The sequence below is a fragment of the Homalodisca vitripennis genome, chromosome 1 (genome assembly GCF_021130785.1).
Source record: "Homalodisca vitripennis isolate AUS2020 chromosome 1, UT_GWSS_2.1, whole genome shotgun sequence".
Taxonomy (NCBI): Eukaryota; Metazoa; Arthropoda; class Insecta; order Hemiptera; family Cicadellidae; genus Homalodisca; species Homalodisca vitripennis.
In genome coordinates, this window is record NC_060207.1 from 54,823,748 (window position 1) to 54,895,836 (window position 72,089).

The 72,089-nt window shown below is 33.4% G+C and overlaps 1 protein-coding gene across 1 annotated transcript; it reads left to right on the top strand.

Moving 5' to 3' along the window:
* The first annotated feature begins 3,757 nt into the window (after positions 1-3,757).
* Positions 3,758-50,024, top strand: LOC124361578 (FK506-binding protein 2). Its single transcript, XM_046815622.1, has 3 exons — positions 3,758-4,022; positions 45,907-46,070; positions 48,835-50,024. Exons 1-3 carry the CDS (start codon positions 3,826-3,828, stop codon positions 49,128-49,130), a joined length of 657 nt encoding a protein of 218 aa, XP_046671578.1. The 5' UTR covers positions 3,758-3,825; the 3' UTR covers positions 49,131-50,024.
* Positions 50,025-72,089: the final 22,065 nt, after the last annotated feature.

The window sequence follows — 72,089 nt, forward strand, 5'->3', positions numbered from 1 at the left end:
TACTCGTGCAAAGATATTCTGATGTAGTACAACTTGTAGACCACTTTCATCACTTGTTGCTGAAACGCTAATAACGCTGTACTAGAGTTATACGAGTTTGAAAGTTATGACAATTATTCAAAAGAAATGAAAAATGTAGTAAACATTTTTAAGCTATAAGTGGAATTGATCGCATATTGTTTGTACAATTAACAAATAAAATGCATTTTTATAGTGGAAAAAAATAGTGTTATGAAATCAGTAATATCATTGTATAAAGAATTATATCAACATTTTAAAGATACAAACATATGATATGAATATTAGAAAGTCATATGGCTTAGAGATAGAGTATTAATTTGAGTCATTCTTTAAGTGATCAGAGTGTCCATGAAACAGGGTTGAGTTCCTCGAATCATATGCTGGTATCCCCAGGTATAACAGATAAAGCTTCTACTCTAGGCAATTTGAGCTCTCAACGATATAGGCTCGGAAATCTTGCAACAATGATGCATGGGGAATCCCTTCGCACACGAAATCATCGCCCCTTGCCCAAACAGGAACATGATTATATATATTTTATATTACTGTTTTGTGCTGTAGATATAGTTTTTTTAATACACTACAATATGCGTTTTGACGACTGGGACACATTGTTTTTAAAATTGTATGAATTAATTATAAAAAATACAAGAATATAAATCACCTTCACAAGCCGGAATTTATTATTTTTTTATCTCCTAAAAATATAAAAGTGAGTGATAATTTCAATAGTCTAACACTTAACAAGACTATTTTTCTTTAAAAATAGCTGACGAATTTAAGCAAAACGCACATCAGTGGCTACAGTAATGTATCCAATATGGATCTGTTTTGCGCAAGGAATTAACAGAGGTACAATACTGATCGCGAGAGAAAAGAAGAGACCTGGATTCTGGCCTATCTGAAATTTGCAGGCGCTACTACTAGTATGTTGCCGCGCCTTGTTTCGTAATTCCATTATTGTTTCACTGTTCCATTGCTATGATAAACAATTCGCAGGGTTGGCTGTGGGGCGAAGCGCCTGAAATTACCGCGCGGCAACACACTAGTACACAGCTGTGCGCCGGCACGGGCCAGGTCTCTTCTTTTCTCTCGCCATCAGTAGTATATATTACAGTACTACGAACTACTTAGCAAATGAGGACTTATTATACCGATCATGATTATCGTCTGGCGGGTGTGGCCAAAGATAAATGAAACCCTGAAAACTTACTGATGTAAATATATAGGACAACTTAAAAGAATACGTTAGTGATGTGCTTTACCCTTCCAATGGTAGTTTCTAGGTCTGACCGTCGGATGACGCTAAGAACAGAGTTCTAGTAAAACTTATGTGTTTTATCTTTTCTGTGCTGACAGCTATCGTGATTTTTAACCAAATTTTATGAAATATTAAAAGTACCTATTTGGATTTATATCACGTATCTTGAATGAATATATGCTACATAATCACAGTACCAAAAATGACAGAGAAATGGTATATTGTTTAAAGTACAATATTGCTCTTATGAGGCAAAACTCAAGTTCATTTAAATACAGCTTCCTCTGAAATAAATCTTAAATTGCCTTAAATCATTACGGACAAATAACTCGTAAATATAGTAAAAGGGGAACAATAATGTTTCATCTTGATACTAAGATGTTTATAATACTTGGATGCAACTTCTCTAAGGTGTTCCTTTTAAAAACTGCAGATAAAAAATCTCATTTAGGGGAAATACTTATACTGAGTTGTACCATAGCACCGCGTACTCAATAAATCCTAAAATAATCACAAACGTGATTTGCTAGTATTAGAATCACAGCAAATTGATTAATTAGTTTGGCTCGAAATTACTGATTATAATATAGACAGTACGATCAAGAAGAAAGCATTCGTGCAGGATCTTGGTGGTCTAATACTTTCCCAGCTGATCTTCACTTTGAACACGTTAGCAATATTGTAGGCGGAGATTAACGTAAGCAGTGTTGTTTCTACAGCTAGGCGGAGATTAACGTTAGCAATATTGTTTCTACAGCTAGGCGGAGATTAACGTTAGCAATATTGTTTCTACAGCTAGGCGGAGATTAACGTTAGCAATATTGTTTCTACAGCTAGGCGGAGATTAACGTTAGCAATATTGTTTCTACAGCTAGGCGGAGATTAACGTTAGCAATATTGTTTCTACAGCTAGGCGGAGATTAACGTTAGCAATATTGTTTCTACAGCTAGGCGGAGATTAAGTCTTGCTATGTGTAACGCACATTTTTCAACAATGAATATTATTATTATTGTTATTCACCATGTTATTGATATAGTAACGTCTGCTACTCGCCAGTCCTCTGTTCGATGTTAGAGTTCGATGTTAGACAAATATAGACATCAGAGCCGTGGGAAAGAGATCTCCTTCAAGGGTTGTTTAGAAATGTCCTGAGCTGATTGAAGTACGTGTAGATGTACAACACGAGCCTCGACTCTCGATATTTCAGTTCGTTTACTGTTTAGACCTGTTGGTGTATAGAGTTCTGCATGGATAAATCTATGGTTAGCAGAATAGTATAGGACTGAAGTTCCGGAGTATACCGTTATGTTTAGGAGAGATTCGTCCCTTACTCAATATTTTGAAGCATGTCATTCGGTAATTATATGGATTGGAATTGAAAACAAATTGAAATATAACAAAACGGTTTAGATTTTTACGATAACGACATTGGAAATGTTTTATGACATTACGGATATGCTGCGACTACGGGACATTCTCATCTTGTTCTAAGTAAGATCTCGTTTTATTAAGTGTTGCATACTTATAGGCCTCAAGGTCGCTTTGGACACTTGATCGGGAGCCAGTAGGACGATTGGGGACGCTCAAAATAAAAGAATCCATTATAAAGTTTAACTAGCTACGAAATCCTTGTTACATTTAATTTAAAGAAAGTTGTAATTTATAGTTTACAATGTTTCCGGAAAAAATTTCACCTAAAATTATATGAATAAATATTATGTTGTTTATAGATTTGAACTTTATTGTTTTAAAGTTCAGTGACAAACTCAAATCTTTGTGAAGAACAGTGGCGTACGTAATTATGTAGCTGTAAGATTACGTTATTTTCTAGTTGTATACGAATATTAAATCATGTAATCAGTACGAATATATAATTATGTAGTTGTACAAATATGTAATTATTTAGTTGTCATAACGAGTCTCAAAAAATTAAGAGGGAGGAATTAAAGGTCATTTATTAATATTGATTCACTACGGGTGGCACGATCGTTTCCAACCTAAAACGAAAACCCTCATCAGTGAAACAAATTGTATTTCTTTCCTTATTCTTTCATAAAATTGGGAGTTCGAACTTGGCATGACCTTGGATGACCCGGTCCACCTAAGCCCGCAACACAAATTAATACTTTCCTCGTTTATTGCGTTATTGTGGTAATGGTAACGCACACGTGTTCTCACTAATTGCAGCTCGTAGATGCGACACACATTTGGTTAGTTTTAGAAATTAGTTTAATCGAACTTTCCCAACAACTACCACCAGGAGCGGAAAGAAAAGTCTGGCGTGTACCGCCGCGCCGCGCCGCGCCGTGTCATCAAGAGTGAGTTAATGCCAAGTGGTTTCTCTGGGATGAGTCCTGAGTAGTGAGTGTGAGTGAGTGGGGCCGGAGGTCAGTGTGTGCGTGTGTGTGTGTGTGTGTGTGTGTGTGTGTGTGCGGAGAAAGCGACCAATGACGGGCCGCCGCGCAGCGCCGCGTGGCAGTCCGCTCAGGCGTCTCTCCACCGCAGTCAGTCCGTCAGCCGCTCGCGTCACAGGAACTTCGAGATGTGCCGCTCCCGTTGTCACGCCGTCCCGGCGCTCCTCGCGACGCTCGCCTTCACCGCCACTCTTGCCGCCGACCCCGACCTCAAGATAGAGAAGATGTACGAACCCGAGGTGTGCGATATCAAGTCGAAGAACGGGGACATGCTGACCATGCACTACACCGGCACGCTGCAGGACGGCACCAAGTTTGACTCGAGGTAGGTGAAAGTGAGGTTATGTAAACTTGTGGGACCGGGTCGAGATTTGTGTTAGGCAACAGTATTTTGGTGGTTTCAGTTTTCATCAGTTAACCCACTTTCAACAAAGTTACACGGTAAATTCTCTCTTTGAATCTTTGTAAAACAAGTCGTTATTTTCGTGGTCAATTTTACTTCCACACACAACCATGACTCTTCCTTTTAAGAACCATATCTAGAAACAGAACCAATGGGAAGAATTAAAGAAATGAATAATTACTGCGAATACTTTGGATTGCCCGTACAACACCTACATACATGTCTCATGCGTCGGTATCAATGACAGACCACGCAGAAAACAGAGCGGGTTTAAAGTGTAAACTAGTTTTATGGTATTTCATTTTTAGCCAGGAAAAACATTACAATATATAAATACGCTCGTTTATCTCTTAAAGCCATAAACAGTTGAAAAGTTAGGGTTTAGTTGGAACCATGTTAAAACTCAATATTTCAATTTGTCTGTAAGTGTGATATAACATCTCTGTTAGACTGTGAGGTTTACAACATCTAATCACGTGTACTCATATAATGTTTGTTTACACAAATAAGATCTAAATCTATAACTTATTAATGATTGTAAAACTGTTACTTTGTGCCTTATCCACTCCTAGTTTGTGTAAACTATGAGAAGTTCAAAGTCTGATTAACTTCAAATGTAAGTCCCTCAACCGGAAATGGTAGTATAATTTGAACTTTGTACTCTCATATTAACAATGTTAACATTTCAATTTGTCACTATAATAAATAGCTACTGAATTCACGTAATACTGTAATACGTAAATAAATATAATGCACTTGAGAGTTGAAGTGTATCATTGAAATCATATTACAATGCATCACTGAAGTTCGTAGCTTAGTGGAACAACAAGTCTGATTAATGTAACTCTCTTATCTCTGTATTATTTCCCTTATCAGACATTCACAGTATTCGTTAATGCGGGCGTTATCAATAATAATTATTTTTCATAATTACGTTCTATTATGTAGGAACGTTTGAATATGAAGATAGAGGGTACTTCAAAAGCTGTGTTTAGATTGGAATGAAATCGTCATTTAAGGGTTTCCAAACATATACAGTTGTATATTATACCTTAATATCAGCTACCTTGAGTGTGCATGTATAAAATTCGAGTAAAAAGTATTTGCGTCAGCAATTTAACACAATGTCTCAATTTAGAAGTATTTTTCAATCAATAAAAAAGACGTACATAAGAAACTCTCCTGTTACAGAGATGGCCTAAATACAAACCGTACAACCATTCAATTTTCTCCACTATTTAGACGAAGTATGCTTCCAGGATGTAAAGTCGTTAACTAGACATGTCCCATAATCAGAGATTTACATCAGATAAACTCACGTAACTGATCGAAAGTCATACCCCATTTAAAATTCCATTAACTGCATCTACCCATCCTAGCTAGAAAGTGGTTCAGCGAGATCCATTTCCCTCCAAAGAAGAAGATTCATTCCACCTGGTGCTTTCGTCGAATCGAAGATCAAGGTCTTCCGTCCACTGAGCGACCCGGACGCTCACTTGGTATTTGGCGAGAATCTTTTCACTATCGGTCTATTTTCTAGCCTATTCGGAGAAATTTTCTCCATGATCTAAGTCGGACGTCTTGCTATGGGCGGTCCCGCAAAATGGTAGGTCAAGATTGGACATAATCCCTGTAAGCTCTCTGAGGAACTTTGTTGCTCAGCTCTAAGATCCAAGGTAGATGGGTGGCCATGATGATACCACCAATCGTTCTCATGATCCTCTTGAGCAGAGAACATCGATCTTGTGCATAATACTCAGTAGTGGAGTACACAAAGAGCAAGGAAGTAGTACGCAATACTTGAGCGTTGATTCCCCAAGATGATCGTCCAGATACCTAACACTGTTAGTTTTACAAATGAACTTAATAGGCTTGGTTTATCAGGCATAACTTTAAGGAATTAGTATTTTTTCCTTGATACATAGGAAACAGGTATATGATTCTTTTTATAGGAAATAATACCTATGACCTTTGGCATCATAGGTTACACATAATTAAGTAAATTACGTGTGGAACTTTTTTTATGTAAAAAAACATGTCACCCCCTTCAATTGTATTTAGTATATGTATTGCAAAAATTATAACGTTATCTTCAGTAGTATTTTTTGTCTTTACATACAATTCTTCGTGATATAATCAGCATATTATAATTTCCTCTTTTCCAAGAAGGTATCTTTAAAAGCTGTGACTATAGATAATTTTTGTTATTTTCTACCACTGTCCAACACAGATTGCATCATCTTAACAGTTGTTCAATTCTAGCAACTGTCGAACTGTCATCAACTGTGACAGACACCAGATTTCTCAGAATCTGTTCGTGTCGATGCAGTCTCTTCCATAATACAATGCTCAAACGTCCCAAATATCGTACCTGGCTACGGGGTTGTCTGATTAAGGTGGTGCAATCGATTCTAACCTTGGAAATTATTTTTTAATATTTAGTTCAGAGCTCTTTAAGATAACTTCCTAAAATACAGACAAATATACAGTTTTTATCGATTTACATGAAATTACAGGAATTTAAAGTCGGAAATATGTAATCAGGTCCAAATAAAAACTGCTGGAGATAAAAATATAACATTCTTATAACATGTACATCATTAGTAACTTCAGGGAGTTACATGTTTTTACTGTAATAATTAAAAAAAAAACATAATTAAATTCAGAAAATATTTAAATCAAGTAATTTTTAATTACATTTTATTCAAACAATTTAATATCCTTGTCATGCTATAACTCATGTAATTTATACGCTGTAAACATTTGAAATTTTTATCTTCAACCATTTTTATATAGGTCTGATTACAAAATTACCTACATTACCAACTTTAAATTCCTGTAATTCCAGGTATTATATATAACACAGGAATTTAAAAATCACAAAACATGGCATATATATTACATGAAATTACAATAATTTAAATTTGGTAATGCAGGTAATTTTGTAATCAGACCTATATATATATATATATATATATATATATATATATATATATATATATATATATATATGGTCTTCCGATCATATGTTAGTTTGCTTATTTAAACGCATATGTGACAGATACGGCCAAATACAAAATAAATGAATCGGAAAAAGTAAGCGCTCTGTGGTGTAATGGTAGCACATTCACCCGGCAAGTGAGAGATCCGGGTTCGACTCCCGGCGGAGCAAGTACTTTTTGCGATTCAATGTTTATTGAAATTAAATAAGGCTATTGCCATTTATACAGTTTAATGTAAATAAAAGTCGTTTGACAGGTATTTGGTCTTCCGATCATATGTTAGTTTGCTTATTTAAACGCATATGTGACAGATACGGCCAAATACAAAATAATTGAATCGGAAAAAGTAAGCGCTCTGTGGTGTAATGGTAGCACATTCACCCGGCAAGTGAGAGATCCGGGTTCGACTCCCGGCGGAGCAAGTACTTTTTGTGATTCAATGTTTATTGAAATTAAATAAGGCTATTGCCATTTATACAGTTTAATGTATATATATATATATATATATATATATATATATATATATATATATACCTATATATATATATATATATATATATATATATATATATATATATATATATATATATATATATATATAGGTATATATTATATAGGTCTGATTACAAAATTACCTACATATCTTTTGTGATTTTTAAATTCCTTGTGAGTTTTGTTGTAAATTTAAACATATGTTTAGTTATTGAAACCTGAACAATCGTTTATCGAAACGTTACGCTTCAGTTTTAGTAACATGAGAAACGATAGCAATATGCTTAATTCTGTTAGGGAAACCTGTTCATAAATAAAGCATATGACCCGTTATATCTAGCTCACTTCTCTGTTTAATGTTTCTTATTAGACTGAATAGATATTCTAAATAGATCGGTCCAAAAAATTCAAACATACATTTTAATGTTAAGGCCCTATTTTACCGCCATATTAAATTCATGCACTTGCTGAAGTCATAAATCTCGTTTGATTTATACACTAATTATATTTTTATAATTTACATATATATTTTAGTTAGTGTAAATTTCTTATATAAGTAATAATACAACATTTTTAGTAGCAGTTCTTTAAAGATTCCTCAATACACTGGTTAAATCTGAGCCAACACTAGTCCCACTAAACGGAATGTTAATTGGAGCCGGGGTCCAGAATTAATTTCAGAACCGCTTGGGTAAATCATGTTTATCGAATTGTTCATTAAAACCGCAGCATGTGGCACAATTGTGCACGCATTGTACCGCTGTGGGGTTCTAGTATTAACACGATGGGAGACAAGAAATCGTTCAGTTTATTACAAATAAAAATGTGAGATACAAAAGCGACGTAACAGTAACATGACGACTTGATTGTAGTTAAAGTTCGTAACACTGTACAAACATGAAAAGGATAGAAGTGGAAAGTGTTAAATGTGTTATCGCGAAAACAACGAACATGTTCACAGCGCTGTGTCGCCCTTGTCAAGCAAGCACATCTGATGGCGTCGGTCTCCCAGCGGAAACACGCCAAAGCAGTTTAGTGAAATTTAAATTACCGAATTTCATCTAGAAATGTAGGGATAACATTTAACGACAACGCACAGAACCTCGTTAACGATCGGCTGGGCAAGTGACAACGATGGAATCCGACCGCTCGTTGCCAATAGCGCAACTTTGGCTTGCATGCCTCTTCTGGTATTTTGAATAATTCACGTCCACACGGTCGCGGACGGAATACTATCGGCGCTTGGTGTTGGGTTGCGATATTGGCGCTTCTACTGCAAACATTCTCAAATATTCTACATTCAAGTGGTGAAACGCCCTCGGTTCATCTAAAAATAGCTCTCACGTAGTTTTTTTAATGTTTATATGATGCCCATCTACTAAGCGACAATAAATGCGCCAAAACACTGCTATTATTGGCATCATTTTACTTTTGTATCTAATAGACGTGACGTATGGAAAAGAAAAGTTAAAACAATTTCTCTAACACAATTGTTGAGTTTTTATTTGCTTTTGTTGTGAAGATTCCACGTCTAATCATCCAATTCTGGATAAATATATTTAATTTAAATTAGTAAATGTAATATATTGACAAGCTCCTAAGGGTGAAGGGCGGTCCGCTATAGATCGATCAAATAAAAGGGAAGAAAGTATATATGAACTTGTATCATTCAAACGTAATAAATTAACCTAAATAAAAAACTGTTTTTCAACACTGAACAAAATGGGGGTTATTTAAAGCGTTTTAATTAGATATAATACTGAATAAGTAATAATATTATTAGTAGGGGTATCTTATAAAACGAGCTCAAAAATGAATTTAGAATATCGTAACATAAAAAAATTTTCATGTGGGAAGTTACAAAATAAACAAAATAATATTTTACACTCTTTTTGTAATGGGGTTGAACCACTAAAAACTTAACCCTCCTATTAGTTTACAGTTGCCCATAACAATAGTGGAGGTACATCATAATAAATAAGTATTTAACAAAATTCTTGAAATATTACCAAGTAAATAAAACCAAATTATTCTGATTTAAAATTATTTACTTCACTGTGTAGGGATAAAATCATTATAAACAAGGTACACCTTTGGTTATTGAAACTTCCACTAAAATTTCTCTGAAGAAAGTTTCTACAATCAAAGGTTATACCTAGCTATGAAGTTGTATTGTATCGGCTTCTATTGAGTACGTCCGATCCACAGACTGCACTGATCTTTCCTCTAACAGGACTTATAACAATAATACAAACCCGTAATTATTTCCGAAGAAATCTATATCTTCATAATATATTTTAACTTCTGGAAAAAACTCTATTAATTGTTTTTTTTTTAATTCGTTTTATAAACTTATGCGTCTTGAAACCTTTAGAAAGTTTTCTTTTCGTTGGAATGTATAAATTGTATGGAGAAAGTGAAGAATTAAAATCCCAGCAACAACGGCCTATAATGATTACAAAACCCACGAAGGTTCACTACAACAAAATATCAAGTATAACCAGGACGGAACTTGATAGTTAGTTCCTGCAAGTTGTGTGTCCCGGGGGACCCACAGTGCCCACATTATTTACTGCTCCATCACCCTGGTCTGTTCTACTTGCAAGCATAGCCAAGAGTCAGGCAAGGCGGGGATTGATAGTTAGTTCCTGCAAGTTATGTGTCCCGGGGGAACCACAGTGCCCACATTATTTACTGCTTCATCACCCTGGTCTGTTCTACTTGCAAGTATAGCCAAGAGTCAGGCAAGGCGGGGATTGATGGTTAGTTCCTGCAAGTTGTGTGTCCCGGGGGACTCACAGTGCCCACATTATTTACTGCTCCATCACCCTGGTCTGTTCTACTTGCAAGTATAGCCAAGAGTCAGGCTAGGCAGAGCTTGATAGTTAGTTCCTGCAAGTTGTGTCCCGGGGGACCCACAGTGCCCACATTATTTACTGCTCCATCACCCTGGTCTGCTGGTCTGTTCTACTTGCAAGTATAGCCAAGAGTCAGGCAAGGCGGGGATTGATAGTTAGTTCCTGCAAGTTATGTGTCCCGGGGGACCCACAGTGCCCACATTATTTACTGCTCCATCACCCTGGTCTGTTCTACTTGCAAGTATAGCCAAGAGTCAGGCAAGGCGGGGATTGATGGTTAGTTCCTGCAAGTTGTGTGTCCCGGGGGACCCACAGTGCCCACATTATTTACTGCTCCATCACCCTGGTCTGTTCTACTTGCAAGTATAGCCAAGAGTCAGGCAAGGCAGGGCTTGATAGTTAGTTCCTGCAAGTTATGTGTCCCGGGGGACCCACAGTGCCCACATTATTTACTGCTCCATCACCCTGGTCTGTTCTACTTGCAAGCATAGCCAAGAGTCAGGCTAGGCGGGGATTGGTAGTTAGTTCCTGCAAGTTGTGTGTAGATGATTATACCTTCTGATTATTTTTAAAGTTTTAAGTTCTTCGAAAAATATAACAAATATTAATAGAAAATATATGTTTTACAATGTAACGTCAACCATAATAAGAGAACATTTTCGATGTTAAGTTAAAATACAAATTAACGTTCCCCACCAAATTTGACGAGTTTATGACATTTATGTCACTAATTCATTTATAGAATTATAAATAAAGAAATGTATGTAATTATTATTATTATTGTGGTTATGACACAAAATTTACAATATTATCAGTCTTTTACTGTCCTTCTTACTGCATATAGCAAAATTTTCCACTGTACATTTACAGTGAATTATTAATACTTACAAAATGTATAATACAGCACAAGGTGCAAGAATGGTGTCTAAAGAATATTTTGCTATACTTATGTATTTTCTTTAAACTGAGTGATCGAAGAATCCACTTGTGAAAGTGTTTCCAACGTAGTATAATCTCAACGCAAGAATCCACTTGTGAAAGTGTTCCAACGTAGATAATCTCAACGCAAGAATCCACTTGTGAAAGTGTTCCAACGTAGATAATCTCAACGCAAGAATCCACTTGTGAAAGTGTTCCAACGTAGATAATCTCAACGCAAGAATCCACTTTGTGAAAGTGTTCCAACGTAGATAATCTCAACGCAAGAATCCACTTTTGAAAGTGTTCTAACGTAGATAATCTCAACGCAAGAAAGCTCATTAGACAAACCAAATTGCGCTTGTATTTTGGTTTGGTTAATTAGCCGCTCTGTTCCGTCCTCTGGTTAAATACTCGAAAGCAGCAATATTGCAGAGTCCATTCGAAATACCGATCTATAACAAAGCGATAACAGGAATGTTCTTGTGATAACAATCACAAAGGTTTAGACTCTTGTGGTACCGCTTATTATTGTTCTCGATTGTTATTCCAGTAAGCCAGTTACAGTTTAATCCTCTACAAGAGACGCTTTTGCCGGTACTAATCTGTCAGAGGTTAGCTCTTCAGATGCTCAAGGCTCGATCTCTCCGGTCTAACAATTAAACAGCCGGTGTTATTTGTTGGAACGTTAAGCGCATTATCGAGAAGCTGCCGCCCGCGCCCCCGCCCCCGCCTCCCTCTCAATATTTATCCGTTAAGGCGATTTACTTTCTGCGAATTTAAGGTAATTTAACGCTCGAGATGAATAGTGCTTGACCTACATTTCATCATAGTTCAATATTTTTCTTTAATCTAGTCTTGGTTGTAACGCAAGAAGCAGTGAATTGGTGTACACTTCACTTGTTAAACTTAAAGATAATAAGATTAAGTTATTTGCTGAATGTAGATTAGTTGTGTTATCAAGTTTCCGTGTCTTAGCTTAGGCGTTTTGAATTGGTTTCTTGATGGGGAACTTTTTCAAATTTTAGAGTCACAGCCCTTTAATCTTCCCTGAAGACATGAAAAGACATCGGTCTCACACAAGTAGTTAAAGGCATTTAAAGCAGACATTTTGGGACGTCAAAGAATGACATATTTTGAATTTTTTTTACTAAAGAAAATTACATTCTTAGGTAAATTTAATTTAAGAAATTATGTGATTGCAAACTAGTTACTATTTAGGGACGATTGTATTTTACATACAAAAACGATGCCATTCCCTCACGCATCTTTTATATACATACTGTAAGAAATGTATCTTGTAATCATCATTCATTTTTCTGTGTGCTCGATTTTAATATTTCCCGAAATTACTACTTTAAATGCCTCAAGCAATGATAAACATTCGATTTTTCCATTCATTAATTAAATGTATGGAACGTGACGTACAGCTACACAGAAATATTAATTACATATAAAAAAGATTTTTATAATAAATGTATGAAATATTATGAGCTAGAATAAAGCCCGTCTCTTTAAAAATGATGAAGACGTAAGAGAGTATTGGAATTCAGGAAAGGCTAATTCCTTGAAGAGAGAGGTCGTTGTGTTTTGAAAGAAGCGCTATCAAGGAGCATTGTTCTGCTGTGGAACGTGTCGGCTTGTGGGACGTTTGGAATCTAAGATTTAATTAAGGAACGTCTTTATTCTGAGAGAATTGCTAATCTTATCAAGTGCACTCTTTTACATTGTTTCGCTTCTGATCTACAACTAATTGTTTGTTATCAAAGTAAGGGCTCTTTGGGTGTGAATTCAGTCAAAGCGTCGATTTTAGTATGAACTGTCTACACAATGTCAATAATATAAAGAGTGTTATTAATATACTACCGTACTAATTAAAATAATGAAAGATATAACAAGTTGACTTAGCTTTATAAAATATACGAGTATGTAAATATATAGAGTATCAAAACTTTATCATCTAATGTACTGCTTTATTGAAAATTTACCAACACATGTTAATGTACTTTAAAAATAAAATAAGCGTATTCTTATATTTGTTAATGTAATATTATACTTGTTATTTATATTTAAGATTTTGTAGGATGAGTTTAACAATGTTAATTAGTGGGTTTGTTCGTTTCCTTTTCAGTTCTTTGTTCTAATCAGTCAATTAGTCGATTTAATTGTTTTGGTAGTATACCACTAAAAAACAAATATTCATATGAAATAACAATGTATATATGGTTGGTATACAGATATATTTTATCCATACCACATAACACCAATTTCCTCATTTGATTTCTTTTCTACTTTTTTAAGTTAAAGTTTGTTTTTCTTTGAGTTCAATTTTCAAAATGTTAGATGACAAAGTTAAAAAAAGACTATTGTATTTCAATTAAAATAACAATAGACTGTTAACAATCTATATTCTATAGATTTTGGTCGGCGGCGTTTACATACGTATGCTGCAGTCCTAGGACGGCAGGACTAATATTTGAGGTTATGTTTATCTCTACCGGACTGCTATATAGGACTAACCACAGAAAAAGAAAACACTATATTTCTTTCTCTGTGGACTAACCCTCTCTCTGTTTTCAAAACGTTGACCGACCATACCAATTTCCGCCTTTGTTTGGGATTAGTGGTGTATTATCTTTCAATTCAATTTTGTATAAATTTTCATTCAATCACTTGTCTTTAGAGATCTTAAACATTGATTATACTTCTAAGTTCAATAAAGATGCAACGTTGTCTTTGCCTTTTGGTTAGCAATGTAATAGACTGCATAGTTCCCGCCTACGGAGGAGTTGACACCACGGTCTCGTGTCCAAACCCCGGTTAGAGCACGGCATTTTTGCGGGAATCTGAGCCTAGCTGAAAAAAAATTTCGTAAGCGGTTAGAGCTAGAGAGCTTTACACCGCGTACTTAAAAATATAAAAATCACAATACTCTGTAGTGCAACAGGTTCTTTTGTTACGCTAGAAATATCTTGGTAAAACAGAAATATGTCTTGTTATTTTGCTCGACCTAAGCAGGAGAGAGGGTCACCCAGGGACAGCTAAGGCAGCAATGGCTGTCACCGAGGTATATTTGCCACCTTGTAGGAAAATTATTGCCCCATTTCCATATCTGTGACTTGTGACTGTGGGGCAAATGTAACCTGGCACGCAGCCCTCCCACAGTTTTTGTGAGTTAGCAGGAACATTCTTGTCGTTACGTTACACATTCTCTAAACTGATTGATGTATGGTTTCATCAATAGGTTAGTATATTGACTGTCAACACTTTATAAATTATCTTTATGTATTTTTAGAAACAAATCTATTCATATTATTATTTATAGAATTATAATGTCTTTTCACATTGTACATTTTTAAAGTAGTAAAATAGTTTAAAGTAGTAGTGTTATAGTTCTTTATTGTATTTGATAAAGAAAATGTGTTCATATTAGTGCTACGAAACCGGGAAAAATCCTTTGTGAGTCAAATACCACAAAATACATAATATGCATTAATGCGTTCGTATTTTTCCCTTTTTTCTGTTTTCCCATGTGATTCAAAGATTGGTTTGAATATTTAATTATCATTGCATAAACAACAAATCTACGAACATGAAAATAGTTCCTCGAAATAGTCCTGCGCGTGGAATTTGTAAAAAGTTTACATATAATTCCACAATTCTGAACAAAATAGTTAAATATAGTGATTTCATTGGTGTATGTTTTACATTGCTGTCTGTATCTTAAAACTTGTTCACATGTTAACCACAATACCGAACCAAATGCAATGTTGAGCGTGTCTGAGGTGTTTTCCCCCTTGACATTCAAAGCATACAATGAATTTCAGTAGGTTACTAATAACTAATCTTTGCATAGAAAATTTTAATCCAAAAGGGCAACCCTACTTGAAGCATTGTCTTAAAATGTAGGGGATTCTTGTATTTGAAAAAGAATACTCTTAGTAGCCATGAACGATGTTTTTCGTATTTCTTAGAATTTACTCAGAATCGTTATATATAGTCCGTCGGAGTTATTTAAATAATACAGCACTTAGGTGTAGAGATTGTAGAGTATTGCAGTCCCTCTTGTAGTGGATGATGTGTGTATCCTAGTATGTCATTGTATGCCACACTTCGGGTGCTCGTGTACGGATCTGGATCTGACACTTGTTCAGATCCACAACTCACATTATTTTTTAGTAGATTAATTTTTTTTCATTTACTTGTGAGTACTCAAAATATCACTATATAATATATTTGAAATGAAACAATTAATTTTACTGTGACGAATGGTTTAACATATTTTCAAAGTACTGCATTTGAAGGTATATGCATACGTAAAGCTGTATCCCGGAATATGCCTCTCCTGTATTCGTACTCGTGTGTAGATTTCCTGACAAACACTTTAATAAATCATATTTTTGCTAAATAGGTAGGCCTACATAAAGTCTACATTTCGTATATTCTTGCAAGCCATTATAATAAATTTAAAGTCTGTTTTGTGTTTCAGGAAGAAAAAAATATTAAAAATTCAAAGAAAATAAATTAATATGTGTTTAGTGACTCCACACTCTTAACAACTGTTTCCTAATATCCTTTAGCTACTTAAAGTAGGCCTACTCAGAGAGTTACGTAAATACATGCGTATGCTGTAAATACATATTTACATTGTAGTTACAAAACTACACTATACATTGTTATGAATGTCGTCTTTTCTTTGCCAAAGAGACCCTTAATTTGGTAATATTTAAGTAGGGCCTACATTAAATATACTAGTCAGATATTGTGGAATATTTATCAGTCTTATCATTCAAACAGTTAAAATTACTTCTAAACTATGCCTTTTAAATTACTTTTGCTTATCAGCTTGAAGCAAATTTTTTAAAGATTTTTAATATTTCTCCCTGTTATACCCAACTAGCAGTCGTAAACATTTTGGGTAGTCTATAAGTTCTCCAATAAGATGTCTAGTTTATTGTGAATAAAAAAACAGCGTTGGAAAATACGTTTTTTAGATGCTCCACTAAAATTTTGTTGGAACTAAATCTTTGGTGTGTAAGTTTTCGTGTAAGCTATAAGGGCCGACACGATATACTGCAACAACGTATGAAACTAACGCCATTGGGTGCAATATTGACCAATCGGCACGGCACGGCCAGTGAGCAAGACCATGTCAGCATGCTGATGGAATGCTGAGTACTGCTGAGCTGCTGCTGACGTATCTCTCGATACTTTGATCCTTTTGCTTTTAGTGACCTCTTAATCTGAAATGACTTCATACACCTCCAGAATCTTAATTACATAATTTTATTGTAATTTTCAAAATTTTAAGATGTCAGGCCTACGTCTATAAAATGTATTGCTCTGTGTGTACCAAAAATTTAAGACGGTTTTTGAAAATCATATTTCTTAAAAAAATGTTGATGATAAATCAATATTTACATAGGGCATACCTAACAACTCTGAGTTATAAAACATATTCCAGATTTTTATCATAGGTTTAATAATGTCCCAATATGCAAAAAAATTGATTTGAAGAAAAAATGTAATTTAATAAAGTCTGTTTTGTAATCTATATATATATAAAAATGAATGTTTGTATGTTTGTCCTTTATGGAATCGTGAACTATTGGACCGATCATGATGAAAATTTGTACGTAGATGTATTTTTCCACGGAGAAGGTTTATAAGCTATGCCCATCCCTTTCCCGATTCAGGATTCCGCCCCACTGGTTACAGAAATACCCATAAGAAATGCATTGCAGCAAACATATGTTAACGTCTTTTCAAATTTTTAATCAGCTGTTCTTTGTAAACATATATTACACTTATAGTTTTAAAGCATAGAGTAAGCTTAAGAGAAACGACAAATTTTGTTTAAACTGTTTTTGCAATCACTGTTAAACATAGACTTTACTATCCAGATAATACAATTCAAATTTGACGTAAAAATTCACCTTTAACTGCAATATTTATTTAATATAAACCATGCTCATGCTTGATCAGAAGAGTAATGCAGATATCATAATTACTATCTTACGTTGGCTACAAATATAAAGAATGTTATAAAATCAACCTTAGTTGTTTTTTTTGACAGAAGTATGGTTCTCAAAACTCCGTGTGTACATATTCTCTCGATCGAGACAACAAAGCAAGCTCAATCGTGGCATCGGAGATATAACTAATTTAATCTAAAATTTATTATAGTAAAAAAAAATTTACTAAGTAATATAAGGACTTCGGTTCTTAAGATTTGCGTGCGAAGCCGTGGGTAACAGCTAGATAGAGGCAGGAATATGGTACATACCTTCATAATACGCCCAAGAGGCTCACGATGGAACGACTATCAATTATCTCAGCAATGTTTATAATGTGATAGAAAAAGAATAAGTGAATATAGTGTACTGTTTTCAACGGGAAATTGCGTGCGAAGCCGCGGGCAACTTTTGCAAAAAAATTATTGAAATGCGCAGCAAAGCGCGCCGGGCCCGCTAGTTACCTATAAATTTGGACCTATACAAAATTAATAATTAACTCCAAACAAACTTTCGGTGCAAATATACAAAGTAAAAAGACACGTACGTTTTAAAAAGTATCAATTAAATTATATTTTTCTATGTATTTCAAATATGGTATATTGTAATATTTTAATACCTGCTCACTTTATTTGTGTGAGATGACATACTATATGGGGGTGAATACATTTCATAAGATTATGCTTAAGGTCTTACACAAGATCTTTTCCACATTTTAAACCAGTAGACATTTGAAACCATTTAGCGATTTGTAGCATTTTTTACGCTGAATAAAAGATCCTTACCGCATATTACTGAGAATTTAATTTCTGTAACACTGGGGCGAATATCACTGCTACAGCTTGTGGCGAGAACTATGGCGTGTTATAGCTTTCTCCAAGTGTAGCAATACAAGATGTCACCAAGGCCATGTGATGAAGAGCCAGTGGATTAATTAGGTGTAAATAAGTGGTCTTGTTTACCACAACCACTGCCTCTCTTCCATACAAGGTAACAACAATGGAACTTTCCCCGGACGGACAGAGCGAGTAGCAAACACACTTTCTACGTTCCTTCATAGTAACTGTTGTGTTTAATACAAGTCACTATGAAAGCTTTGTACTCCGTTAATCTGAGGTCTGATTGGGTGGAGGAGCAAACTGTCGAAAGGAAGTTTCGTGAATCATTTGCACTTTAATATGATCTTTCTCCAATTATTGGATGTGTTCAAATGCCCAAATGAAAAGGAAATTTTTTCAGACAAGTTTTATCTACGAATTAGTCAAAAATATCTTCTACTGACATTTTGAACACATTACAAAATATCACAAACATACGATGTACGCGACTAAAGTAAGGTTGTTAGATTTGCTGGAGTATGCGGATGCATGGGCTGATTGCCTAAAACGGTTGTCCGTCCAAAACTGTTACTAAATGATTCACGACGTCGCCAGAAGCCTCGACACAGTCACGTCCTCCGAGTGCGGCGGCCCATCCAAGAAGTAGGTATCCAACAAAATTGTTGAGACAAATGACTCACGATACTCGCTTCCAGTAGTCTGCTCCTCTAGTGTGCGCCCAGACATAGTGTTATGTTATCTGCTATGATATGACTTGAAGATTTCATAAAGCTGTAATCACTGACGTCTTCGATTTTGAAATGGTTGATGTTTACTATCGTTATCAGTCACAAAAAGAAACATCCGACGTTTCAACAACGTATCTGTTCACTTCTTGAGGTGTCTTAAATAGTAAGTTGAAAGGGTCTTTTTCGTTTAAGGGCCAGCACCTTACAAACATACTATACCTGACTGACAGTGCATTTAATCGTTTTCAAATCTGACAACGTTGATGACGGCTACGATAATGCAAGTTAAATTGGGCATTCTCTTTCTATAACTTTTCTGTGTTCACCTAAACTTTCACATTTTCTTGTGGCGTCTTTCTGCGAGAATATCAATTCCAAAAAGACAGTGAACTATTATTTCAAAGTGTTTAAAACACGTACAGTTTTTAAATTAATTAATTAATTATTGAGATATAGTAATTTCAGTCATGTTTCATTTGATGTGCAATACAAATATTGCATCCGGACGAATTTGTTTTGACAATATTAAAATCCCCTACGTGATACACAGTAAAGATAATTTAAGTAGACGTTTATGAACATGCTTGTCCACATTTTTTCATATTGGTAACCTAATTTTCGTGTTATATTTTGTCTTACACACATGCAACATCCACATGCTGAGTAATTATCGTCATGCTAAGTCAAATGCAAGCTTCATCATGTCGGTCCTTGATGCTTTATTTGAAAAGTAATGCCCAGTAGGGGCTGACAAGGCTACAGGGTTCGGTGGTGGGCGCCGCGCCTACATGGACCGAGGAGGTATACATTATAAAGGGCAACTTTCAAGCATCGCATTGCATTGCGAATTGACAGGATTGTTACTACTCTCTCTCCCCGCTATTGTCAGGCCTGGCCGAGCCAGCTGGCTACTGGCATGGCACAGTCTGTCTTCTCCGACCATTATTGACGTGGAACTCTCGGCCCTGCAGTCGTCAGGGGGTGCAGATTAATTTCAAATAGTCAGTACTTCAAATAAAATAAATATTTCTGGTCAGCCACCTTGCGGTCCTAACGCATTGAAAATCATCTGTAGCATTCAGAATCTCACAGCAGTAACTCTAACTACGAGTAAACAAATAATAAGTATAGTAATGTAGAATCTGATTCACTCCGTAAATGAGTATTTATGAGCTTCTTAATAAGTTTCAAATATTACAACACGAGCTGTACAATTTAATTGCTTAGATTAGAAAATTAATACACCTTTAAAGTAATATAGGCTACCACTATACTCTTTAGACGTGTTCTTTATTGGATTTTGGTTCACCTATGAGTTGTCCATAACGTACACAAGGAAATGTGAAATACTGAGATTTAATTACTTACTTTCTCTCCTCGTAATAAAAGTTTCCTTACTTGGTTTTCATGCGTCATCACATACGGTTGTTGTGAGAACTACAAAATGTTAATTAAACAATAAAACCTACAAGATATAATAAGCGTTGAAAACTATCTCCTTCGATAAATAGTAGTGTGTACTCGTATATTAATGGCAGTTAGTAAATATTGCATTGCTAGTATAACAGAGATGTGAACAATTTTCATCATTAACATTCAATTAGATACAGGTACTAATAATTATTATTTATAACAACGCATAGTAATCAGGTATGCCATTAGTATATACTACATTGTACGCTGTACTGTGTGTTATAAACAAATAATTTTATATTATATCAACAAGTTGGTTTATTTTCCTAAACTACACGTTGACGCATAATAAATTATTTTATGACAAGTATGACGAGCCTGCTATGTTTAGCACGTTTAAAATAACACTAGAATATAATCATAAAACACAAATCATTATTTTACTACCAAAACTTACTGAACTGTTAAATAGACTTATAGGAACCTCTTCAACGCGGTTGTGCGTTACATCTATTGAGATATTGCCATTTAAAATTTACGAAACATTACAACTACTGAAGTAAGCCTATTAATCGTTAGTTAATATGGTACACTTTAGTTAATGAGATGTTTCGATTTAACAATCATGTATTGAGACATTGAATCATTGTGCAGTTAATACTTTGTGTCTCAGATTTCGTGTGGCAAGCTTGTTTGGGAGACGTGAACTGAATAAAAAAAACTGATGTGAAAAAAGTAATGAAGACGTTACATGTCAGCTATTGGGATAGTGTCAATAGCTATTGAGTTTTTGAGACATTGTTTGTTACAGCTAGTGAGATATAGTTAGTTAATAACGTGTATTACATAGCTATTGGGTTAGTATCAATAACTATTGAGTTTTTGAGACATTGTTTGTTACAGCTAGTGAGATATAGTTAGTTAATAACGTGTATTACATAGCTATTGGGTAGTATCAATAACTATTGAGTTTTTGAGACATTGTTTGTTACAGCTAGTGAGATATAGTTAGTTAATAACGTGTATTACATAGCTATTGGGTTAGTATCAATAACTATTGAGTTTTTGAGACATTGTTTGTTACAGCTAGTGAGATATAGTTAGTTAATAACGTGTATTACATAGCTATTGGGTTAGTATCAATAACTATTGAGTTTTTGACACATTGTTTACAGCTAGTTAATAACGTGTATTACATAGCTATTGGGTTAGTATCAATAACTATTGAGTTTTTGACACATTGTTTGTTACAGCTAGTGAGATATAGTTAGTTAATAACGTGTATTACATAGCTATTGAAATAAAGCTCAAGTTAATCATTTCTGTTACAGGTAATGAGGTATTGTTAGTTAATGTCATTGTTGTATAGCTACGGCATTGAAACATTTTCCAATTAATATTTTGTATTACAGGTATTGAGATATTGACAGTTAACATTCTATTAAAGCTAGTGAATATATGTTAATTTACATGTGTGTCATAACTAGTAAAGAATTGTTCACTTAACATTTTGCATTACAGCTAGTGAGTATTGTCCGTTGACAACGTGTTTTATAGCTATTGAAATATTGTCTAAGTAATGATGTGTATTTCTACATGTAGCTAGTGATGCATTTTTGGTTACATCGGGTATTGTAAAATGGCTGCTATTGAACTCTTTTTATATAATTTACAACTCATTAACAATTCCGTGAGCTCTCCTGTCAGTTTTACAGAATTTAATTGAACGCTTGAACTCATTTCGCCCAATCATCCCAGAATTGGCACTCCATTGTAGTGATGAGTTTGACAGAAGCTTTATTGAAAGCGACGGGCTGCCAATACTTACAAGTGCGTAATGAAGGACTGAGTAGCGTGTCGAGTGGCCTCTAAACCTCAACATATAAACCGCTTTATTGCCGTTTCTGCAAATTAGAATTGCGATGGAATAATCAAGAGAAGCTGCGATTTTTGAAAAAAAAAAACGATAATCATAATATATGATAGTAATGAACCTATCCATCTTCTTACTCTTTTTAATAAGATTAATAAAGATTAATACTTAAGCACAGAGTGATGGATTTTTTTTAATTTTTTTTATTTAGAGAAAAGCCTCGCTTTCTTCGCCGTAGAACTTCCGAGAAAGTCAGAAGTGCGAATTTAAGTAAGACGAATATTGTTAACCTGACAATGACAAATGCCTGACCTAGTTGGGGGTGTCAAGTGGCGAAAAGGAGGAACAAGAGAGAAATGACGGAGGGGGGAGGGGGAGGGAGTGGTAGCTGCCCACAACAGCCCTTCAAAATAACAATAAGTTAAATAATAAACCAACTCGTTGTGCACATTGTCTCAAGTCAAGCCCGGCAAGCTTGTTTGGGAAACTTCACTGGATAAAAATATGACTGGAGTGAAAAGAATTAAAGCACGCTAAAGATGGCGTTAGCCTACATGTTGATTTTCACCTTGAGTTTATTCTAGGAACAGAATAAAACCATATTATACTATTATTAATATTTGGATTAAGTAAACATTATTTGTTTAACTTAATTGTTTATAAGACTCTAAACGTTTGTTTTAACCTAATCCAGAGATTTTTCTGTAATAATTGTCTACTAACTTTTAAGATAGTTGTAGACTGTAGACTGTGACCATTTGTTTTATTTACCACTGTACACATATCAATTGACTTTACCCAATGGCCGCAAGTGAGAACAGTGTAATGTGTGTACGGACACTGATAATACCAGTTAAAATGTACAGTGGAAAAGACATGTGAAAAGAGATACAAGTACATTTACTATAAATACATATTTTACAAATAAATACATTTTTACTGATATTTATTTATTTATATAAACGTAGGCAGCCAACACTTTCACAGTATTATGTACAACAAATGTAATGTAGTTATTTCATAAATTGTATTAATTTAAAACATTGTGGTGAATAACAAGTATAGAACAGTTCTGCTTTATCTTTAACCAACAAAAGTAAATTTTACGATAGTATGTAAATATTTATAAAGAATGCCTGCCAAAGTAGACATCCAGAAGCTTCTATCTTAGTATAAAGTAGCAGCCGTAAAGTATCAATAAGCTGTGATTGATTTCAAGTACAAATTATTGATTTTGAATTACCTACAGAAAATCTACGTGAAGTAAAGAGAGAGCAGTAGTGCAGATGGGTGATACACATAAAATGTGAGCAAGCCTATTTGTGATCCCAGTTTACACCGACATTTCTTATTGTTTTCATCGTAACTTTGTAAATACGAGCACAACAAAACTGAAGACACATACAATATTGTCATGCCATTTGCGAACATGAGATTTTAATTAAATATTTCTCGATAAAAACGTATGTATACAGTGACTTGTTGAAACCTAATAAAGTGAATGTTTGCCAGATCGAGACTATCTATTGTAATTCTGCAAACTGATTCGTTTTCCAGGTAAGGTTAAATATGTTTGACCATAAATCAATATTCGACTGGATATCTTTGTTTGTGAATTACGTTTGCCTGCTCGTGTACGTACGTACCCAAGAGTTCCAAATAACTACGTTTAACAACTATTAAACGTTTGTTAAACTATTTAACGTTTTATATCGTATCACTCAAAGTCAGCGTAATTAATATACTTAAAAAAATCTTGCTTTAAAACTTTTAGAAAAAAACCAATACAAATAAAAGTACAAGTCTGGCCTTTGTTTCATTCAATTGAAATCGAACATCTGTGAGTAGGGTTATTACACAGTACGATTCTCTTTTATTTGTAATGAATGATTATAAGAACACTTAATCGAATTCTTTTAAAGGAAGGTTATTTGGGTGGACCAGAAATGTCGGCTCGGCCGTGACATTCAGTCCACCTCAAGGTAAATAGGAATGAGTGCAAGTGTGTTTCTACATACTCACAAAGATAAACCTGTTTACGTATGAAAATTAAATGCAACATTCTTCATGTTCAGATAATTGTAAGATGTTTTTTGTGGTTTTTTATGAATTCAGGGAAATGTAGGCCTACTACCATAACACAATCAACAGATCACACCTTTGGTTTTATTTGCCATAGACTAAAAATTAAAATGAAAACATGTCACACAACATGTACATACAAAATACTATATACAAGTTTTGTTCAGTATTGCCATCGTTCTTAATTTTCTTTGTTAATTATGGAATACTTTTATTATATAAATACAGGGACGGATGTTCCACGATGAAGGGTAAAGATTTCCCAAGACAATTCTAGTACTACAAATAAGAAAAAGTCAAAAGTCATAGATCTAAAAACTCTTAGTGCGCTGGTGATAGGTAGAAAAAGATAATAAAAATGTTATTTTTATTGTATAAAAAACAAACATGGAATGAAAAATTGTCTTACGAGACAAAATTAGGACTATAAAGCTCTCTCTACCACATTAGATTGTAGTTTTGATGCTTTTATATTTTTCTGGCCTTTAAAATGAAGTGTTAAAACAAATGTAAAAAGAATACGTCATTTAGTTTTCGGGATAACTTATATTAAACCCAAAACTTCTGGTAAAAAATGGAGTTTTATATGTTTTAAATACTATAACTTTACTAAATTTCTAGTAAAGCCAAAAAACGCCATTTGTGAAAAAAAATCATATAATATAGGAAATTCCTACATGTCTTCAGCAATTACTTTTATAAACACTTCATTTATTATTGCTTTAACAATTTTATATCACGTCATCAGGTTTTCTAAGTTATTTAAAATCAAGTAGCCTATATATCTAACAAGTATTAACATTTTGATTAATTGTTATCTTCAATTAATAAAAGTATAACTAAATATATTTTTATTCAAATTGAATTTTGTATATATTTTTCAGTTTGAATTGGTTTATGTTGAACCATTAAATTTTATAAATAAAGTATTGTACAAGAAATGGATTGAACCTTTTAAATCCCGATACAAGTTCTGTATTTACCGTTATATTGTTATTTTATGAATAAATTTTATTATGATATTATATGGTTTAAATATATACAAGGTATTAGTACAAAGTTAAAATTGATAACATTAGGCAAGCATTTCATAGCTGATGTAACGCATAAACACAATCTAGATTTGTGTTTAGGATATTTGTTGTAGCCGCTAATGTTATAGCTTGTGCACAAGTCGAAGGATTCTTGGAATAACACGGAATGATAACTATGGAAAATTACAAAACATAATAAAGATAGAAGTCGACCTCGAGTGTGATTGAGGTCCTTATTGACAAACTAGTGCAAAGTGGAAGATGTTGCATAATCTAATAAACTTGTCCTTCATTTCTCCCAATTTTTTTTACAGGTTCGTGTTCTTTCTTTTCGGTACTTATTGGGCAATTTATTTTCTACGCCTGTTGCATGTTTTTTCGCGTGTTTTTAGTGAGAATGGTCCATTAGTATGTACCGATTGTATTAAATAATAATTCTGGGGTAACTGGATTACCAGTGGAAGGAGTAGGCCCAGATGAATGATAAGGGCTGGACTGTACAAAAGAGGCTGCTATCGGCGAGGCGCGCATCGCAGATGGCAGTGTTTGATAACGAAATTGAGAGGTGGGGTGAGAGGGTACCGTACCTCCGTCTCAGTTAATCGGAAGTGATTGTAACGAGTAGAGTTGAAAGTGCTTAGAGTAAATCTTTTTTGCTAATCGTCATCGAACCTGCGGATGCTTTCAGCAATATTTTTTTGATTTATTAAATCTCTAACACTGAAGAATTTTGATTTTTAAATCTCTAACACTGAAGAATACTTTTAAAGTAAAGTAAAGAAAATTAGTAACAAGTATAATTGAATTTTGAAGATAAATTAAAGTGAAGAATTGCCAGATCAGATTAGAGTGTGAATGTTTGAATTTTGAAAATTGAATAAAAGACAAGCTTTAAGAACTTTGTACATTTTTGGGAGTGAATAATATATTACAAGTTTGAATTTAAAAGTCATCAAGAAGTTTTTATTTTAATTTTAATTCCAGTAATTATTTTTAAGAAGAAGTGTTATTTTAGTTTGATCTTTATTTATTTCAGAAGATTTTCTTTTATTTTGAACCTTCACAAAAGTTTTAAATTTCAAAGCTAACCCCTCATGTGCCAGTAAAACAGTACAAGTATTTTATTTCCTTGGTCCGCCTACTATCGGTCTTTCCCAGCAAGTTCTAATGCTCTCAAACAACCTGTGATTGTAGAAGCTTTAAAAACTGTAAATCTTACGAGACTCTGTCACTTTGTTTGTGCATTGATTTCTTATTTCACTCGTTTGTTCTACGAAATCCTAGGAATTATTTGTAGAGTTTGGTGGAGTTTGAGTTTAGGGATTTCAGAGGCTAGGTAAGTTCCAGACGCTGAGAATTTTTTTTCATGACTTATATTGAATCAAATTTAGAGGCCCGGATCTTCTTCGGTGTCTCATGTGGTTTTTGCCGAGAGACGGAGAGAAGGTAGGCTGAAACAAAGATAAGTGTGTTCTTTATAGGTTATGTTGTGACCCATTCATTTCTAAACACATGTTGAATTTACAACTGATACATTTCCAATTGTGTAGTAATGCATAACAGATCCATGGATATTATATAGCACATATAGCACATCATATAGCACAGTATATGAACGAAGTAAACATATTGCCAAAAACACAATCTGGATTTAGAAAAAATCATAGCACATGCACTGCCCTGGTAAGTCTGTTCAGTGACTTAACTGATGCGAAAGATAAAGGGATGTGTAGTTCACTAGTGATACTGGACTACTCACAAGCATTTGATTCCCTTAACCATGAACTTTTGTACGCTAAGATGCATTTTTATGGCTTTGACAAAAATTCAATCGAGTGGGTGAAATCATACCTAGGAGACAGAAGTCAGGTTACAAAGATGGGGAGTGGGACGTCAACTTCACTTGTCAAAAGGCGAGGTGTTCCTCAAGGAAGTTGTCTTGGACCTATATTGTTCAACTTATATACGTCTGACTTCCCCAATTGTGTTCAAAGCTGTGCAGCTCACCTGTACGCAGATGATTGTCAGTTGCGCTTGTCATACGAGCCTGGTTCCATTGATGAGGCTATTGAGAAAATAAATTCCGACCTAGTGAACATCAACACTTGGTCGGTTAACAATGGCCTTAAACTCAATATAGGTAAGTGCATTGTCCTTCATCTTGCCCCACACAATCTGGTGCAGGCCCTGGGTCAGAGAGGAGTGAGAGTAAGGCTCAGTGGGGAGAGCCTGTCTGTCTCTGAGTCAGTCGACTCTCGGAGTTGTGCTTGACAGAGAGCTCACCTTTTCTGATCATGTCACTCATGCTATCCAGCGTGCCCTTGGTAGGCTGAGGGGTCTGTACAGATTTAGAAGTCTGCTGCCAGAATCCGCTAAGCTCCGGCTTATGAGTTCTCTTGTTCTATCTGTATTTTATTACTGCTATCCTGCATACGGCAACAGTATCTCTAGGGGAGACATAGATCGGATTCAAAGACTGCAAAACTCTGCAGTTCGATTCATTTTCAATTTGAGGCGCTTTGATCATGTGTCACCCTTCCGAGATGCTGTCAGTTTGTCCCCGATGGAAAATGTATGCAGGATCCTGACATGTGGCATGATCCACAAGGTGCTTGCGCTGGGTGAGCCGCGGTACCTGATCGAGAAGCTCCAATTTCGGGAGGAGGTCTCTCAACGCAGTGTCCGCAATGGTGACCTGCTTCACTTTCCCAGAGTCAAGCATGACTTTGGGAGGAGGAGCTTTTCTTACTTTGGCCCAAAGTTGTACAATGACCTCCCCCAGAACCTTAAACTGACTTCTGTTACTGTTTTTAAAAGTAAATTAAGAAAAATAATTGTACAGTAATTTATTTGTCTTGTTTGGGTGTTTTCTTTAGTCTATAGGTTTTAGTTTTTATTTTTATTTCCCAGTATTGTAAATAGTGTAAGATATGACAAGAGTTGTTCTGTAAAGCAGTTGTTATACTGAGAAACGCTTGCAATAAAGGCATTTTTATTTATTATTTATTTATATTATAACTAAATATTGATATTCTAAAATCAATAAGATGGGCTTTCAGTTAAGACCTCGAACTTACTTAAAATAACTTGACCTTATGTTATCCAGGATTCCAGGATACTCTCTCTCTGACCTTTACGGTATTACATGAGCTTTTGAGACGCATCATGATCCAAAATGTTCAGGGCAGTTCTATCATCCTCTAAAGTTAGCATAACTATGAAATAATCCAAAATTTCGACCGTTTCCAGTAAATACCATTCATCATGATTAGTAAGATCTAAAACTTACTACGTTTGTGATGTTGTGTGTCAGGCCATAGTAGGAAGCGAAACTATTCAGAACTTGATGTTCAATGGTACAATTGAACCTATAGAAGATCGGCGAATTGTCAATTGTACCTCATCCGATGTTTAGAATTCGCTGATCAAAAGCATTGATTTGTAATCTCCAGAGCGGATTGCCAGTGAAGACTATCTATGGACACATCTCCTCGGCCATTGTTGCTGGACAAGTACCGTGCTACACAAGTACCGGGACCGTCAAGATGTAACTCGCCAGGACCTGCTTTCTCCACTTTCTCCCCCGACTCGCATCACGATTACGACCTCCGCGTCTACATTCCGACCTTCGCCAACGTTCATTTCACTTTTTAGGATTGCTTTCTTTTCCAGTTCCTGTGACCTGTACGAACATCTAATATGTTATATGCTGTTCCGGTCCGGAGAGTAATTAGTTATTATTTGTGACATTCCTTTCGACCAAATCTTAAAGCTAGAGAATTCATAATAGAAATGTAATTCTGGGAATATTCGCTAAAGTAAACAGTGTTTGTAATATTACAGTAATGTTGCTATTCTTCTAATTTCCAATCCATAAAACTAAAGACCTTAATCATAAGTAAAGTATTCGCTACCTAGCCGTTGCTAACGATCTCATCTTCTGCTTCTTATACGTGGACCAAAAAACCTTTCCTCGTAAATAATTGAAAATTATAAACCAGGGCTTCCAAATGCACCTTCTCCTCCTTTTTATTTTGTGAATGGATATAAATTATGTTATTACCAATCTGTAGAGTTTATTTATCGACTTCATGCCCCTCCAAACGTTTGAGAGAGGAGAACAAACAAAAACCTCTATAAATTTGAAAATCAAAATAGGTGAATGAAAATTAAAGGTTTTATTATAAACCACCCAATGCTGGCAAAAGATCCAATTACTTAAAAGCACAAAAACAAATTCTGGTATATAGTGTGAGATAAATTATAGGACATAAGGCAACTTAATTGGAATGGCTAATACTATCCTATAATATTTTAAATTAAAAGTCTAAATGCAAGAAAACTATACCTCTTGCTCGTTATAATTTAATTGATAACTTACTCTACAAACTCGCCGGAAGGGGAAAAGGGTTTTATTTTTGTAATCTAATTTCAAGATGGTGAACTTTTATTATTGTGTGCCTTTTATTATGCGTTTTGAAATATAGTGCATTTAATTTGTGTACATTATTGACCTAATTCAAATAGTTTATTAATAAACGAATATGCCAATGATGTTTTCTAATAATGTTACACGCGTGTGTTAGGTGCTAATTATCAAGAAAGAGAGTAATTAATTATCTACTAGAGATTGTGTATTCCTTTTCCCTAACCAATTCACAATTACATTCCCACATTACTTTACTTCTGCAAAGAATCCATAGGTTTCCTGTAAATCAATTTAAATGAGAACCACAATTCTCCGTTGCTATTTCATCAATACATCGTCAATACGGCGCCATAGGAAAGAAAACTGTTTTACATCTTCAGAACTTATTGGTTTTATCGATCAAGATGCATATTTACATTTAGTCTATTTTATATTTTTGGGCTTTACGTATTGAATGTTAATTAGTGGTGCCCAGGTTTTAGTGATCTGTAGTAACATACAATTTGTCAATTTAATCATTCAATAGTTTCAAACAATATTTGTCTTATGTTTACTGTATTAAACTATTTATTGGTTGCTTCTCCACGCTACAGTTTCTCCATTTCCAGGATTAGCGTACAGATCATCCTAAAATCCTTTCTGAATCCGCTTGGTGCAAATGTATAGTGGTACTCAGAATCGTTTTCAAGAAGAAACAATCTTCTCTTTACTCTCCTTAGAAACAACCCATTGACTGATATTTCAATTCTTAAATAAATCTATCGTTTTATTATACATCCTACAACTATTAATCTAAGTCGACTAAGAGCAGAACTTTAAAATAATTTTACAAAGAAATCAAATATATGAAATACTCTTTACTGAGTATATATTATTACGTGCGAGAGAAGTGTATTCTATGCATACAGATAAATATTACTATCTGAAATGTATATACACACTTCTAAAGATCTAAATGCTAGTAGAACATTAGCCATTATGTAGGTGACCATCTTATACTTATATCACAGCTAATCAATTAAATAAACAGTTGTTTGACCATAACCTTTTGGATAGAGCTCTTAAAATTGATATTTTCCAAATATCATGTGACAGGTTTAGTGAGTAAGATCAAAATTGCATATCGTTCCAACAATATGGATTTTTGAAATGAGGAAAATTTTGAAGAAAATTGGAGTAATCAAATGAAAGAATCGCTGTGTTGTTAGATCAAAATCAACATTACACATCGATCAGAACTACAGATATAAGAAGTTAAAACATCTAAAGTAAGAGATATTCATAAAAAAGTATAGAAGTAAATGGTGTTCATTTTAACTTGAACTTATGCTTTGTGACATACTTGTGCATGAATACCTTTCATGTAATATAAAGACGATCGACCAGATAGGACGCCTGAACAGACTAAAAATAGTTATAAACAATTATATTGATAATACTTAAATTTTTCTAATTAATCAACAACCATACATTTCTGGAGTAAATATGATGGATAGATGATGTGATGACTATACTGACATTATATACGGAGAGAGGAAGGATGGTGAAGGGAATAAGGTGACTTGCATTTGCAGCAGATTAATTTACGGCAGCATTAAAAACAGCATTAAGTCAGTGCAAGTTTTCGAAGAATTTAGTTATCAATCTAAGTCTATAATGACTATCCTTGTCCCTTTGGTCCAAATGGCCAAAGTGTGGACATAGTGTAGTGGTGATAAACTAGTTGTGGAAACACATTAGTATAGGCTAAACCATACTCTATTACGTTATTATGTACTGAGGATGAAGTTATTAACGAAAAACAGAATATAGCATCTTTTTAGAAGGAAAACTGAGACTGTTAATGAATTTTTCTTCTTAAAGGAACAATTTGCTTAAAATCCCGGAGTGTATCTCCTATCAGAAAAGGAAGAAGTAATGTAGTTTGTTGTTTTAGAGCAACAATAACTGGTGAAAAACTCTGAAATTTTATACACATAATTTGCGGCCAGCCCTCACAATATTCAAGATGAGTATCAAAAGTTTAAAAACGGATCTGTACTAATGAATATAGTACGAGAAACATCTTTGCAGGCCTGGCCGTTTGGCTTTATTATTCGAAGTTTTGTTCGATAGAAGGCACGGGGCTTCCCAATTTGTGTTTAGGTTTTCATAAAAATTAATGAAGGCAAGAGAGTTTTCACTTCCATTGCAAGCTGCTGCTGAACCCTAACTGGGAGGACACAATAAGGAAAACCTTGTGAGTACCGGGTCACTCACAGGACATGAAGGCCTTGACGAGGACACGTCTGTGGGTCTGGCCCCGCCCCTCCACGTCACTCACTGACCGGTTGTTACGTTAGGTCTAAACGATGAGAAAAAGTGGACGATGAAATCACACCGATACCGCTCCGGGATCTGACGAGAGAGAAATCGGTCGATTGCGTGACACCGCCTTGAGGGCGTACAACGGGACATCGTCGCTCATTGGCTCCAACCACTCCTTTGTTAGTGTTTCAACTCCGATTTACCACGAAATAACGATTCCTGGGTAGAAAATGTCAACAGTTTTTCTTATCGTAATACAGTAACGTGCCTTATCATATTCACATGTGGTATCATTATTAGTGGAGCGTATATCATAAAATATTACGATTTCTCGCGTTCACTGTTGCTTTCTTTGTTCGTGTTTTATTTTTGTTTTACTGTTTTCGTACTTTACTATATAGCCTCGAGGTTTTTTAATTTTTATTAGCATGCACTTACTGTTGCCCCACATTTTGGAAAAAGTTTTAAATTACTACACTTTTTATTTATATTTTGCCAAAATTGCTTATATAACTTTGTTTATACTGCGTCTCTCTAGATCTAATGTTTGCCCTTTTAGCTATTAGAGTTACTCAAGATACAAACTTAGTCGTTTGTAGTACTAAGTAAAAATTTCAACAAACATCACCCAATTTCTGAATTTCGTCTACATGTATACCATTATTTGAATTTTAACATATCTAAGCTCAGTCGATTTCAAATGCACGTACATCCATATCTAAACTACTTTTACAGTTTTTACCAAACAGATATTTAAACTAAGAACATGGATATTTCTAAATTTGCTTTTCTTGTATTATTAAAAAAATTTCATCAAGCTTCAAAATAGTTTGTTTTACTTGGAGTGTCAATTATTTTTACATTTTAACATCATAAGAGAAAATTAACATAGGCCTACATAAGGTAGATTCCTGTAACAGCAGTATAAAGTCTATTTTCAAATATTAGCTTTATTTACATTTACAGTCTACAGTAATGTGTACAAATTACAATCATTTTAGAACTTTTTATGTTTGAAACGAAACAAAATTATCTGATGCAATAATACAAACATTATGAAAATGGGTTCGAACCATTTGATACTAATTAATTTAATATTGGGAAATTGAATGATCACATTGTTGTTTAAAATAGGCGTTTAAAATTAATAATTTTGAAGGGCAATGTTTCAGGGTTATTTGAATGTATCCAGTAACTTCACAACCAGAGAGCGAATAGAGAGCATCAACAACGCGAATGCCAGGTTCAAGTGCCGATACGGTATATAAACACGCTGTCTACCGTATCGCATCCGGATGTGAATCATTTGAAAACTAGCCCCGACTTCCGTAACCATTCGCTGTTAAAAACAAAAAGTCTCTTTATTTTTATAGTAATATTATATACGGAATCAAAAACTTACTAAATCTAAATTTATTAAGATAAAATAGAGAATTACATTAGTGAGATCGTTCCTGACAGGAAACTCTAAAACCAATGTTTATTTTATCAAATGATCTTGTGGCTAGATTGGATTCGCCTTTGCAATTGTCGAGCGAATTCCATTGTTAAAAACTCTTGCACAAAGAATACGAACCAAACATTAGATTTCGTTGAAAATGTCAACAGTTTTAAATCAATGCATCGCGTCGTTTGTAAGCCAAGATATATATATATGTAAATAAATATCTGTAATTGGGTATTATTTACAAATTACGGAACATTTGACAAATATGTGTTTGGCACTTCTTAAGCAATGTTATATTTCCTTGAGTTGTATATTTCAAACAGGTAACACCAAAACAAAAATAGCGTACGTATTAAGTGTTATTAAATTATTATTATTCAAGATCATAATCGCCCTGTTAATGCAACCATTATCACTTAATATAGTTATAATAATTTATATCTTTCCAGGTTCAGAAATACATAATAAAACTATTTTTACTGGCTAATATCACGTATTTTGTAATAATTGAAAACAAAATGTCCGAAGAACCTTTGGTTTCAGCCAATACCACCGAAAACATCAGCATAACCGCCCCAGTCACGACATTCGGGGGTTGATTTATTATTTAACGCTTTCCTTTCCCCACATCTGAACGCAGTTTCCTTCACAGAAAGAGATATGACCGAAGTGTTTCACGTCTGCAGAAGTTTGAGACCTGTAAACATAACTATGTTTTTTTATTGTTAATTGTCTAATAAATGTTGAATACCTGCAGCTAATTAAGAGTGGCATATTTGATTCTTAATTGACCTTTAATACCAAGATTTTAGGTACATCATAACACATAAAATACATTTGATACAGTTTAAATCTTCGTTAGTCTATCGTGTTTTGTTTTTCAATAAAGTAATTCAGAAACAAAAACAGAATGTAGCATTATAACAATGCTTGATGTACTGTACCTAACGGAAAGGTAACTTCAGCAGAATATCAAAACCGTTATTGTATTCCGATAAATATTCCATTAATGTTACATTATTCAGTGATAATGATGATATAAACAAACTAATCGCTAAAATTCAAAAGCATCCGACCTTCACAAAAGATGGAAATAAAAAACGGTTATTCTCGGACAATTGCCGAAAGAATGGTGGGTGTATTGATAACTGCACCTTTAGTACTTGAAATGTACAGTAACACGGTAGTCACGTGGGACCGCTACAATACAACAGCTGGTTACAATAGAGTCAACTGGGATTGGTCAATAACCTCTGCGTTGCGGTCGCTACATAACCTCAAATCACAACTCCAACGCCTCATTTAACCACTACAGGTTCTAATTAATTTATAATGTTGTTTCTATCATTTCAGCTTTTCTAATTAGTATTTAGGTACCGAAAGACAGTAGAGATTCATTATTACTGTATGTATGGTTAGTTATTTTTATCTACAAATATATTTAAATCTTTATATTTATGCACAACAATTTGTGCTTATCCTGAAATTATTTTATAAGATATTCAGATCGTCCTAAAAAGAACCACACCAAATCGCGAGCCGAAAGCCCAAACACTCAATTTATTGTTGTAACCTACGTTGGATTCACATTCGGTAGTAGGGGATTCAGCATTCGAAACCGACGTTTTAGGGTAATTAATTGCAACACAACTCTTCATTTCTCATGACTTGCAAAGATGTGATCTTTAGTAAGCTACATTAGTAATTGCAATTCAAATGAGTTAGTATTTATTTATGAATTAAAAACTAGTAAAATAGATTGTCAAATGGTATTGTAAATTGAGGTTCGAATAGTGCTGGACAGTTTTTAGCTATCCAAAGTTAACCTTTATTCTTAGCCTTGGTTCTTCTTCAGGTCATCTAGGATGATTCTGGTGAGGAACACTGAGATATTTTTGAGAAGATATTTTTTCCTACTCGAGCGGAGCACCCAGTAAACTGAATCTTGTTACACTCTCCACCGGGTTGGTGTTCCGAATCTCCCCCTTATTCTATTTTACAAAATCTTCGTAAAGACCAGTGGCCTATAAAGACAGGTAAAATGAGGCTTATAAAGGGATGGGCCTTACCTTAAAAAAGCCTGTCTATTATCAAGTACCGGTACCTTGCTATCTGTCGGTGGGATCTTTTGACTAGCATGTTGCGTATGGAACACCTTTTTCTGGCAAGGGAACCTTCTTGCAATTTCTTATCAGGAATATCGCCAAGCATTTAAATTGTCCGGCTGGATACTCCTTTGATAAGTTTAATTACGATATTGTAAGTCTTAATGATACAGATAAACCCTTAATAATTAGCGTGGAAGGAGACTTGTCTAGATGTAGCTGAGTGATTTATTTGGCAAAGGTTTCACTTGATGTTAGCTCATTAGCCTTCTGACTTACTTCGAACCCACTTTTCCCAGCACAGATTTTCACGTTTGTCGAGGCATTCGGCAGAGTTTCTATCCGGTGTTAGCACCCCACAAGTAGCCAACACTTGGCTTCTTGTCTAGTCCATCTAATCTAACATCAGGTGTAGAAAATGTATTTGATTATGTGCATAATTGTACAATCTTCACTGAAATATTGAAATAAACACAGCAATGTCCTTGTATGTATAGTGCAATTACACTGGCTACCTTTGTCGACAATTTGTCCTAACCGATGGGTTACGAATGATTCGCCGCTTGGGAATTCCGCCCAAGGCATTATTTCCTACCGCAAGCTATTACTATCTGAAACGTCACTTACTTATGATTGGATAACTGTTTTCGATTCGACGATTTGATACGTATAAAGCAAAGCCTGAATATGATGGTCCAGTCGCTCAGTGGTTTATACATCATCATAAAAAACCATTTTATAATTAGCTTGACAAATACATTTTTCTTGATATTTCAATGAAATTGGCGCTAATGTAAAGAATGCCCCACAAAAAGGTATACGGGTTTGGTTTACAATTGCTTGCTCTTTCCTCCACCTGTCGTTCCGAAAACCCACACAGTTTTTAATGAAGGTAACAAAATCCTGACGTGATAACTACAATCTATATATATAAAAATGAATGTTTGTATGTTTGTCCTTTATGGAATCGTGAACTATTGGACCGATCATGATGAAAATTTGTACGTATATGTATTTTTCCACGGAGAAGGTTTATAAGCTATGCCCATCCCTTTCCCGATTCAGGATTCCGCCCCACTGGTTACAGAAATACCCATAAGAAATGCATTGCAGCAAACATATGTTAACGTCTTTTCAAATTTTTAATCAGCTGTTCTTTGTAAACATATATTACACTTATAGTTTTAAAGCATAGAGTAAGCTTAAGAGAAACGACAAATTTTGTTTAAACTGTTTTTGCAATCACTGTTAAACATAGACTTTACTATCCAGATAATACAATTCAAATTTGACGTAAAAATTCACCTTTAACTGCAATATTTATTTAATATAAACCATGCTCATGCTTGATCAGAAGAGTAATGCAGATATCATAATTACTATCTTACGTTGGCTACAAATATAAAGAATGTTATAAAATCAACCTTAGTTGTTTTTTTTTGACAGAAGTATGGTTCTCAAAACTCCGTGTGTACATATTCTCTCGATCGAGACAACAAAGCAAGCTCAATCGTGGCATCGGAGATATAACTAATTTAATCTAAAATTTATTATAGTAAAAAAAAAATTTACTAAGTAATATAAGGACTTCGGTTCTTAAGATTTGCGTGCGAAGCCGTGGGTAACAGCTAGATAGAGGCAGGAATATGGTAAATACCTTCATAATACGCCCAAGAGGCTCACGATGGAACGACTATCAATTATCTCAGCAATGTTTAGAATGTGATAGAAAAAGAATAAGTGAATATAGTGTACTGTTTTCAACGGGAAATTGCGTGCGAAGCCGCGGGCAACTTTTGCAAAAAATTATTGAAATGCGCAGCAAAGCGCGCCGGGCCCGCTAGTTCTATATAAAAGACAACAGTTCCTATATAAAAAAGATGAAAACTGTAATAAAGATGATTAAAATAAACTATAGCACTTAGTGTGTTGTTATTAAAAATAAACATTCTGATAGGTCTACTGATTTAATTTGTTACTACCTAAGTTAAAAGTAAAAGCACTCTCAGTAACAAACTTCAGATCATGCCAAAAGTTACTTATACAATTTAGAAAATAAATTCGTAGGTGGCATAAAAAGTTTCTTTTCAATATCGAGTTTCGATATTCATTATTTTGAAGTCTAGGGGTATGTACTTGCTACTTTGAGTACCCCCATTAGAAAATGTCACAGTAAAACACGAGATGGATGTAGCCAATCCGATAATTTAGGTGCATTTTGTAAAAGGTGATTTTTTCGTAACAATTTCTGCTTTGAAGATTTAGGAACTTCCATTTCAAGTTCTAGTTTCTCAGTGGTGACGTCTTACCTGATAACCGAGCAACGAAATCCTAAAAGAAGCACTTAAAAGAATTAGACAATGTCTTATGTTATGTTTTATAGTAGTAATTGTTTATAGTGTTTATGAATTAAACTGATGTTAGATTTAAATACGTGCCTAACAATTATCTATAATACTCCAACACGGTAGGTTTTATAAGCATTTTTTTTTTGTATTTCCCGTCGTCTTTTTGTTCCACAAACATCAGAAAATGTTAATTTTTATAAATCATCTCTTGTACTCTGATTAAAAAACGTGCAGTGTCTCGAAATAATCTGTATAGGACTGAGGAAGTCAATAGAAAATTCACTGGTATTGATTTAACTTCGTGAGACACTCAGTATCATCACAAACGATTAGAGGTTTGTTTATCTGTGGTATCATGGAGTGTTCAGTTCTACTTGTTTAGTTTGCGTAATTTTTGTTTGTGCCTCACTCCCCCACACATTCTCTTATCTGGTCATGTATATTCTACACTAAGTTGTGAGCGTGGGTTTAGTGGTAGACTGATCATTCTCACATGGGCAGTGTCTTAGTTATCAATCTTGTAGTCCATTATACGAGAACACCATTGATTGAGGTTATGACTATGATGTACGTGTAGAGAGAATAGTAGTCAATTGTGCATGTGCAGTGAGTGTACTGACAATACGGTACCGGTACAGTCTGGACCGCAAATTGACTCACGTAGTAAATTGCACCCATCGCATCCATAAATGCAGCTGCTTCCGGATCAAATGGTGTTAATATTTCATATATTATAGATTCCGTCTCATATTGGGACAAAATACAAGTACAAAATATTGGTTTAAGAGTATATAATATTTAAAAATATTTCAAGTGTATTGAAATGCACAGAACAATCTCACAATATTGTTACTGCTGAAGCATGTTGGTAACTATTGTAAGTTTAAATTAACATTTTCCAAGTTTTTTTTGTTTGTTTTTAGTTACTTTAATACAAAAACGTTATGCGAAAATATTAATAAAAGACTAATTAATCTTATTTCAGCTTAGCCTATCACCAAGCACCGCTTTATGTTGTTTAGTTCCCAAAACTATGCTTTTACTTATTTCTGACATGATTTCGCAAGAACTGCTAGAGCTATGGTGACCAAACTTTATCCACAATTCTATTTACCGTGAAAGATATACGGTATATTATAAATATTACCGTAAATTAATGCTAATGTTATAGTTCTATATGTTTAGTAAACATTAAAATAATAAAAATGTTGCAACCAAATGTTACCTATAACATGTTTACTGTAAAAAATTCTAAGGTCCTCGTTATACCCTAAAGTCTGTCAATCCAATCGAGTACGTACGCTAGGACTATAGGCTACAAAACATAAATATAATTCTGATTATTGGTCCTAGTTACTATCCTCAATAATACATTGAGAAATTGATTGTCTTTACTTCTGCATTTCATCTTTTCTGTACTCGCGCATTTTCCTTTTTAAAATACTTTACCCCTGCTACTTCTTGAGATTACTAAAATTGAAATCGAACTACACCTTTCAAACTTTTGACGACTCGTTTTTGTTTTAATTTACAGTATGTACATATTTTGATAGTTTCGTGAATTCCGTGAATCAGTAGTTTAACTTCTGTCAGAAGTTTCCATTATTAAAAACCGCTTTCAAGAAATAATAAGGAACAATATTGTATCAGTCGTTAAAGCCTCTGTGTGAAGATGAAATAGAGTGCATAACTAACCATGCCCTCATCGTAAGCTCGGTAATTCAATAGTTAATCCGTCGACAAGGCAAGGGGTCATAAAGCAACAGTTCTCGGTATCAGCCCCAGCTGATCGATCGTCTACCCGCTAACGGATACAGTGCCCCCGATCGTGATGTCGAGTTTGCGAGGGAAGACAAGTATTACATTCCTGGCAGTCTTTACCGCTGTTGCCAACGCGTGAACTGCACGTCGCGTCGTGTCTCGCCGGGTCGTGCGACTAATATTCCTCCTACACTCGTACACTGTATCATGTACCTTATATATATACCTATTTTATTTTACCTATATACCTATTTCTAAACTATTCGAAAAATATTAAGTGTTCACAACAGAGGAAGCCACCTTTCATTTTCAGTTTACTCTATTCATTTCCGACATTGTTATATAATACTTGTTTCAAAAATAGTTTACATCCGGGTTGCAGCGTATTATATGAATTAATTACACAGCTTCTCGCCCAGAAGGCAAAATGTTGTTATCTCATTACATATACACATTCAAGCCTTATACCCCTATATACATTTCGTAAGCCTGATGTCAAATGTTAAAAGGACAATAACTTTGTTGTTAAGAGTGGAGTAATTTTTGTAGTAGATTGAACGTATCAAAAGTGGTCAATTATCGAGATAAAATGACATTGAGCTTTGTTTCGAAGAGGCTACCTAACAACACCTTAATGTTGCACATTAAAATATATTATAAACAAGTAGTTAGTTTTGGGATTGGTTGCAGAAGAGAAACAATATTGTTCATGCTCCTTACCAAATGTAGCGAGTTGTGGAGTTATCTATTTGGCGTAATGTGGCAGTATTGTTGTTTTGGAATAGTGTAAAACACCAGCCTGGAACAGCTTGTAATATTTACTTCAGGCTGAGAATAGGTTATTATATTTTCCTGAACTGAGATTCGAGGCAACGACTCCATAATTTCAGAAAATGGCAAAGATAAGTTGATAATGCCAATTTACAGTACAAACAAAAGGCCTATTTGTAATTACAGCTTATTGTAACAGACCCTGCCGAGAGCTATTGCATGCAGTCTACGTGGATTAAGGTGGAGTGAGTAACGCCCCGTCACAAGTGCTTTATTTATATCTTATCAGCTGCTCTGTTGTTATCTTAACTGCCTTCCAGAGTGCTCGTCCGGTCCTATACTTTCCACCTCCCACAGGCTGATGCAGGTTAACCAACATAACATTTTTGTCCGATTATCTGTGACATTCTGTAGTGCTCAGCTGTGGAAAACAAATCACAGCTGTAAAGTGTCCAAGATTAAGACATATATTAATATTCTTTATGTAAAAAATAAACTTCATTCAGGGTTTCATTCTATTCCCAATGTATGTATATTGTACTGTATAAAGTAATGTATGGTTAATACTTTGTTAATGATTTATTTATAGTATAAATCATTACACAGAGTTTCCGAAAAGGTTGCCCCTATAACATATGTAAATAATCTGTTGATATCTAATTTTACATATAAATTACATTACATAAACAAATCCCATTTGTTATTAAATCATAGTTAAGTTACAGATTTCAACATTGTACACAATATCTCTGTAAGTCTCAACTAGGAGATACTACGACTAGTTTTTGGGTGTTTTTTTATATATCAGAGACACTACCTTAAAATACTCTTACGGATAAAAAAAAGAATTATTTTATTTCACGACGAAGGAATTTTTTTATGTTTTTCAAGTAGTCATTTTGTACTATTTGTAAATAGGCACATAAGGAAACGGGTGAAGAACGATTTTAATAGTGTACAGTATGTACGTAAATTAATATAAATGGAAATAGGACCATTATAATTCTTTTTTTTTAATTGAGGAAAATAATTGTATTATATTATATTAATGAAATATGATTGAAAGACTTTGTAACAATAATAAACAGCATGTGACTCCTTAAAGCCACTAGTAGTATATACTCTAAACGTAACATCTTTATCCGATTTTCTGGGACCTGGTTAAAAGATGGCCCAAATTACTTATCCTAAAGGACTTTTAATTATTATATATATTTGTTTTAATTAACCCAACTGCAAACCGATAAACCATTTCAATTGTTTCCTCCTTCCAACCCACCTAACTACCAATTGGAAAACCCAACGAGAGTACATCTGACTCACATGCTGCAGTGAGGCGGTGCTACTAATGTCTACTAGATATGAAGTGTCTACTGGAGATAGCCTTACGATAGCCTTGACAGATCACAGATAACACAAATGAGAAAAAGCATAATTGTGTAATTTTAAAATTATTTGAAAACGGCGAGGCGACAGAGGTCATTGTGAAAAGCCTATGTCACGCAGAAAAAAATAATTACTTTTATTTTAGTTGTTAACCACTTCCACAATGTTAAAATCACTTCTTTTTTATACAGATTTGTATTACTGCATTTCTTAAACACATTCCTGAATTGTAACGTCAATCAGGTGGGAATTTCAGAAAGAAAAGTGACAGTTGAAGTGTAGAAAGACATGTAGATGAGGGTCATGATGTTGTCGTTTTAAAGGCTATTTGCGCAAGACGTTAGCTCTCAAACAGAATAAAAGAAAGACTCACTTTGCAGGGAAAGAGCCCAAGGAGCCCTTAAATGTGGAAAGGAACTTTAAATAATATAGCAGCCCGTAACTTGCCTTCCCAGCCGTTGAGACTGTACCAAGGGACTTACATCCGAGTCAGCTTTCTCCTTGTTAAAACTAGTTTGTAATCTTAAAGTCGTTGTTTCAACTGGCATTTAAAGAAACAGTGGATAGGTGATGGTAAATATTATATCACGATTTTCATTTTACAGCTCAATAGTAAATGGCTCTAAAATTTAATTTTGTATTGAACAATACGCTGGCTTCTGTGATTTTAGATGTGGGTAATGATTTGTCATTGGTGATAATAATAATAAGAAAAGCATGTTTATAAATATGTAATGTAAAATTAATTCTAATTTTAAAATATAACTTACAAGTTACCGTACTAATTCTGTTGACAAAGTAGGATTACCTAAAACTGTTATAACTTGCAGTTGTGTTATTTTTTTGTGTTAGAATCAGTTGTGAATTTCTTTATATATTCTGATAAAACTCCAAATTTAAAATTTACAACTGGTACGTACTATTGCATTACATATAAATTCCGTATTAAGAAACATAATTTCCATATTAAGATACGATCATTTATCTTTAGTCATATAAACCTTTCCTTTTCATTCCCTTTATACATCTAAATTTAACCTAAAAGTTCATGAATAAAACTGTAACGATGAAAAACAAAATTTACATTGTCTTAAATATATGCTTGTTACTCTATATGTATGTGTGTTTTTTATGTAGATTTTGTATACAAAATCGGCCTATTGCAATCGGTGTTCTCATTGTAACATTTACGGACAATCTCTACATAACTTCACCGGACTTGATCCCCAGAGCACACACATATACAAAGTTAAAAATATTACTTGTAAAAAACAAAAATAGTAAAGATATTCTCAATGAAACGTTGTAAAGATTAAAGAGAACTGCTAAAATTCTATCTGAATTTCTAATCTACCGACAACTGTAGTAGCTTATTACTAATTGGCTGAAAATCAGCTGATATTATGGTAGTTAGTGGATTTATAATAACTACCGGAGCACCTCAATGTGCATTATAGAAGTCGGCTGTTTTAAACTAATAAAAATAGTTTCATAAGATGTAGCCTAACATTAGACATTTATGAGCTAGGTGGTGTGGTGTGTAGTAGGACGCATTCCATATTCACAAGAAGCAGATGTACAGTGTAGCAGCTTTCTGTAGATACGAGATAAGTTTAAATAATATAGAGGAGTGTACACCACCACTAAGACATGCGAATAAGGTGATAAGTTTTTTGTTCTCTTAGGACAAGAAGCTTATAAATTGAACCTAGTCCTATAAGGACCTTTGCGCTGCTACCGGTGTGACAGGATATTCTGCATGGGTAAGGTTGGTGGTAGGGGCCACCTTTTATCGAGATCCATGAGGAAGAATTTTGGGCACTAATCTCAAGTCATGTTTCCTCGAAAGAAGGGGAAGCCAGCCCTGAACCAGCCTCCTCAGTCAAAACAGGCAGGAGGTGGCACACCCTTGTGTTCAGGCTAGCAAGAACCTCTGACACTTAGAGAACGAACCCCACCAACTCCAACCTATCGGATTACCCTTGCATCCCAAAATCTCGACATTTGCGTATATGCCGCTCCTGGACATCCATAAGGTTGCCCAGATTTAAGTGACACATAGGTTTTTGCTGTACCCAGTTGTAGGTTCAACTGGAAGGTATACACAAGCCAGAAATTATCCCTGCAGGGTAAGCTGATAAGTTGGTCAGTGAATGTTATAACCAAACACCTGATATTACGTTTACTGAGAATATCTGTCCGAGCGACAATATGTTTTAGTAATCAACTGTTTTATACTAAACAAAATTACTCTCAAGTCAGCAGGCCAGAGCCCTATAGTCAAATGTTTTTTTAAGTCTACAAAAGGCCAGTAAGTAATAAAAAAACTGTTCAATTACTTACTCGTATTGTAATCACTCACTTGTTACATGTTAGTTGTAGTCAAAACATTGAAGACAATAAAAATAAAGATACATTTTTACCTAGTCAACTAGTGATCCAAATTATTTTTAAGACAGTCTTTTACTTCTGAAATAATAAATATCATAGGAATCTGTCAAGATATTGCATGTTAAATCTAATATTATAAAGGTTTAGAGAGAAACTGAACTCCAGTAGCAATAAAACAATGTCAGACACAAATTCAAAGATTGTTATTGGTGAACAATTCAAGGAATTTCACCTCTGCAGATTCCAGCATACAATTCCAGTCGCCCTTCCACCTTTTAACTTATTATTAAAATTATCTTAAGTTTTATCACAGGAGAAAATGAAAAATAATGTGGTTTGTAAGCGGATAAATTGGTTTGCAAGTTGATTAGATTAAAATAATTAGTCGACATTTTTTGTGTTTATATGAACTAGAAGAACTGATACATTTTTATATTTCATTCAAGGAAAGAATATTCAATGAAAGCGAAATATTATCACTCTTGAAAATGTATCTTTCTTAATAATTTACGCTCCGTTATTAGCCGCTATAAATTTTAACTGTACAAATAACCTCCATAACAATAATGTTACCCGTTAAAATTCCTCAGTGTCAAAATTAAAAGCCAACACAATTAGGATGTATTATAGTAATCGTTATAAGATCATCTAAAATACGTACTCCATACATAAATTAAAATATTATATTTAATTATTTGAATTTTTCTTCACTATAAATAAGGAAAGCTGGATTATAAAATGAGTATCTACTATTGGTACAAGTATTATATTGATAATTTTAAGTAAAATTATTTTGTAAATGTTGGAGTTTTATTGTAATGTTTGACAGAATATATTAAATTAGGAGCCCACATCCAATTTGCACTGTATAGTTTGTCCGCTATATCAAGAGCCCCAGAGGATTACAATGCGTATTTACACCCGAACGCGCACACATCGTCACGCGCAGCCCGGCCTCCTGACATCACTGACTCACTCACCTGAGTGTAGATGACTCACATAGTTGGCCTGTCTACTTGTATCATAAAATATAATCCAAACACGAAATATGATGATATTCCTGAATTATCTTAAAAACAAAGACTATTAAGATTATAAATACTCTTAATATACGCCAGGAGTGCCATAGGCATTTTGTATTTGGACTCTATTATCATGAAATAAAATGCAGAATTTAAATATTAAAGGAATATTTACTTGACATAAAAATGTAAAAATTACCAGTTTTGCAGACAAAGCCTAGTATGTGCGTTATCGAAGCAGAAGTGGCGGCTGGTAGGCCGGGCTGCGCGTGTGGCGGTGTGTACGCGTCAGGGCGCGAGGGTCGCTAAATCCTCAGAGCTCCTGCAATATACAAATACAACCAAATAGTTTGTGAAATCGAGGAATTTCCTCTCAAAAAGAAATTTATCGTCAGAAATTTTGACACCGAATTAAAAACTAGCGTGCGTGATTTTTTTTTTCTTAAGGGAAGTAGATTTCACAAAAACCTATGGTATGTCCTTATACAATACAAATCAGTTCTAGTCTTCTAAATTATATATGTACTATAATATACATGAATATAACCTGGTGGATATTTACTGATTGTTCGATGTGATGTTGCAGCCAGGACAGGGAACAGCCCTTCACGTTCCAGCTTGGGGTGGGCCAGGTGATCAAGGGTTGGGACCAAGGCCTACTGGATATGTGCGTAGGTGAGAAGCGCAAACTGACCATCCCTCCAGAGCTGGCATACGGCGACCGTGGAGCTGGCAGTGTTATACCAGGAGGTAAGCAACAGTTCAGCCATTCCTAAAGTTTCAGACATTATTCAGAGTGAGTTTGAAGAATAGACGATATAGTCTTGTTCAGTCTCTTTACCAAAAGTTCAAGATTGAATAGCCTTGGTTTGTTCTTGACTGGATTATAAATGGCTGATAATTAGTTATCTGGAGATTCAAAACAACCTACTGAATTAATTTCTCTTTGTTTTAATTATCTAGTCCATTAACTTTAACTCTCTTTTTATTTTCTCTGTAACCAGAATAACATTTTTATCAGCTTTATTAATGTAATATTGTACTGACTTTTCCTCCTTCTTGTATACTGAACATTTTTATTTGATCCGAAGTAGTTTTGTTACCAGTATTATTCAATATCTGCTTAACAACTTAGCAAGCATGAAATTCGATACTAAAATCCTATAATATGCAGTGACAATAGATTCCAACTGATCCACAAAAGTTTTGATAGTACCCTAGCTATGGTGAGAAGGGTTTAATTCCTACTTTAAATTCTTGTAATTCCTTATGGAGTGATGATAAAAATATTGTACTTTATGGTCTTGAAAAAAAATTTTGGACTTTAAAGTGAACATAAAATATTTTCCCAACGAAAAATCGATTGCACCGCCTTCTATGAATATAGCGTAATCTAAGAAATATAAATTAGGCACTGCAACTAAAAATTTAAATTAGAGATAAATAACTACGGTAAAGCTGTGTCAGAGTATGTAATTCTAATGAATTCACTGCTAAGAGAACTGCAAGTCTGTGGGTCACAGTGACCAACTAGAAGAACCACTAGCGGACACTAGGTTAGATCTGTGGTTCAAGGCCAACAACAATGATTATTGTGATTGCTTTTCTGTGATGTCAACAATTATACTCAGAATAATCTCGAGGTTTTACATTTACCAGTAGAAAGATTAACATTGTCAGCATTCTCATAATACTAATTAATATTCCATATGATCACCAAATGTTGCCTATTATAGTAAGGGTAAATACACTACAGGCTAACACAAAGTCTAAACTAGTTTGCCACAATTAACACAAACCGTTATGGAAACAAATAATTTCAAGAAAACAACAGCCAGTAATTTACTTAGTAATGTGGCATTTTGCAGACTTCTAAAGTTGCAAAAAGTTTACTTTAAAATGCAAACCTTAAATATGTAGTTAAAAGACTCATGAGCAATAGAATAATACAAATTCAAGATATCAGAAAAGAAAACCCAGTTAAAACAACAAACTTTGGTAGATACAGACGACAAAAGTAAAATTTATCAAAAACGTTGTAACACAAAGTAACAGAAGAAGGGAATAAATTAATTATAAAAACAGGCAGAATGTACAAAAAAGGTGAAAACTATGTAAAAATAAATCAGAGAAGATTATATAAATACAATTGAACCAGTGACTTTGAATGAAGATCATGCATTGAGTCAGTTTTAGTTTTTAATTTAGTATTAAGAGCACAGAATAAAAAATTAATATATTAATAATGCACAAGTTTGAATTACACTTTGTAATAAATCAAACATTATTTTTATAATTAAAAATAAATTTGTAAATCTGTTACTAAGCGCTATAGCCGAGGAAAGTTTAGATTAAGAGAAAATTAGGAAACGTGTTGAAATTCACTAAATAGGCAGAAACATTTGTTTACATTTAAATTATAGAAAACATTAAATAATTATACAGTGCTTAGTCAGTAGTGTAATGCAGATTACTAACTAAATTTTATTTTTTATTGCACCAGGGAAAAGTACACCATCGAATGCATTGCAAATACTATTTTTTTAAAGCTGTTATAAAATCCACCTTAATGAACAAATGTGAGAATGTTCGCACATAAGATAATAGAAACTGGTTGGCTCTCTAGACATTGCATGTTGCATTTTTACTGTAGGTTGAGGAAAACATAGGGACACACATTTCTCTTCTTGTAATGGAAACAGAACACAAGCGATGGAAGTAGATGTTTTTTTTATCAAAGTACAAATTAGTCTATTTAGGCTTATCATGCACATACCGTCTTGATCGGGGGAAAAAATGAAAATTAATGATGGCACCAGAAATATAAAAAACCGGAAATAGAAACTTTTTATTCTAAGTTGAATTCCAAAACCCACATATGTATTTATTTTCTTGGTCAGTGCAACAACGTAAACTCAACCTTGGAACCGTAAATAAAGAAAACCGGTAGTGAACAACAAAACGTCAAATAGAACCAGCCAAAACTGTATTTAAACTTCTAATCTCTTAACCATGGATACGGAAATAGCATGCATCTTATGTCTACTTCTGTTTAAAAAATATCATAGGTCATCATATTGCATCATAAATGCTTTCAGTAAGTAGGCTACGACCTTCAATTTTGATAATTGCGTGTGAAGACACGGGTAAACAGCTAGTTGTACAATTAATGAATTGAATTGAATCTAAGAGATGTTGGTATTACAACAATATACTTTCCTTCAATTTCTAATGATTGCCATAAGTATGTATTTGTTGCATTCTACTGTTCTCCATTCATATGTAAAATACTAATTTTGTGCACGTACTATATACAAATTTGTTCTGTCCCAGTAATAAATTTAAATACCAATACATGTTCCTTTTATGTACTAGTATTTTAGTACATTTACTACTTTTATTATAGTCTATAATATTCTTTTTGTATTTGTTTTATTTTATTGATGATTATTACATTTTTAATTTCATTACGTTTATTGATCCATTCATTGATACAATATTGAATGTATTCCAGGAGCGACACTGACATTCGAAGTGGAGCTGATCAACATTGGAGACTCAGCACCGACGACAAACGTGTTCAAAGAGATTGATGCTGACGAGAACAAGCAACTGTCGCGAGAGGAGGTGAGCGAGTACCTGAGAAAGCAGATGGTGGCAGCGGGCGAGAGTGAGGCCAGCGACGAAGTCAAACAGATGCTGGAGGACCACGACAAACTTGTTGAGGAGATCTTCCAACACGAGGATAAAGATAAGAATGGGTTCATCTCACACGAAGAGTTCTCCGGTCCCAAGCACGATGAGTTGTGAGCCACTGCCGAAGAGTCCTTAGCTCAAAACCTGTTAATATTGTACATATCAACTACAACGAACAGGAGCAAACTTCCTATCTTGTAGCGTGATCATTGACTTTTATTTCAACTGCATATATTTTATCTATTTTTTACTAAAGTTGTTGAAGGAAGTAGCTTCAAATATTTATACCACGTTTTGTTTCAAAAGTAGCAATATAAATTTGATACAATTCTACTTGTGTTTTTGTTTTATAAATTATAAATTTGAAAATATTATTTATGTTATGTCAGATATCTATTTGAATCCTGTGTGATAGTAATTTTTTACATAAATATAACTATTGTAATACATAACTAATGGAATATACTATTACATTTGAATGTGCTTTTAATTAAAAACCTATAAAAATTTAACAACCATATCGAACAAAGTGTAATGCAAATAATTAATTTTTTTCGTTAAAGTTTGTAAAAGTTTACATTAATTTTTGCAATCTAGTGTCATTTATAATTTATAGTACAAGTTTCGTGAAACACATATGTGCTAACGATTCAAGTATAATATCAAACTGTTACATTAATATACGGGTACTAAACTTTATATACGCATTTACAAAGTATTCCGAAAATAATAAGTAAATATTCAACTAAGAGTTATGTAGCTGTGTTTTTAAAACACAATCTAAAGAAGATTGTTACTACTGTATCTAAAATGAAGAACTTCATTCCTGTTTTGTATGTAAAGTTTCAACTTAAGACTGTTTTGCTATATTTAAATAATTTTATACAGTGTAAAAATGTACTTTAGATGTAGCTTGTGATAAGTGTATAATAAGAGGATTGTGTTGTTAAACATGGTTACTGGTTTAATAGATTTTGTTACTAAAACTCCTTTCAAAGGCTCAAACCACTCAGTGTACTTTATTCATCCTTTCCAGTGCTTAAGTTAAGTGCTTCTGCCTTTGTACATTGAAACGTAATATATTGCGTTGTAAAATGAATAGTACATTGTTGGGTACTAGAAGATATGTTGCGTTGGTAAGTGATTTGAATTTGTAAATATAACAACATTATTGACAAAGATAATATCTACCACAAGAAGTAAAAATGAAGTGTGTGTGTGTTCATTGCATATTTAACTCTTGGGGACTATACTAAAATAAGAAAAATAAGTAAGAGTTTTCAAACACAACTGTCCAAAGTCCCCAAGTATCATGTGCATTCCTAGAATTAAAACTAGGGGTAGCAAAACATAATCGCTCAGGTTGTAGCATTTTGAAATGGAAAAGATAAATGAAACTAAAATTTTAATAAAACTAAGAAACACCCAATCTAAGAAAACTAGAGGTCTCTAATCCTACTCTCTCAAATTTGGTAACCAATTAAATTTGAATTGTTTTATACAACCCCTACAGTTTAAGTTACATTTAAAGTTATTATAATATAATAAGTTATATGATAAGGCGCATCAATCATTCACTCACTAGTTATTTTGAGAACTTGCGTCATAAAATCATAAAGCAAGTTTTACAAGAATCCACAACCATGATTAACATAGCATTCATTAGGTTTTCCAAAGCTCATTAGGAAGTCCTGGGAATACCAATAGCTGGTTTTGCTATGTCATCTCTTATTGGTTACCAGTTAGTATATAAGACTCATTCAGTCCAGGTACTAGTGGACATGTGTGAATAAGTTCAGTGTTATAGATGTTTTTTTTCAAAATATTTTTGGTCAAGAGCAATTGAAACAAAAAACATAAAAGATGTTTCATATGTGTTTTAGGATATAATGAAAGATGTAATAAATGTCAAATATAAAGCTCCTAATCTTTTACATACAGACAAATGGTTTAAAGTTGAAAATACAGAACTGAATAAAGTATTGAGAAAATACAACATACAAATTTATAACACTTAAAATAAAGAAAAACCTAGCATTGTCGAGAGATATAACAGAACTCAAAATATAAGAATGAAAGTTATTTTTGGCCTAAAGATGATGAGGATAAAGATCCAGAATAATAGTTATTAGATACAGTTTTCATGTATTCATGTATATTCAACCAGAAATTCTATTAAAACCAAGAGATTTAAAAGGAACATTTAGATATTTCTTAAAAATATAAATTATCTGAAGATATAATGGATTGAATATTATTATTAATTCCAATTGGTATAACATTGCAAAACATCAAAATTTATCGTGTGATTTTATTAAAGAAAATATCTATTATCAATTTATAGACTATTTCTATTATTTGTCTTTATCAACACTTGAATCCAGAAATGTTTGAACAATATAAAGACAGTAGATTGGAATAGTGTTATAGGTCATAGTGATTGTCCTTGCAAACTTTATTGAAATATGTAGCTGAAATTGCAAACTTTAAAGAGTAAAGTTCAAAATATGATGTAGTTGAACACTAATAAATGGAATATTTTAAATATTTCACACTGTGTATTATTTTATTAAATTTTTCTTTTTTGATAAAAACTTATATAAACTAAAAGGGGCTATAAATAGCATCTTAAAAATTTAAAACAATTATATGTTTTGTATAAATCTTATTTCAACAATTTCAAAAAAACGTTTATAAGCAAAATGATGGACTACCAAAAGTATTTGAGCCATATTGAGAGAGAAGAGTTTAAAAAGTTCTATCCAATTAGTAAATAACATTTTAAGTAAACAAATAAAAAACCTGAACATAACATATCTCTGATTTAAAAAACATTTTTTGTACATCAAAATTTAAATTTAATATTCTGCTACTTTAACAAAACAAGGAGATCAAGTGTATCTTTCAACAAATAATATTACAAGTACATTAATTGATAATTTATACAGTTCTTTTTCTAGAATTAAAGTAAGAAAACATTATAAATTGATATAAGACACACACACACATTATAAAATTGTGGTCAAGTAAGTACAATTAAAGAATCATTTATTATTCTAAAGATGATATTTCTCAAATTTCTAACTGATTTTAATTGTCTTTTAAATTTTGTCAATTTGAAGCAATATTCTAGGCTCATCAATATATCTAAAACGGTTTCAACTGCTGAACAATTTCAATCAATACAAGTCAAGCTGTGCTAGAGCGAGCGGCTACATGACACCCCGATTGTGACGTCACGAGCAGAGCGCTCCGGCCTGTAGTGGGGTCGGCCTTGGCTGTTGCTCTGTCACTAGTCCCCAACTGTGTCACATTCATGTCTGCTTTGTGTCAGTGACAAGTTAATAGACCAGTCTTCCTGCATCCTGCTCCTCACAGGATCAAAGTCACATCTTGCCTCTCAGGATACTGCACTACACTTCACAGAGGGAGTGATCCTTGTTCATCTCTGTTCTAAATTACACATTTATTTATATACTAAAAACGTGACAAAACATTTTAAAATGTCAAATTTGTATTTTTCATATTCTTTCTCCATACAAATAAAGGGACAGACAGTATTGTTATTTTGAATTTATCTTGTACCATTTATCATTTATTATTTATGTTAGTTAAACAATATCATTTTAGTTAAATTCTATTGATGTGAGTTATTTTGGAAATCAATGTTATGTTGAAAATTGCTTCAAGTCATAATTATAAGGAAGTACAGTATTGACACAACAAATATCATGATTTATTAGGACTCGTACGTCTTTTTTAACTATAAAATTTAGATTTTTTGAAGCTTTTAGTAAAATACGTTTTATAAAATAAGCCAACATTTGATAGATTTTAATGAAATGTTCAAAATTTACTATCTGTTGTATTTGTAAAAGTATTAAAAAAGGCAAAAATTACATTTATTCCATAAACCTGCTAAAAATATAGAAAGTCAAATAAAAAAAAATTTAAAAATTGAGTATAATCTATTCAGATTATTTGATTTCAATTTCAGTTGGCATGTAAATATTATTTATAAATAATGTTATTAGAGGCCATAGTACAATTTTTGATGGATATTTGTTTTAAACTTAGAATTTTGCATTTTAAAATATTATACATTCTATAATTGCTAACAGTAATGTAAAACTGTAATATATTTATGCCTGGAAATATATTATCAAACATATAGACAAAATCACACTCTTAGTTGCTTATGTAGGCTGAGAAATTGATACTGATTTGTGTATAGTGTTGACCTGGACACAATCCATTATTTGAATAAGTGTGGATTTGAGGATTAGGAATGAATCTTTAAAAAAAAACTGGTAAAAACAACCAGTTACCAACAACACAATGATTTTTCTTAACAGTATAATTTAAGAATATAATTCGATTTCCAAAGGAAAATTTTAATATTTTCCAAAATTGGACGTTTAACTGAATTTCAAAATCTAGTGAATATTCTTCCTCCTTTAACTTAGCTCTCTTAGGAAAAAGCCAAGAGATTTCGTTGTAAGATTTATTGATCCCACCTTCTCCACAGAAAATTGGTATTTGAAGTCATTTTATTGAACACCTGAGCAAAGATTCTCGTACTTATTCCCAAGGGACAAATAGCTTGATAACTGCTGAAAGCTTTATCAGTGAGTAGGTCACAGTTCAAGCTGGAAAGTAGTTACTGCCACAGCTGGTGTAAAGTTATGCAACCCATTTCCTGCATCAACCCAATCTGTTGAAACATCTATAACAGAGTGAGTTTGGTTATTTATGTTTTCTGTACAGATTAAACAAATAATGCCTGTTGAACTATCTGTAAACTCAAATTCCTTTCGGCTCTTGCAAATGCAAGACTTAAATCTTCATTTAGAATTTCAAGAAGTTTATAATATTTCCAGGTGTATATTTACTACAATGTAAAGTTCTGTTGTTTAGGCTGAAACTAAAGATGACATGTATCAGAAGAATCTAAATTCCATTTTACCAAATGCTAGGATCTGGCAAAGTGTTTGCTGTGTCCGCTGTAGGTTCAGATAGCAGGTACCAACCAGCCAGAAAAGAACTCATCTAGTGTGTCATCTATAGCATTCTCACATGCATAGAATGGTGAAGTCACTGCCATTTTTCAGCAGTTATTTGGCTTTCTTCTGAAATGTCTACTCATTGTTTTATTCTGCTATTATTATGTATAGCACAGAGGTTTTTCTTACTCTTATTTATAATTGAAAAGTGTGGCAATGTGTGGTTGGAGTTTTTCTTGAGGTTGGCTTCTTACAAGTTTTTTTTTTAATTTTAAAGGGTACCTAATTTCTTATTGCTTCTAATACAATTGTATTTTTAACTATTGAAAAAAGTTAAAAATTTATACCTAGATGAATAAAAATCAAACACTGTGTGTGGTATCTTCTGAGTTGCTCCTTCCTATGCATATAATGTATTACTGTGTTAAAATACAAAAATGTTTGCTTCAAAATTGTGTCCATATTTTGAGTGAATATATTTATTAAAAGGTATTTTCAAATAGCTTATATCATGGTAGAATAAGAGAGGAAGTTTTAAAAAGGTTTAAATGAACTTTAAACAAGACATGAAAAATATATGACAACAAGTAAACAGAACTTGCACCAACACATATGTTTAAAATTCAATTCTTAACTAATAGTATGACATTTTCCCCTCTTTCATTTCATACCGGATATATAGTCTCTTAAATATGTAGGTAGATGTCTGGACCTTGAATTTCTACAGATAACATCAGATTTCAAGCCAATGATGGCTTCATCACCCGGCAGACAAAAGTTTGTTGTTTTACTCAACAGGCATGATATCAATTTCTAGATTAGTATTTTGTAGAATCATTTCTCTTATATGATCTGAGTATTCCTCCCTACAACCTTCAACTGAGCCATGTATAAGAGTACCTTCCTCAATCAGCGGCTTATACTTTGATGTTCAGTTGTCCCTTTTCATATAAAAAGGAGCAGGAAAATGCAGCAGACTCCACTTCCAGATCAACGAGGATTTATGAACATAAGTTCATGTGGAATTGAATTTGTTGATGTACCGATTATTGAACTGAACGAGTAGAAACCATCTTAAGACCAATTCCCAGTGACTAATTCCCAAGATTACTAGTTTTCAAGACCAATTTGATTGATTTCCACGAAATACTATTATACTTTTCTACTAGTTCATTGCCAGCAGGCTTGTAAGCAATAGTTCTACTTGAGGCTACCCCAAGTGATATTAATAATTCTTTTACTTCGTGAGACAAAGATACTCACCCCCTGTCTGAATGTATATAGACTGGTGCCCCAAAAACAGTGAAGTGCTGTCAAAAATTAGCTATGACTGTTGTTAGTGAAACATCTGTGCAACGGAATGCAAAACTAAACGAATACTCATAAACAGTCTCACAACGGTCTCTAGCGAAAATATCCTAGAGAGCATAAGCTGCTGTGTTATAGGACCCTGGTTTATAAACAATGTACTGAAAACATGACAGTTCCAATTTCCACTGTGTGATTTTTCATTCTTCTCTTTGCCATGAGCATTGTTATAACATAAAGGCCACTGATCACTGGTCTGTTATCAGTTCAAAGTGATTACTGATAAAGTAATGCCTCCATTTACACAAAGTTTCAACTATTGCGTGAACCTCTTCTCTACAGTAGAATGGTTATGCTTTTATCCACACAAAATTCTTGAAAAGAACGCAACAAGGTGACCAGCCTGGGATAAACTTGTAGCGATAGCATTTTCTATGCAACCATCTCAACCATGAAAGACACTTGAAGATCAATACATGTTACAGCAGATGTTTCTATATCGCTCTTCAGATCTTCGAAGGCCTGAAATGCTTCTTGCTATATTCTTTCTAATTAAACTATAATATATATATATAGTTATTAATTTTCAATGTCTTGTGTAAGTTTTTTAAAACTCTTATAGTTTTTCTTGACGTGTTCTTTTTGTGTTTGTTAATATTACATTTTAATAAACTTTAAAATGGATAGAATTCTCAAACCGGAAAAATTTACTACTCCATCCAGATTCATTCACTTCTACTACATAATGTACTCACTGGTACAGATCATTCAACAACTTACTATTATTAATCCTACTCATCTGAATCAGATAAACTGAAGATTTAATCCATCACATATCACTAGGTATGTAGTATATTAGAGTATATTAGTAATTTTAACAATGATGCCATATCAGTTTTCAGAAATATATTTTTGTTAAACTTTTCAATGAAGTTTCTGCTAAACTCAATCTAGCTATACGAAGGTAAGAGCCAGGTGAATCTATTGACCAGTATCTTTAAGTTCTTTAGGTGTTAAGTAAGGAATGACAGTTTAAAGCCTTTAAAGCAGAGATGATTCTGTATGGAACGCTTTAATTAGTGGTCTTCAGTTTATGTTAATACGTCAATATCTTTTTTAAAAAGTCATCATTAACTCTTGAAGAAGCTCACAATCAGGCTCACTATTCTAAACTTACTTGAGAACAGTTGCTATCTTTCAATTTAGGCCTGCAATCTGCTATTAATAGTGTATCACCTCAGACATGTTCAATCAAATTTCAAAATAAAGAGACTTCAAAACGAGAATTATCAGCTGTTAATGAACTCCTATTCTTTTGTGAATTTAATAAGCACCCTCATACAAAGTTCCCTGCTAGGAATAAAAGTTGCAATGCTTGTGGGAAACAAGGACATTTTTCCAAGGTGCATAGGTTTACTGATCAACACGAAAATAACACTAAACAGCTGAAAGGTCAAGTTAGTGGACGTATGGGAGTTAATGGTACAGTGTGAGTTACCAGCTAATGGTACAGTGCTTTTTGGTAAATCGGTTTTTGCTGTAATTTATACAGGAAGATCTTCAAATTTTGTAAATGAGAGCATTGCAACAAAACAGTATCTTTGGCATCAGCGTCTGTCACTTCTAAAATCGTACGTGAGTGTACAGTAGATCTTGCCTTACTCGAACCTAAATACAGAGATACAAAACTCTTTCTCTTGCCAGACTTGTGTTTTGATGTAATAATTGGACATGATATATTGAAGAAGCAAGCTAGTGTGGAATTGATGTTTGGTAGTAATAAAGATCCACTGATGCTGCAGCTGTTTCGCCTGCTTCATTAATTGCTAAAACCTGGCAGTAAACCTGTTGCAATAAAATCACAATGTTTTTCTTTGTGTGATATCAGTTTATAGACAATGAAACAGCTCAATTATAGAAGGAAGATGTAATTGATCCAAGTAATTCTGCGTGGCAAGCGCAGGCACTGATAGTTATTGGTAATTCTCGAACAATTGATAGATTTACATTGTTAGTTGCTTATCCTCTGTCCAGAATTGAAGATACTGTGAATAAAGTTGCTAACTATAGTCTCTTCAGCACTGCTGATCTACAGTCCTGTGGTAACAGGTCTCATTAAGATAGAAGATAGAATTTATAATGCTTTTGTAACTGGAGAACAGTTGCACAAATCCATTTAATGTAACTAATGGTGTTGCTGCATTTCAGAAAGTTATTGATGCAATAATTTAATTGGAAAATTTTAAAGATACATATGACTATGTGGGAAAAAACCAAAATGAGCATGAGAAAAGTCTGGAGAGATTAATGAAAGCAGCACGAATGTACAGTCTTACTATAAATACTTTTATCTAAGATCTATCAATATATTGGGGTACTTGATTGATAATAGGTATATTAAACCAGATCCTGACTGGATAGAGCTTCTGAGAAAACTGCATCCTCTGCTGCTTCACTAAGAAGAACAATAGATATACTATGCAATGTCTTACTATGCAATTATCTATATTACACTATATAACAGTTCCTCTTGCCCATTGTATTTTTCCTTTATTGCAGAAAGTATTTCAGGCCTTCAAAGATCTGAAGAGTGATATAAAAACATTTGCTGTAACATGTATTGATCTTCAAGTGTATTTCATGGTTGAGCTGGATGCATAGAAAATGTTATCACTACAATTTTAAATGAAATGAAATAAAATATGTTTATTGTCATTAATCAACAGTAGTTACAATAGACATAGCCAAACTTACACAGCCTTAGTGTAGCCTTAATCTTAGATATTAAAGGTTACATGTCAAATTAATTGGGTCAAATAGAATTCATCTATAGTCAACAAAAGTGAATAAGATATGGTAAATCTACATTTAAAATGTATAACAATAAGTGTAATAAGTTAAAAACATATAAATGAATAAAACCTACAAATAAATTAAACACACAAATAAATATAAAGATTCAAGTAAAAAACACATATTTACATAATATCTTGGATTACAATTTTACATCTGTGAGAGATCTTTTGTTGATTCAAAAGAGTTATAAGAACTATTTTTAGAGCAGGTCCTTTTGATCATTGCCGACCACTTTTTGTTCATTTGGGGATATTAACCGTTATCAATCTTTATATTTTTCGTATTAGTATACACAAAATCTAACCTACATTATTCCTCACCAGGCAAGACATACATGTACATAATACAAGAAATAAGTTTAAGCTCAATATTCCTCAGCATAGATTAACTAAAATTGGTTCATCTCATAGGATAAATTGTGTAAACTTTTTTAACAAATTAGATGAATCTGCGCAAGGAGTATCTCTTACTGTGTTTAAAAGTAAGCTAATGAATTGGCTTTTGAGTAATCCATTCTATACATTAGCTGAATTTCTCAACTGTGAAATAGATTTAATGTTCTGTTGATTCTACATTGACTTGTCTTATGCAGAGCTCTTATATGATTATTGCATAATTATTGTACTTTCATATTTCATATTTTATAATTTTAAATTATGACGATGTATTTTATTACTGTGCTTTTATATTTTAGTATTTTAATTTATGACAATGCCTATTTCATGTATGCAAATGTGATCAATGGCAATAAATAATTTGATTTGATTTGATACAGAATAGAAATTCCCATTTTCAAATTCAGCTACACTATAAAATGCTTGACTAATCAGCCAATTTTTAATTTTTGTTTTAAAAGCGTTAATTGGAAGGTTTCTAATGTTCAAGGGCAATTTATTAAAAAGTTTTATACAAACAAAGCTAAAAGACTTTTGGGTTTTACTCGGTCTAGTACATCTTACATCCAATAGATCTTGACCTCTGGTATTGTAACAGTGGATTGAACCTCTTGAAATAAAACTATTTAAGTTTTCCTTGACATGGGTGAGACTGTAGAAGATAAATAGACTAGGTAATGTGAGCATTTTAAGCTCAGGAAATATAGTTCGACACGAATCTCTATCCACCTGACCACTTTTTTTGACGTGACAACGTCTTAAATTAGGTTGCGGCTCGGAGTCACTCATGAAAAAGTGTAACGCCCGGTAACGTTACGATGCCCGTCCAGTGGGTCCGCCGCACGGGATCCGCACGGGATAAAGCAGATAACTGTGGGTCCACCGCACGGGATAAAGCAGATAACTATGTTTATTCGTGAAAATGTGGAGTGCTTAGATTCGTCATTTACAACAACTACAACAATAAAGGTAAATAATTGTACACTGATATTTCATTATCGTAAACTATGATTGATTGATTAATTGTTAGATTGACACAAAAGTTGAGAAACTGAGTTTATAGGTTATGTCATACTATTGACAAATGTTGATAGTGTTAAGTAAATTATTAGTTTAAATCACTCTGCAATCAATCGTAATTCAGTCGATTGAGAAGAAACAGCGCGTATTGCAAGTCAAACATTTAAAATAACAAATTATAACCTCTAACCTGTCATAACAGTGCGACCAAACAAACGAACTAAACCGACCAATCACCACGCGCGGAGTTAGAATTTAACTGTGTTTAGCAAGAATTTCAAATTCCAATTTTAGTAAATGTTTTATTCAACTTTACCATTTACAATAACAAATTTTAATTAATTTCAAATTATGTACAATGTTTTAGTAAACAAAATATATTTCTATAGTTAAAATTTGTGCAATTCTTATTTTCATTCAATTCCTTGTTCCTATTGTGCAATTTAATAATATTCATATCAATAAATATTCTACCGAGAAAAAGACGTCACGTAAAATCTTCGCCCGTAAAACCGACTTTACAGGCAACCATAATTTTTTTTTTGCCACATGAAAACTTCTTGAGCTCCACTGGAATTACCCCAAAGAGTAATACCATAAAGTAAACGTGAATGAAAAAATGCATAATAAGCTTGGGTCACTAAATCTAAATGAGTACACATTTTTAATTTACGGATTAGAAATAAAACTCTAGAAAGGCAAGTACATAAATGCTTTGTATGAATGTCCCACATCAATTTAGAATCCAAATTAATTCCAAGAAGTTTAACTGTCTTATGAAAAGTAGATTTACTTAAGCTAAAGATGATTTCTTCAGTTTTATCATTATTTAAGATAAGCTTATTGGATGAAAACCAAAGATCACAACGCTCCTTCATATAATTAATTACCAATTCATTACGTTCTCGATCAGGACTAGATATATAAAGTGTGGTGTCATCGGCATAAAGAAGGCACTTTTCTGGAAGAAAATTAGGTAAGTCGTTAACAAAAATTATAAAAAGGAAGGGACCAAGGACAGAGCCCTGTGGAACCCCCCTCGTCACCATCCTCAGGTCCGATCTTTGGTCTCCAAGTTTTACAAATTGTGACCTGTATACCAAATAAGATTTCATAAAAGATAATTCAACATTCTCCAACCCATAGAAATTAAGCTTTTCTACAAGTTCTTTATGCAGAACAAGGTCAAAAACTTTACTAAGGTCTAAAAGTAATGTTCTAGTTTCTTCGTTGTGTTCAAAACCCTCTATAACATTGAAAACCAGATTTTCTACCGCCTTAATGGTAGATAATCCTCTTCTAAATCCAAACTGAGCAGAAGTGAGAAAATGGTTTGTTTCAAAATAGGTTTCTAAGTGATCCTTAACAATGGACTCTATCAGCTTGGATATTACTGGCACAAGAGCAATTGGATGGTAATTATTTACACTGAGCCTATCACCTTTTTTGAAAAAGGGACTTACAGCTGTTACCTTTAAACAATTGGGGAAAACACCTTCCGTAAAACTCCAGTTGATTAGAATCGTTAAAGGAATGAGCAAAACTAAACCTAGCTTCTTGAGAACGTAATTTGAAAGCCCATAAACATCTTTTGCCTTTGAATTACTTAGACTACTTATACATTTATTTACAGTTACACAATCTACAAAGTTAAATTTAAAATACAGTTTAGAATCCTTTACAGGTTTACCAGACTGTAAAATTTCAAGTGGGGTTGCAATTTTATCAATAGGAAAACCTTGTTGGATGTTATTACCAACATTAACAAAATAATTGTTAAACTCAGTAGCACTGATGGGTAAATTTGGAGTGCTTTGTTTAATTAAACGACCAGTTTCCTTATTAATTATCTTCCAGGCTGCTTTACATTTATTTTGAGATTTCAGAATGAAATCTGCATTAGATTGTTTTTTGGCTTTTGCTATTTCTGATCTGTACAATTTTTTAGCCTAGAATAATATTCCTTATATTTAGAACAGGGTCTAGCTTTGTATTTTTCATGACATATTACAAGAAAAGATTTAATTTTTCCTAAGTACGGAGTGTACCAGTTTTTTTGGGCTACTGAGGGTTTTTCCTTATTTTTACAATTTTTTTTCCTTAAAGGACAACAGTCATTAAACTTAACCACTAAATCGTTAATAAAAAGTTCAAATGCTTCATTTGTATTCTTACAGTATGAGAAAAATGTTTCCCAATCAGAACTACCCAGACCATTAAGTAGGGCAGATACAGTTTTTTCATTGAGCATCCTATAAGTGTAGCTAATATTTGATGTGGTAGGATCAGTAAAATTTGGAAGGTCAGTAAGTAAAGACAATTTGTTTAAGTCAACATTTAAAATAAGACCAGGGTGGTCAGACAAATGGTGGTGATCAACCTGACAAACTACTGCATTATTTCCAATATTAGAGATAAAATTATCTATGCAAGAGTTAGCCTAAATCTAGTTGGCTCTAAATTTAAACAGTAACAGTCATATGACCTAAGCATGTTTAAAAAATTAACAGTCTTACGGTCAGAGTGTCTAGGATCAAGATTCAGATCACTAGAAATTATTATCTTGCAGTTCACCATTTTAGACAAACTAGAGATGCTATCTAACACCTGAGACATTTTATCAGTGAAAACATCTATTGAAGAGTCAGGGGTCTGGTAAATTGATAGTAAAACTAAATTTAACTTAGAAAATTTGATTGCAGACACCTCAAATTGTTTTTCTTCACAAAATCTACTAATATCAATTATTTCAAAATTGAACTTAGCATTTTTATTTATGTAAATAGACACACCACCATGAGAAAACAATTTCCTGCAATAACCAATTGCTAATAAGAAACCACTTGGCACATAAAGGTCGAGTTCCTTGTGAGCACACCAGTGTTCATTAAGACACAGTATATCAAAGTATTTACTATTCAAATAGGCTTCCAAAGCATATAATTTATTTTTTACAGATTGAATATTTATATGACAAAGTGATAGTTTATTACAATTTACAGAGTTATGACTAGGTAGAGGCTTACTGGCTATGGATGGTGGGTAGAGGCAGTTCCTTCTATGTTTCCCGATGTCCTTCCTCTTGACGTCACCGATCCCTATTGAGGATTTATCTCAGAAGGCTTCACCATCAACACCACCGATCCCTGCTGAGGACTTTTCTTAGTAGGCTTCTCGCTGTCGTCAACCAAATATTCATCCTGACTGGTACCAGGTGGTGGAGGCTGAGAAGTATCTACAAGATGTTCTGAGTCCGCCAGGTTTGTCAATCGCTTCAGCAATACATTCAGCCAGCCACTTTTTACTCATAAGGTTCAGATGTTTATCCCAGGCTGGTCACCTTGTTGCGTTCTTTTCAAGAATTTTGAGTGGATAAAAGCATAACCATTCTTCTGAAAGAGGCTCACAAAATAGTTTAAGCTTTGCGTAAATGGAGGCATTACTTTATCAGTAATCACTTTGAACTGATAACAGACCAGTGATCAAGTGGCCTTCATGTTTTAACAATCCTCATGGCAAAGAGAAGAATGAAAAATCACACAGTGGAAATTGGAACTGTCATGTTTTAAGTAAAACATTGTTTATAAACCAGAATCCAATAACACAGCAGCTTATGCTCTCTAGGATATTTTCGCTAGAGACCGTTGTGAGACTGTTTATGAGTATTCAGGTTTAGTTTTGCATTCCGTTGCACAGATGTTTCACCAACAACAGTCATAGCTAATTTTTGACAGCTCTTCACTGTTTTTGGGATACAAGTCTATATACATTCAGACAGGGGGAGCATCTTTGTCTCATGAAGTAAAAGAATTCTTAAATTCACTTGGGATAGCCTCAAGTAGAACTATTGCTTACAAGCCTGCTGGCAATGAACTAGTAGAAAAGTATAATAGTGTTTCGTGGAAATCAATCAATCAAATTGGCCTTGAAAACTAGTATTCTTGGAATTTTGATATAGGAATTAACTACATTTAAACAAAACTTTCATCAAAACAAAAAATTTTAAATTCAATTCATAACAAATCATATGACATGAACTATCGTAAAATAATATTTTATCAACATAAACTCATTGTTGAAATAATAACTTTTACAATATATTCTAGTGGTTAGATTTTGCTTGTGCACAGCCAAATAACAACTGAATTTGATATAGTGTGTGTTTACTGTCTGTTTAATATTTACTTTCTTTGAACATCGTGCAAATATTTCTTAATTCTTGATGTACTTATAAATTTGTTAAACTTAAGTTAACTCAGGGAAAGTATGAGCATACACCTAGTTATATATTCACCTTTCTTGGGACCAAAATGGTTAGTTTCTCTACCTTTCAGCTGCATCCAAGTATTGTTGTAGTCTGCTCTATACCAGGTTATCCCTGTGAAGGGTGAATTATCAAATGAAATTTATTCTTACTTGAAATTGAATGTACCCTTTATATTTAAAACAAACTTTTATGGCTCATAACAATGCATAAAACAACTAAACATTTTAGAAATATATATGGAACATACTTTGTTGCAGAATGAAAATGAAAATATTTTATCTACTACTGTATAATGCTGTTTTTCAAGAATCAATGGTCAAAATCTTTATTACAATTTATCAAGGAATTCATTTGTTGCAACAGATTACAATTATACCAACTAATAATTTAAGATTAAAAAAAAAACTCTTGAATAGTTTATCTGCTACTTCATGTGTGCAGACTACCTAGTCTACAGTTAAGTCTATGTGGTCCTATGTTTACAGCAGCCATTAGTAACTCCTATTTAGTAAGTCTTTTTTCTGGATGTTATCTTATCTTAAAATCAAGGAAGCAAGTTGTACAAAATTGCTTTTGCATTTGATGGTTTCTATTCAAAGAGTCACATCCTCCATGAGTGCAGAAGGAGTTCAAGAGTTCACATAACTTGTGCACTAGAAGGATATATTCCTGTATATTTCTAGTCTGGTGTTTTCGAAAATCATAAAACCTCTTACAATTTCTCAAGAAGCACGTAGAATAACTTCAACTATGTAGATAACTGGTATAGTAAGAATTATGTGGTCTTTAAACACCTGTCTGCAGTTCTCACGTGACAACAACCTCACCATAGTTAAAAGGACACATGTAAAACCCTGAACTGTCTAATTGATACCCAAAGTACAATACCATACTTGAGATGGCTCTCAAACAGTACATAATAAGACAACAATGCATTTGAAAATAGTTTTGGCTTTAAACTTTTTCAGTAAATGATTATTTCAGTATTATTCAGTTTTAGGCACAAGAAATCAATATAAGATTTTCATGAAAGATATTTGTCATAGCTAGATTTTTTAATGAATCAGTCATGATATTCTTATGTGTGTCATAGGTGATACCAACATGAAGTTCTTTATTTGGCTTAGACTCTTTTGTTTTGATTTAGTTTCTTTGTAGATGGTGTCACATTTCAAGAATATCCATGTGGCATACTTATTGACATGAGTGCATTTTAAGTTCTTTTGTTGACATGCTGGTGGTAAGCAGTTATACCATGAAAACCTTTTTCCTACTTGCGAACTGTACCACTGATTTTTAGGAATTATTGCTTTAAATAAAGCAATAGAAAATTTGTTTTAAATAAAAAATGATAACCAATCTATATATATAAAAATGAATGTTTGTATGTTTGTCCTTTATGGAATCGTGAACTATTGGACCGATCATGATGAAAATTTGTACGTATATGTATTTTTCCACGGAGAAGGTTTATAAGCTATGCCCATCCCTTTCCCGATTCAGGATTTCGCCCCACTGGTTACAGAAATACCCATAAGAAATGCATTGCAGCAAACATATGTTAACGTCTTTTCAAATTTTTAATCAGCTGTTCTTTGTAAACATATATTACACTTATAGTTTTAAAGCATAGAGTAAGCTTAAGAGAAACGACAAATTTTGTTTAAACTGTTTTTGCAATCACTGTTAAACATAGACTTTACTATCCAGATAATACAATTCAAATTTGACGTAAAAATTCACCTTTAACTGCAATATTTATTTAATATAAACCATGCTCATGCTTGATCAGAAGAGTAATGCAGATATCATAATTACTATCTTACGTTGGCTACAAATATAAAGAATGTTATAAAATCAACCTTAGTTGTTTTTTTTTGACAGAAGTATGGTTCTCAAAACTCCGTGTGTACATATTCTCTCGATCGAGACAACAAAGCAAGCTCAATCGTGGCATCGGAGATATAACTAATTTAATCTAAAATTTATTATAGTAAAAAAAAAAAAATACTAAGTAATATAAGGACTTCGGTTCTTAAGATTTGCGTGCGAAGCCGTGGGTAACAGCTAGATAGAGGCAGGAATATGGTACATACCTTCATAATACGCCCAAGAGGCTCACGATGGAACGACTATCAATTATCTCAGCAATGTTTAGAATGTGATAGAAAAAGAATAAGTGAATATAGTGTACTGTTTTCAACGGGAAATTGCGTGCGAAGCCGCGGGCAACTTTTGCAAAAAATTATTGAAATGCGCAGCAAAGCGCGCCGGGCCCGCTAGTTTCTTTATAAAATCTTATATTTTCAAATAAACTCAATTGCTTGTATGACTACTTGCTTTTACTAAGTCCATAACTAAGTATGTAACTTTTTGAAGAGAATTATATCTTTAAATCACAATTCAGCTTTTCACCCAAGAATTGGAAATAAACTATAGTATCCAAATAAATTCTTGTAAATTTTCTCAAATAAAATATTGATAACTCAAAATATATAACTTCTACAATAAAACAAAGTAAACGGTATCTCACAATAACAAACAAACTAAAACAGGAAAATCAGCTATAATAAAGTACCTTCTTGAATCAAAAGTATAAGTTTATTCAAGTTCAAATAAAAATGTACTATAAGTCACAAAATAATAATTGCCACTCGGAAATAAAATCAAAGTTAGTTAATAATTACTCTTGAAATTTAAAATTAATGTTCTGACTTAAAAATGTATGCTTCAACAAGATATTAACATATTATACTATATCATTTAAAATCAAGAAAGACAGCGAATTTAGAAAAAAGGAATATTTAAAATTTTGATGAACACTGAAAATTACTAAAAATGCACAAAATTATTAAACTGCTTAAGAAAAGTTGAAAGATAAAAATTGTAGAATCCTTTATATACCACAAGGAAACCCAAGACTTCTCTCCAACTCGACACACTCCTTCCTCAAACACTTCTCAAATCGAACTACCCTCAGGCAGAGGCCTTGTAAGGAGAATCCACTCTGCTCCTTCCAATCTTTATGTCACAGGTAGGCTCAACAAGTATCTAGTGAACATGTGTTTCATTCTTCTAATATTAATTTTCTCTATAATTGGATTCAACTAGTTCTGCTGTTTACTACTGATTAACAGCCTTAGAGTTACACATGAATTCACATTCTTACAGCAAACTTAAAACTATTATTATTTTTAATTTTATTTGACAAATACTTTTTTATTTTTGTTTAACCAATACAAAACTTCATTTTTAATAAAACTTATGATTAGTATGGTAGTGTCATCATGCATAATAGGACAACTGTTTGCTTCTAAATATTTGAGAAATTTTGAATAAACAGAATGAATAAAATCAGTCCTAGGTCTAATCCTTGTGTTACTCTCATGGGTGATGAATCCTTATTCTTGAACAACTTGTGTGATTTAGGTTATCTACCTTCTGTTATTCAAATAAATATAAAACCATAAGTGTTTTTAATACCAGTCAAGGCATTCAAAAGCTGTTCTCAGATCAAAGAAGGCACTAAAAACAGAATTTCCTGTTCAAGGTTGTCTATTATAAATTCAGTTAGATCAGCAAGCCCTGTCGTAGTAGATTTTCCAGAGAGAAAACCTTGCCTCTCTGGAGAAAGCCTGTGAATAGATTTTGTATCAGTCTTGTTAATATGACTTTTTATAAACCTTAGAAACTGATATTGGTATTTGAGATATGTGTCTATAATTTGAACTCATTGAAATGTTTGGATATCTTTAAGAGATCTTCAGTAAGTTTTTTAGATATGTTCAGCATCAATGTTTTTCTTTAGTGCTTGTTGCCGCTCTGTAATTATTGATTATGTTACAGATTGCTCTACTCTTGTTTTCCACGTAAGTTTATGAAACCTTCATTCCACTTTTACCTCATTTCAAATCATTCTTGAAGTTTCAATTTATCATATTCCCAACCAGTTATAATGAACTGAGTTCAAGTTGCAGTACATAGACTCCTTAGATGTTCTTCTTATGGGTTGGAGATGGTTGGCTTAGAATACAGACCATTTGGGTTCTGTAAATGACAAATATAATTAGCAAGTTTTCAGGATGTCAATGAGTTTAACACAAGCAGCATTTGTTTCTATTTCCTTTTTAACTCTCATCCAGGATAAGCTTGCCACTAGGTTTTTAAAAAGCACTAATTGTTGAGGGAAATATTCTCTTTTTAGAAATTAGTCTTTTTGAATCCATAAGAAATCATGATGGTACATGAATGCCCTTTATATATACTAGAGTCAACAACTTTCATTCTATATTGATTGTGAAGCAGTTCATGTTTGTACATACATCAATGGATGAGATAAATATGTTAGTGATTCTTGTTAGTGGTTGACCAAGTCTTTTTATATTGAAGGAAGCCAAAATATGTCACAGAAGAAATTTCTCATTGGTCTTCTCTAGACTATCTACACCCAAGGTTCCTATACAGATATAGTATAGATATAGTATACTATATAGATCTGTATAGTAACCTTGATCTACACCCAGGCCACCAACCAGACAGATTCTGCAATTATTTTTCGGTATTGTTTCCAGCAATCAATTATTGCATCATCAAGTAGAGCATTAGCACAGAGTAATAAGGTATATACAGAGTGCTCCTCCGCCCATGCTTTCATGTGTTAACAACTTTTGGGATGTTTTGTGAACTGTCCGCTTTAGAGCGCGACGTGGAGCTTTGTGTCCAGCGGGCGTTGCCATATCGTGCCCCGACGGGCGGCGCGGCGCGGCGGGTGTGGAGTGGGTGGGAGGGGGGAGCGATGAAGCGGGCCAGTATCCCTGTGTCCCAATCTGTCGCGCTCAGCTCACTGTGCCTTCGGATAAGCAACTGAAATATCAGTAACAGCCTTTCAAATTAAAAGTTCCTTGGCATAAATGTAATGAGAGAAGCCGCATAGAGTTATATTGCACAACATTCGATAAAACTGACGGACCCGTTACAGTATTGGTTATTTCTAAATTGGTAACTCTAAGATTTATACAGAAATAATGAATGGTCTCAAACAATAGTACTGTATTTTCTGTGAATTAAACCATTAATTAGAAATTATAGCATCGTAGGTACGAAGTTAAGACTGCATTGCTTTTCTTAAGTAGTCCCTGGATTAGTTACAGCTTTTGGAGCACTGTCCTAAACATTAAATATGACATTGGTATATACTGAGATAGAAAAATCAGTAACGAGAAAATGTATTATTTATTAATTCAATTCGAGAAGAATCTGACACTGTATATATATAACAAACGAGGTATACACAATACTCACTACAAGTGTCATCGTTATTAATTACTTTTTATTATTTTCAACTTCATAATGTAAATCAATATAAGAGTGCGTGTTAGTATTAGTAAGTAAGAGGTATGTTTTAGTAATATGTTACTATTATTTATTTATTAAATGGTATTATGACTTCCGTGTAGTATAACATAGCATTTATTAAAACAGAAAGTTGTAACTGGAGAAGATACGCAAGTGTTAAAAAATTCTGTTATTTGACGTTTGAATTTCACAGTTATAATATTTTTCAAGAAATCTTCTAGAAAAATTTTGGTCAAGTTTATTTTTTCATTATTTGACAGTCAAGTTGTTGATTTGTACTATATGTTCTTTTACTAGCTAAATGAAGTTAGCATCCGGAATATTAATTTTTCGGTCGATCGAATCATAACCTGATGTAGGAAAGTCATAAATTTAAAATGTTACCACAACTCGAAACAGTTTTTGCTCGATTAACCAAAAAAGTATGGTCGTTACGGCTATGCAACTATCTTACTACAGCACACAATTTACATTCCATTGTTTGGTATAAACTGGTTAACGGTATTTGGTTTGTTCATTAATTCGGACGGACATTGGATTCAAACCGCGTCACCTTTTACATCGCAGCAATTTTATAAAAGTCAAAAGATCGTTATTTGGAACTAATGTTAAGACAACTCTTGAGCGTAAATTGAAATCTAAGGATATAGACTTGGCTACCAAGAGATCCACTATTTCTCGGTGAAAAGAAAATTAATGAATACTAAAACAAAATAGAAAATTTGAAAAAAGAAGGATAAAAGAATTTAAAAAGTAAAGATGCAGCAGTGCTGTGCAACATGCAGTTTAAAAGAAAAAGGCAACCCTGGACGAAAGACGAAAGAAAATTTTCCTCAGCTCTTTTCTTAAAGAGTCCTTCAACGTACAGATATTTATTAAAAACATATCGTTCTTCCAGGCATGTCCACTGTAAGGAAGTGGCTTTCGAGTAATGAGATGTTCCGGACTGGCCTTAACAAAAGTTTAATATCAAAAATTAAAACAAAAGCCTCTACCATGACCATGTCAGATATGGAGAAAGCCTGCGTTCTCTCATGTTTGACGAAATGTCAATAAAAAGGACTTTGGAATATTCTCCCAAATATGATTTGATAGAAGGATTCGAAGATATAGGAGGAAAGAAAAGAAAACCAGCAATGGGTAGTCAGGCTTCAGTCTTTATGATTAGAGGTCTATATTACCAGTGGAACTCTTGATTCTCAACAAATCCTTTACTACAATAAAAATTTATGAAAACAAGTGGACTGTTGGTACCATCCGATAGCCTTATGCACGTTGTCGATGCTGCATTTAAGGTTTTTAAGATGAAATACCCTAAATCGGCTCATAAGTTAAATCTTGTTCGAAGACTAGTAAACATAACAGACAAAGTGGTTTCATTTGACTCTATAATGTGCAGTGCGTGTCAGCATAGTGACTTTGTGATGAAGTCATTTTTTTCAAATTTTAGTTCATAAGCAGTGCAAGTGGTCAGATCATTCTACGAAAAAGAGTGCTCTAGACAAACTTAAAGTGTTAAAACATGTATAAATCTTACAGCATGTTCAGAATTTGGAAGTAACTAGTAATATATTTTTGCCTGGTATGTGTTACTTTTAAGAATATTAGTTGTATGTTTTGTAAACGCACATCTATTTTCCAATATTAGAACGTTAATGTCATCGCATAGTTTCCAGTTTTCAACACTATTTCTACTTAAGCATACCATTAATTAGCAGTATTTTATATTTAAATTGTTCAAAAACGGCGTAATTATACAGGGTATTATTGTAAACGTAGGGATAAAAAAGGGTTTTATATGTGTAAATTTTAGTTCATGTCTCACAAGAAAAAAAAGTTTCCCATAAATACGAGTATTCCGCAAACCGCCTCTCATCATTAGTAGTTACAGTATTACTTAAACCGAACTTTTGGACCACTACAAGAATCCCACAGACCTGGAAAGTCAGGGAAGTGTTTCCAAACAGGTGAAAAGTCAGGGGAAATGTAAAAGAAATTATAAAAAGTCAGGGAAAATCTTATGTCCATAAAACTTAAGAATCCAGAAGCTGGACAGTTATTTAAAGTGAGCTGATATCTAGAAAATTAACATTTCTTTATTTACACTTCTAACATTAATTGTTAAGTCAATCGGTCACGGCTTAAAAGTTCTAGAGAAAGAAGGTGGATACCTGGCAAGTGGAGCGGTTCCTAACATATTTTTATAGCAAAATTTAATATTTTATTTTGACCTAACGCGAACTCTGAACTGTTTTAGTGCATTTTTGTTACACCTGAATCTTGTTTGATGTTTTACTCAGATCCACAATTTGGTTTTACAATAATTTATTTGGCTGTTTATAGTTTACTATAATAGGATATTATTTTTTTATCGACCATCAATAGAAATTTGTGCTACGATTCATCGGTTTAAAGTAGACACTGAATCTTAATTGTAACATTAACAGATCACATTGTATTATATTTCTTTTTGTTTTCAATGTTGCAATCGTATGTTATTATTGAAATTTTTGTATTTGATAGCTGTATTTACATCTTGCTTGGATTCCTTTGTGTATTTTTATTCTAACTATGTTCGATTTGATGTTAAGTTATTTGTGTGAAATTACGTAATTTCCTCTAAATAGAGTTTCTAGTCTTACATGACTTAAAATACCACATTTTTAACTGTTAAATGCTTACTACTTAATGTATAATATTTATTAAATAATCGTGTTCTCGTGAAAAGGGCATACATGATAAATCTGCTGAGAATAATTCTAAACATTGTATTTTTATAGGAAACAAATAGTATTGTGAATGTACAATTTAATGAAGGACATTTTATTATTTGTGAAATAATTGTTCTAAACACAGTTACTGACATCAA

What these genes read in the sequence shown, in the direction of transcription:
- LOC124361578 (XM_046815622.1), top strand. Translation starts at nt 3,826, where the DNA reads ATGTGCCGCTCCCGTTGTCACGCCGTCCCGGCGCTCCTCGCGACGCTC. An exon ending in GGCACCAAGTTTGACTCGAG is followed by an intron (nt 4,023 to 45,906) that starts GTAGGTGAAAGT and finishes GTGATGTTGCAG; the next exon opens with CCAGGACAGGGAACAGCCCT. An exon ending in TGGCAGTGTTATACCAGGAG is followed by an intron (nt 46,071 to 48,834) that starts GTAAGCAACAGT and finishes AATGTATTCCAG; the next exon opens with GAGCGACACTGACATTCGAA.